Raw genomic sequence first — 62,714 nt, 5'->3', positions numbered from 1 at the left:
CACAGGGCTGAGTCCCTGCAGCGTCACACCCCGTGCGGGGGGCTCGGGGACGCACAGCTGGATGAGCACACACTGCCCTCGAGGGTCACGGCACAGGAGCCAAGGCACAGGTAGACAGAACTCGGATGGGTGGCTGCACTTTCTAGTCCCTGCACCTGGGCAGGTCACTTAATTTCTCTCGGTCACAGTTTCCCGCTCCCTAAAATGAGGCAGGGCGGGGAGTGTAACAGCATCGATTTCAAAGAATTGCCGAGGTTGCGAGCCCACCTACACGAAGCAGGTGGCCTGGGCCTGCCCTCGGCAGCTGCTCATCTCTCTCCGCCGTGGTGGGATGTTCTGTGCTGCAGGGCTGGGGGACCCACCTGTCTCATGACCTTTGGTCCCCAGAGCTCGGCACACAGTAGGTGCTTCACAAACTTGTGGCGTTGGTGTTGGAGGATTTGGGGTATGGGCCAGGGGAGACTTGAGAAGAGGGGCTGTGTTTCTGGCAGGCGGGGGACTGGAAGGAGCGGGAGTGGCATCCGGCGTTGCCACTGAGATTCTGAGACGCTTTCGAGCCTGGATAAGAAGGGTTTGGCCTGGTCCTCTCCAGCTTGGTGGCAAGGGCGGGCCTGCTGTGTGCTGCTGGGGAGGTGACAGGTGCGGGGGTTACAGCCTGGGTGGGAGAAAAAGACCCCGAAGGTAGAATGAGAACTTGGTATAATTTAGACTTTGTGAGCAGATATAAATATTGAATTTTAATTTATATAATTTTTTTTTTGCTCCATGGTTTTAAATCTTTGGAAGAGAGCCAAACTGGACATTCTTTCTATCTTGAGCACGGGCAGAGCAAACTGTGACTTAGAGTCAGACCTGGTTTCAGATCCTGGACTCGGTACTTCTTACCTGGGTGGCCTTGGGCCACGTCACTTGATCTCACCAGAACTGACGTGTGAGAGTTGTTCCTCGAATGTAAGCCTGGGGGTTGGGTGTCACGGTCTGCAGAGAGCTGAGCCTGGGCAAAGGGCCCACCCACTGCTGGTCATTCTTCTGGGAAGAAAGGCTGTGAAGGTGCCGTGTGTGGGGCTGGGATTGGAAATTAATTTTGCCTTTTTTGAACCCTTCAAATATTTTCTCAATTAGTTTGATTTTCCTTTTGTCATTAAAAAATACAACTTATAAAGAAAGGCTCTGACAAAGCAGCCCGCTTGGTTGGGACTTCGCCTCTGTAGGCTGGCCCTGTGCCCGTCAGTGGCAAGTGTGGCACCTGGGAGCCTGTCATGGTTGGATGCCACGTGCTGCTCCCAAGCCTCAACACTTGCGGGGAGCCAGGGGTGAGGGAGGCTCCGGGACCCCTGTACCCTGCGAAGCCTTTGCTCACACATTCACGTGCATTTCTTGGCGTCCAGAAACTAAAGCCTGAAATCCTCATTTGCTTAGGAAGAAACAAATGCAAAATGGCACTGCCCCTCTGTGCTGGGGGCGTCTGCTGGCATCCCCCGGCGCCCGGGCTGTGCGTAAATCAGCCGGATGCAGCCTGTCCCCGGAAGCGCGGCTGCTCTGCTCTTGGTCTGGGGACGAGGCCCCCTGGCCGTGGAACCCTTGCGTTCTAGCTGGCACTCAGCTCACACTGCACTTGTCCCCCAGCCACAGTGGCTCCAGAGAGCTGCGCCGCCGTGGACATCGCGCCTGGTTTTCTTTCGTCATTCGTTCTTGTCCAAGTATGTGCTCAGCGCCGGGTGCTGTGGTCAGTCCGGGAGCACAGAGCCGGCCAGTCCAGTCCTTGCCCGTATGGACGGATGTGCAGAGAAGGAGGCTCTGGGTGGGAAGGGCTTTCTGTTTGGTGGTCCCAGTGCTGAGAACAGCGTCCAGCAGAGTAGAGGCTCATTAAACACCTGATGAATGAATGAATGACTGGACGGAATGAATGAATGATTGCGCAGAACAAGTCAGTAGGCGACGCCAGCCAGTGTGGCCGCATCAGAGGGAAGCACGCAGCTGCGGGTTCCCTGGAGCAGACCGTGGAAGCTTCCGGGGGAGGGGACTTCGCCCTGGCCCTCTGGCAGAGGGACACGCGGAGGCAGAGCCCACCCTGGCGGGACGCGGGAGCGGGTGGGGGCCGAGTGGAGGGGGGCGAGCATCAGAGGGCTGACACTGGGTCTCAGAGGAAGTGGAGGCAGATGGCCAGGCTGCAGGTGGCAGGGGCGAGGGCCCAGGAAGGACTCCGGCGGGAATGTGGCCGCAGGCACTGCCTGTGGGGGCCGGGCAGCAAGGCGAAAGGCGGGCGGAGCGGCGTGTGGCCCCGCGTGTGCACCCCCGAGCTGGGGTTCCGTCCGGCAGACAGTGCGTTCGTTGTCCTTTCTCTCTCCTGGAAGAAGCACATCCACCAGCAGCTGGGACTCCCTTTGTGGGGGCAGATTCCCAGGCTCCGGATTTAGCCGTGGTGTCAGTCAAGGTTCCCATCGCTGCCCTCCCCCGTCTTTGTCCTCCTGAGCCCCGTCTGCCACATGCGCCTCGCTGCCCGGCCCCGGGAGGCAGGGCGCCTCGTGTCCATGCCTTCAGGAAGACCGGCGCCTGTCCCGTCTCCACGGGCAGAGCAGCTACTGGCTAGAAGCGGCACGGCCGGGAAAGACGCCCATTTCACAGATAGGGACACTGAGAACTGAGGCCCAGAGAACTCAGATTCCTCACCCGGGTCAGAGCGAGTGACCCGGCGTTTGGCTCCACGTCCGCCTGGCTCCTTCCTAACCGGGCCACTTACTGTCTTTGGGCCTGTTTTCCGTCCGTAAGATGGGGTTTACCAGGGTGCCCGCGAGGTCGCTGCAGTGACCTGCTCGTGGGAAACCTGAGGTCAGGGTGGCCGCTGCTCTGTTCAGACCCTGTTTATATCACACCGTGTGATCTGACTTCATGAGAGCTCTGCCACTCCTTGATTCTTGCCAGTTTTTTAAAAATAATGAAAAAATCTTTTTATGCTAAATATATACCACACAGAGTCTTCGTAGATACTTTAGAAAGTATGTCTAGATAAAAATCAGACCCAAACAACATGAAAACATCCAACCCAAGCATCCTTACCCGCTCGAGGACATCTGCTCTGTATTGGTAAATATTCTTGGCTATTTCAAACGCCTTCACTTAGACTCAAGCCTGTGTCACACCTGTGTCAACTATTGTGTAAGTGGCTTGTTTCCACTCGCTACATGGCAAACGCCAGAGTTTGCCAGGTGGTGGCCAAAGGCCAAATCTGGTGCACAGATGTGTTTCGCTTGAGCTGCACAATATTTAAAACTATTTTTTTGAATGAGTGTGTAACACACAAAATTGAGAGATTTCGCATAAAAACCAATTTCTGCTAAATCTAATCAAGGATGTCTAAGGACATCTAAATCTTGTTCTTGAATATCAGCTGGAGCTGAGTGGCCCCTGGAGAGAGGTTACGTGCTGTGTGTCACCTCGTCCTTCCTACACAGTCCCTCTCGGGCCCATGGGGCACGCCATGGGTTTGCCGCGGCTGCCTCTGCCTCCAGAGCGTGGCCGTCGCGTGGTCTGCTGGTGCGGTTTTACAGTGTCGGGAAGGCCCCCGTGGTGGCCATTCGGGTGTTTCTCGCATGCGCTCCCTAACGCCTGGCACGGTTCTTTGGAAGATGCGGGGTGTCGAAGAGAAGAGAGCATTGGTCCCCAAACAGTTACGTTCTGGGGCCAAACTCGGGGACATAGGCTGGTGTTCCCCTGTCCCCTCATGTAGCCACCTTTCGATGGAATCGTTGGAAAAATCCTGGGCCAAGCTCTGCACATTATTAGCACGTCGGGCCGAGCGTGCCAGCTGGGAGGGGACGATGATGGGGAGGAAGATGAAGCTGACGTTTTTGAGCATTGCTATGTGCCAGAAACCGTGCCAAGAACCTCACTAATGTTACGTCAATTACTCCTCCAACGACTGTGAAGTGGGGACTCTTACAGCCCAGTTTTACAGGGACATGGGCCACAAAGGATGAATGGAAGGGGCCAGGGCTGGCCGGGGGGCTGAGCCTCACTTGGGCATTTCAGCTCATGCTCTAAAGAGAATCCAGCACCATCTCTGTCATTATTTACTGATCGCACAAACAGCAGTACGGTGATCACGGGATGTAAAATGAAACTTAGAGGCCGATGAAGAACACCGTTTGCCTCTCTCCCGGGCTCTGCCGAAGGCCAGCGGGCTCGCTTGCTGCTGCCATCTCCAGGTGCCTCCAGGTCCTTCCCAGCCTGCACCCCGGTTGGCGGATGCACCCTCCTTTATTCAGCCTCCCCCGACTCTGGGCTCCTAAGGCCATTTCCAGTTTTTTATCGCTAGCCACAATTCAAATAACGCTGCACACCCCATCTGCAGGCATCTGACTTTTTCCTCGTGGGAGTTATTAGGCTGGGCTTCGTGGGCAGCACGATCTGCGTGGAGTTTGATATTTAAACCAAAGGCACGTACTTAGGCGGGGGGAGAGAGATATTTAAGGGGCACTTAAATACAGTGTCTGTTAATAAAATGGGGTGGGGGCTACATTCTCTAGGATAAACTGTTTTCTGCTCACAGAAAGGATTTGTCACTACACATGAACCTCCATAACTTCGTTAAGGGGCCTCTTGGGGTCTCCACGTAATTTTCGGTGAAATGAGCGGGAAGTGTTGCGAAGAAGGCCCTTGAGCCAAGGGCTGGAATTTCTGCTCATCGGAAGGTCTTTGGATTTTAATCGTCTTGGAGCCGATTTTACTTTCGTACCAGCATTTTGTGAATCCTGTTATCAAAATATCAGGCTGCGGGGGTGGGTGCTGGGGGCCGAGCTGGAAACCCTCCCACCTAATAACCAGTCATCCCCGAGGACTCACACGGTGTTCAGATCTGTAGATGGGAGGCTAAGGTCCCTTCCTACCTCGCTCGCCTCCTGGGTCGTGGAAGCGGGGCTGTGAAGGAGGCGCGGCCGCCCCTTCGGGTTGGGGGGGATACTGCTGCTCACCACTGATACCGAGGCCAGGCCCGGCGCCCAGAGCTGGTTATTGGAGTTGTCACACCCAGCGCCGAGTGTGCCCTGGGAGCACTTTCCCCGCGTTTCCTGTGGCTGCCACAGAGAACCCCCACACGCTGGCGGGTAGAAACAGCAGAGACTTACTCCCCATGGTTCTGGGGGCCAGAGGGCCAAAGTCAAGGTGCTGGCGGGGCCTGGCCCCTCTGCGGCTCCGGGGAGGGGCCTTCCCGCCTCTGCCAGCCCCCGAGGTTGTCGGTTTCCTTGGCTGCTTTGGCTGTGGCCGTGTCGCCCGTCTCTCGTGTCTCTTCACGGGGCTTCCCGTCTGCATGGCTGCCCTTCCGTGTGTCTCCTGTAAGGACATTTGCCATTATATTTAGGGCCCACTCCAACGCAGGACGATCCGAGCTTGAGATCTGTAACTGAATTACATCCGCACAGACCCTTTTTCCATAGAAGGGGAGATTCACGGGTTCTGAGGAATAGCCTGTGACCGCATCTTTTTGGGGACACCATTCAGCCCACGATAGTCATTGTCAGCCAAAGGCCGACCCGTGAGGCCTGCTGCCCAACCACAGCTCTGGCCCGAGCCTTCCTCGGCCTACGGGCTCCAGGGCTCTAACCCTTCCGCTTGCCTCTAGAACCTTGGCGCCGAGAAGCTTTGTCTTCATTGAGGGTAAGGGATTTTGTGGTGACCAGACCAGGCCCTGGTGCCCAGTGTATCGCTGGTGCTGGTCGGAGCTGTGTCAGCTTGGGAGTGACCTGGGCTCACGCGACCCGGCATATAGTTCAGGGCTCGGCAGACGCCCGCTTCCCATGGGCTCAGCCGCCAGCCCACCCCAACCCCCCCGCGCCCCGTCTCTGGCCGTCCCCGCGTCCCAGCTCCGAGTCCTCAGTGGACTCCCCGCTTCCGCGGCCAGAGCGCTCTTTGAACTGCGTCGTGACCGTGGCGCGGCGCGTCCGTGGGGCTGTCGTCACCGCGTTCTGCAGGGGCAGGAGCCCTCCCCAGCCGCCCCGCATCCTCGGCATCCTGCTCAAACTCCGTCCGGGGCTGCCTTCGTTTCTGTTTTTGTCTTTTCTCTTTTCCTGTAAAAAGCAGTAATAGAAACAGAAAATTCCACTTACCCAGAAGAGTATAAAGAGGAAAAGAAATGCCAACCATAGTGGCACCGCCGAGGGAGTCACTGCCACTGTTTGGGGGGTGCGGCTCTCCGGCCCTCAGCTCAGCACTGTGTCCCCGGGGTGCGGGGCCTGGCGCCCGGCAGGTGCTCGCAAAATAGTTGTGACCGAGTCGCAAAACGAACAGACGTGTATTTCGGGAAGTCGAGATCGCCAGCGACACTCGTCCTTGGGCTCCGCTGTCTCGCTCTGCTGACATGCACCTTGCTCCGTGTGGCACTCACTGCCACGGCTGATGTCACGGAGACTGTCCCCTCTGGCCGAGCGTGGTGTTGATGGGAGAGGCATCCACGTGTCTGTCCAGGGACCGCAGCCCTGGGTAGGTCCTTGCAGTGCGTTCCTGGGAGTGAGTGGCGTAAGGGGAGAAAACGCCCCGCTTCTGGCTGTCGGGTCACGGGGCCGGGGCAGCAGCTCCGCGGAGGCCGGGCAGATTTCCGAGAACTGCTGTGGTTGTGAGCAGGGAGGAATTACGGACTGGGCTCTAGTAAGTCAGACCAGGGCCAGTGGAGTTCACGCTCACGTGGAGACAGATGTTCCCTCTGGGTTCCGTTGGTGGGTGTGGATTCCCCCCCATCCCCTGGCAGGGCGCCCCGAGAAACACCACCCTCTGTCTTCCCCAGTTTCTAGATTGGACGATATCCCCGTGTCCCCAGGGCTGGCAGGTGATCATTGACTTCAGCTCATGGCCACTGAGTGTCTGTCTCTAGCCGCTGGACACGCTGGCACTGATGAGAACCTCCTACCCGGCTTCATGTCCCCACCTCCCTGGTCTGTCCCGCCTGGCTCTCAGCTCCCACCCTACAGAGCAGCTCCGGCTGAGGCCATTGATCCCACGCTCCTGAACCCTAGGGCCGGCTCCTCGTCCTCACCTCGACCTCTGGGTGCTCCCTCCTGACTGCACGAGCACCTGCTCCCAGGCTCTCCGGTTCTCCTGTCTGCGGCTGCTCGCTCAGAGTCCTCCTTGCTGGCTTTCGCGTCTTCGCGACCTCCGGAGGCTGGCCCTCCTCCCCCCTGCAGTGTCCTCGCTCTGCGGCCTCCCCCAAGGCGAGCCGGTCCCAGTACCACCCTTACCAGCTGTGCGGCCGCAGGTAGCGGACTCGGCCTCTCTGTGCCTCAGTTTCCACGTCTCTGAGATGGACCTAGCGACTGTACTTGCCTCCTCGGGCGCTGCGAGGGTCATAGGGCTCCCAGCTGCCGTCATGGGGTTCGGCACATGACCGCTTCTCCTCGTCATTTGTTCACTGCGTCAGCGACCGTTCAGGGCGTGCCCCCTGCACGCTGGGCCCCATGCTAGGCACAGGGGACACAGCCAGGGACGAACCGGAGCCAGGCCCTGCTGACTTGCAACTCTCACCCCAGTGTAGGGGACACGGACACGAAGTCAGTCATTGCGCAGTTTGTGATGTGGGAGACAGCGCCAGGCAGGGCGGGGGAGGGGACCCAGAAGGGCTGACAGGAGCGGCGTGGTGTGGGGTCACGCTGCCCTGGTGCTCAGAGCTAGGAGTGTGGGTCCGGCCCCGGCTCACCACTTCCTGCTGTTAACCCCGTGTTAACCCCGTGTCCTCGTTCCGGCTGTGTGACCCCTGTCCGCCCTCGGCCTCTGTGCACCTCAGCTCGCTCGCCTGTGACACCGGGCACCTCAGAGGGCGGCTGCGCTGATGGGCAAGCAGCGACGGGCGTAGCATCTGGCGTGCGGCGGTGCCAGCTGGTACTCCGGGCCTCACCGTGAGGGTTTTGGCGGTGTCACCCTGTGGGATCTGAGGTCAGCGTCAACAAATCGAAGGCCTGGGGGTCTCCCAGGGTAGGCGAGTGCTGGAGGGGCCGTCAGCTCATCAGGGTACCCCCGTTGATCGGGCGTCCAGCTCGGGCCTGGCCAGGCAGGGACAGGAGCCTGGCGGGACCACGGGGTGTGGTGCTAGGCTGTCACCTCCCCCAGGGCCTTTCACTGCTCTCCCGGGCTGGCTTAGGTGCCTCTGCTGGGCCCAGGGCCAGCGGCCTGGGGTAAGCTGCGCTCTGCCAGTCTACGGGGCGGGGGAGGGAACCGCCAGCCTCTGCACAGTCTAAAAGTTCGTTTTTCAGAGTGTGGTCCTCGGACCTTGCTCTAGAGTCCCCTGGGTGTGCAGAGGGGACATCCAGGTTCCCTGGGCCCACCACATCCCTCGGGCATCGAGCTCTGTACCCCTCCAGGGACCTGCCTTTGGGAACAGGCACCCCAGGTGACCGGGGCTCAGCGGTGTTCACAGACTGCAGTCTCTGGGTGCTCGGGTGGGGTGGTCTTGTCAGACAGAGCTCAGCCACCCGGCGCTGGCAGAGCCAGACTCTGAACTCTGAGCGTGGCAGGGTAGATGGACAGCACCACCTGGCCGAGCGGGAAGCTGGTGCTCAGAAGCCTGGACTCCGCGCTGGCCAGCACGCTGGCCAGGGCACAACCACAAGACACCGTGGGTCAGGGGCTCGGGGTCCCGTTGGGAGCTGCTTGGTCGGAGGGGAGGGGAAGGTAGCGAATCGTTCCTTCAGGTCTCGAGGACAGTTCCGAGGTCTTCCAGCGTCCGTCCTTCTGGTCCACGGGAGTGTACCTCGGGGCTCGTTTCACCTCGGGACTCAGGAGCTGACACATAACGTGCGTCAGGATGTCGTCTGTAGCCCACCAGAGGTCCGGGCAGTGTGATCATCGGTCAGGGCCAGGCCGCTGTCCCGCGCTGCCTGGGGGTTGCCGATTCCCCGGGGGGAAGGCGGGGCGTCTGAGGGGAGTGTATATAGAGAGATGTTCTCTAGAGCTGGGGTTTAAAGCTCGATCTAGTCATACGGACCCTGGGTTTCAGTCTCTGGTTGACGAGGGCAGGACGGGAAGAGATGGAGCTGCTCCAGGTAGGTCCCCTGGGAGCTTGTGAGACATGCAGATCAGATCCTCGGGGGGTGGGCCCAGGACTCTTCACCTTCACAAGCTTCCAGGTGTTTCTGATGCAGCCCCAGTTTGACACGCGCTAGGCCAGGGTGTGAATGGCGGGCCAGCCGCATCGTGAACAAGTAACCGGCCCAGCCAGGAGGCCCCAGCACATGCTGCTGCCGTTGCATGTGACCGCCCCGGGCCAGGGGGACACCGGCCCCACGTACTGCCTGTTCCTCTCTGTGTGTCTCTGCGCTAACCTGGCCTTCCTTTCCCTCAGGACCCCAAGTGATGGTGGTTCACGCGGGGACCGAGCTGAGCCCTGAGCGACTGGTTAGCTCGGCGGAGCTGGGAGCGGTGCCTGCCGGCCGGCGGGCGTGAACGCAGATTCTCGGCACCTCCGCTGAGAGGAAGCATGTCTAAGAAAGGCCGGAGCAAGGGCGAGAAGCCCGACATGGAGGTGGACGCCGTGCAGGTGGCTAACGAGGAGCTGCGGGCCAAGCTGACCAGCATTCAGATCGAGTTCCAGCAGGAAAAGAGCAAGGTGGGAGAGGGCGGGCCCCCGCGAACCAGGGCTGGGCCGGGGCCCCCCTCGGGCAGCACGGTGGGGGGCGAGGAGGGGGTGTCCCCTCTGGGCCTCAGCTTGCTACTCGCTAAAGTGGTTCCAACACCAGCGGTGGTACAGACACCACCTGGGTGAGTGTCCCGCCCACTGCATCTAACTCTGACCTTGGACCAGCCTCCTAACGCCCTGCCTGGGGTAGTTTCCCTCACCTTGACTGATGGGCCGTGGTGCGGGTGGGGAGGGAGCGCACAGGGAGGGCTTGGCTCTGTGACCGGCCGCTCTGCTTTCCTAGGGTGGGCTCCAGCTCTAGGGGTTCAGTACGCCCGGCTGGGTGCCAGGCGTTCTGTGGATGTCTAATTGAAGAGCAGCCTGTCGTGATGGGAGGAGCCAGGCTCTCTGGTCACGCAGACATGGTTTCAGCCTCACCTTGGCCCCTGACTGGCTTCACGGTCTCGGATAAGTGACATAAAGTCTCCAAACCTTCATTTTTTCATCTGTAACATGGCATCTTAGTAACCACCCAACTTGAGGAATTCGTAAGGATCCAATCTAATGGAAACAATAGAAAGCCCTTTGGCGTGTGGCGCCCGGACTCTGCCGCAGTGCTGCTGGGTGCTGGGGTTCTGACCTGGGCGGTTTGAGGGCAGAGCCGGCTGGGGTGGGGGTGGGGGGCAGGCTCCGTGAGCCTAGGGAGGAGCCACCACCCATGTGACAAGACAAGGGGCATGGAGAATGTGCTTGCCCAAGCCGAGGGTCTGGCCTGGTTGGGGACGAGAGACCATACCCCGGGCCCCGAAGGTGTCCTCCGGCCCAACCCGGATTACCTGGAGGCGTGCTTAGGGGGTTGCAGGGGTGTCCCCATCTCGGCGAGAGTGGGGACTCTTGCAGCAGCTGGAGGGCTGGGTGGGGTCCAGCTCCCGAGTGGGGAGGGGGCTGGGATTGGGCCCCAGCTCTGACCCCAGCTCAGGATGGCTCTGTGGAGAGCAGAGGCAGAGTACCTGACCTGGGTCCATGAGGTCCTTGGGGACAGATGTGCTCCCTTCTGTCCCTGGACACTCAGGATTCCAGGGCTAGTGCAGCCAAGCTCTTCCAGCACAGTGTCTGGTGGCACCAGCCCGTGCACACCAGCGCAGCTCAGGACGGATGCACCTGCTGGCATCCCTCAGGGCTGACAGCCATGGGGCGGGGCCTGCAGTAGCAACGGCAGCTGTGGTTACGGGGTAAGCCACGTGGCCAAGGTCCTTCTGCCAGGACTTGGCCCCACCTCCACCACCTAACTTGCCTCGAGGTCTTGGGACTAGCCGTGGAATCGTCCCGTGCCTCAGTTAAACAGAGACCTCTGATGCCTCTGCCTCCCTGAGTTGTTTAAGGAATGAATGAGACAGTCGCACAGGATCTAGATTCTGTCTGTCACACAGAGTTCGGGGTCAGCTGATGCTTATTATGTGTCTGCTGTGCAGGCCACTCCAGCTGCCGCAGAGGCCCTCCTGACCGTTGCAGTGACCTGTGAGGTCAGGTGGTTTCTTCTAGTTTATAGGTGGGCGAACCCAGGGTCAGGGAGGAGTGAGCTGCCCAGGTGTACTCGCTTGCTGGGGTCGCCATAGTGAAGAGCCTCAGGCTGGGTGGCTCACAAGACAGAAGTTTGTTTGCTCACAGCCGGGGAGGCCAGAAGTCAGAGGTCAAGGTGTTGGGAGGGTTGGTTTCCTCTGAGCCTCTCTCCTTGGCGTGTGGGTGGCCATCTTCTTCCCGTGTCCTCACGTGGTCGTCTCTCCGTGTGCATCTGTGCCCTCATCTCCTCTTCCCATAAGGACACCAGTCACGGTGGATCAGGGTCCACCCCGTGTGACCTCGTGTAACTTAATGCCCTCTTTGAAGACTCTGTTTCCAAATGTCGTCGCATGCCGAGCTCCTGGGGTTAGGACTTCCACGTGGGAATTTTGGGAGGGCACAGTTTAGCCCATGACAGCAGCCAGCACGGCTGAAAGAGGTGACAGACACTGCGTTGGAAGCCGGGCCGACGGGAACCCCAGCCTGTACTTCCCCGTCCCCAGGCTGCCTCCACGTAGGTGGGCCCGTTTCCTCAATCCAGCCACCGTCGTGGCCCTTCCGGAGGACTTTTCCCATCGTCACTGCTGGGAGAATTTCTGTTCTCAGAGAATTCAGCAATGTGCTTCTTGGCTGGTACAGAAAACATAAACTTTACGCTTGCATTTAAAGGTTGGCAACTGTTGTTGATGTTGCGTTTAAAGTGTAGTTAATGTAGCAAAGGGACACCGTCGAACTCTATAGTATGACAGAGGGCATTGGTTCATTCATTCAGCAAGACCCCGGTGCCTGTGCCCTGGGCCTTGGCTGGGTGATGGGCTGTTCGGACGGGACTCAGGGACAGCCCCTGTCCTCAGACAGGGTGGCGCACGGATGCTCAGGGCCCTAGCAGTACGACAGCACACTCAGGGAACAACGCAGTGAAGCGAGGGACCCGAGCAAGCTCCACAGTTTGGAGCCGGCTCTAAAGGCTTTTTCTAGCTGGCGAGAAAGGGGACAGTGTCCACCCCATCCCAAGTGTCCAGCAGCCCTGTGAGCATCCTGAGTGCTAGGTGGGGGGCTCCGAGGCCAGTGCAGGGAGTCCCTGACCTGGTGGGGCCCACAGTCGGAGTGGGGGTGTTAGGGAGAGTGACCCAGCACTCACCAGCTGCTGACTAACCCGTCCTTGAGCGGCCAGCCCACACTGGTTTGCATTCGCGTGGGGCCAGGGGTTCATCTGGCTGCAGGCGGGAGTTGGGCCTGGCCCTGCCCTCCAGGGGCCGGGCCTCGGCATACCCCTTTGCTCACCCTGCCCCCACCTCTGCCTCGTTTTCTCCCTGTGACCACATGTCCCTTTGCCCACTCTGACTTTGGCTGTCCTCCTCCCAGCGGTCCTTACAGGGCAGCCGTGGGTGACCCTGTTTCACAGGAGATGGATGGGCAGCTCTGGCGGGTTATATAGTCAGCGTTCTTCAGAGAGAAAAGAACCAACAAGTTTACATGTGTAAATATACACACACATATCTACACGGGGGAGAGAGGCTCTTTTTAGGAAGTCGTCTCACGATTATGGAGGCTGACCTGGGAGCTGCAGGGCGGGCAGCTAGAAGCTCTGGCTTGAGTCACTCTGCAGCCTTGGGTCCAGAGGGGATCTGGGGGCTGGTGCCTTCCTCACTGGGCCTCAGTCTCTCCCCTAGACCGTCACCTGGCTGGGCGAGGCCCATGCACGTTACGGAGGCCGTTCTGCTTTGCTCAATGTCTAATGATTTAAACATTGATCATATGGGAAAGGAATACCTGCACAGCAGCATCTAGACTGGTGTTTGGCCAAATGACCTGGTGCCATGGCCTGTGAAATTGACATGTCACACAAAGCATCTCGAGGCTCAGTAACTGGCCGAGGGAGATGCACTCGTCTGTGCGGATACGGGGTGTGACTTAATCGCCTCCTCCTGACTCCAGATCATTGCAGCGTTAACCCAGAAAGTCAGGACAGCGCTACCTCCTAGAAAGGAGAATTCTAGAAGTATTTTGTCCCTCACCGAGAAGTCTGGCTTCGGGGCACTTGATCTGTTGGGAAAAGACTGATTCCACCCCTGGGGGCCTGAGTCGGACCGGTCCCTCGTTTGATCTCCATGATTGTGACTGTCCGATGCAATTCGATGGATAGCAGGCTTGTCTTTGCCTGACTGGCTTTATTTGCTTCTTTTCCTTCTGTCTGTTATAAGTAGACTCTTCCCCTGACATGAATTTCGGCACGTGACTTGCTGCGAACAGTGGGGTCTGGGGAAGATGCTGCCATCCCCCAGCTCGTCCATGAGGGGCCGTGTGTTTTGGTTCTTGAGAGACTGTATTATTTACAAAACAAGTGGATTGTAAAGGGTTCCTCGGGAATGTGTGTATTGTTTGGTATTTGAAATGAAAATGTCAAATAAAGCATTTGGGGTCTATTAAGAAAACATTCCGTGGATGAGTTTTACGAAAAATGTTTTCAGTAGTTTGCTGATGGCGCTCGATGGCGTTGGGAGCCTGGCATCTGCGGAACACCAGCTCTGGTGGGGGGGGTGTGAAGCCTGGCTTTGCCCTTTGGCAACCCCTCCCCCAGGCAGGTCACCGAAACATCTCTGAGGCTCGGCTGCCTTGCAGCAAAAGAGTCCCCTCCCCGCTGGGGCTGCGAGAGGTGGGGGCTGCACTGGGAGCAGCTCCAAAGTGATGGCACCTCTGCCTCCGCCCCTCTCTGCCTCCATCTGCCCCATCTTTTCCAGCTCCAGAGTCCAGTGCCCGGGCGCTGCAAATGTATTTCTAGTTTAAATTTTGTTTAGCTTCAGTGAGAGAGATGATTTCTGCTGGGTGTGTTTTATGACTGATTAATGGCCCTTTCTTGTAATCCTCTGAATTGGAAGGGAATTTCCAAGTCTTGATTTTCCTCTCCAACATCTTGAGATGTTTTACCAGCTCTGGGGAGAGTCTCAAGAAAATAGTAGCCAAGGTTCTGGGTGTGGCTGGTGAGCCTCAGGACTGCGGGGGTGGCAGAAGGGGGAGTTGGGGTGTGGGGACCTGGGGAGGGTCTCGCGGACTGGTAGGCACAAGGGTATGTGGGGAGGTGTCCCCAGCCCTGACCCTGACCCAGACCCGCCGTTTCGGCTGCAGGTGGGCAAACTGCGGGAGCGGCTGCAGGAGGCCAAGCTGGAGCGCGAGCAGGAGCAGCGGCGGCACACGGCCTACATCTCCGCGCTCAGGGCCAAGCTGCACGAGGAGAAGACCAAGGAGCTGCAGGCGCTGCGCGAGATGCTCATCCGGCAGCACGAGCAGGAGGCGGCGCGCACCGCCAAGATCAAGGAGGGCGAGCTGCAGCGGCTGCAGGCCACGCTCAACGTGCTGCGCGACGGCGCGGCCGACAAGGTCAAGACGGCGCTGCTGGCCGAGGCGCGTGAAGAGGCGCGCAAGACCTTCGACAGCGAGCGCCTCCGGCTGCAGCAGGAGATCCTGGAGCTGAAGGCGGCGCGCAAGCAGGCCGAGGAGGCGCTCAGCAACTGCATGCAGGCCGACAAGACCAAGGCGGCCGACCTGCGCGCGGCCTACCAGGAGCACCAGGACGAGGTGCACCGCATCAAGCGCGAGTGTGAGCGCGACATCCGCAGGCTGGTACGTGCTGCTCGCACCCCTGTCCGCTTGCGCGCATGCGCGCATGCGGTCTTTCCATACCCCCCTGGGCTCGCGGTCCCTTGCCTCCCCCCACCTTGCGCGCATGCGCCCTTTCCTCCCCTGCTTGTGCATCCTTTTCTCTGCATGCGTGCAGGACACTCCGAGTTTCGAGGACCCACTGCACTCCAGGCATAGTTCTGGGCACAGGGCTTCCAGCAAAGTCCCTGCCATTGTAGGTGTGGCAAGGAGGCTTTGGTGGCAAGTCTCTTCTCACTAGGTGTGTGATCCTTGGTAGGTCGCTGAACTGCTGGGAAGCAGTAAAACGAGGTTAGGTAATGGACGGGGTTGTTTTTAAGAAAGGACTGTGAAAGTATAGCAAAGTACTAGGCGCTCGTTTATTTATCGGATTCATAAAGCAGGTGCACACTTACATCTCCAGGTAAGACGTGGTAGGTTGGGACAGGCCAGACACCCTGTCTGACAACTCGGGAAAAGCATGCGTTGCAGACCGCCCTGCTTTTAAAGATTGGAGAGCTGTGGAACCTGCAGGTCTAGAGCTAACACTTCCAAGGAAAGGGGAAAGAGCCCTTCCCAGGCTGGTCAGCTGCCGGCCACTTCCCCCCACCCCGCGGGCATTTGCTGATCCTGGGTGGGGCTGGGGATGGGCTTCCCTGAGCAGAGACCCCACTGGGGTTAGAGAGGCAAGCAGGACTTTTTGGCATCTCTCAGGGTTGGCCTGAAAGCCAGGAAACTGGAGGTAAGTCAGTGTGCACCGTAGACTGTTTGCTGAGTTTGGGGTGTGGGGGGAGACAGTGAGCAGGGTGGAAAGGCAGACGACACCTCCCACAGCCATGCCATACTTAGACGAGAATGCCCGCCAGAGGGAGGGGGCCTGCAGCAAACACGCCACCAGCCACCCCGCAAGGCATTTTTTAGACTCCCAACCCGTGTGGCACAGGGGGCCACAGACCCCAGCAAGCCAGCGTTCTCAGACTAGATTCAGCAACCACAACAACAGCGATATTGACAAGCGATGCATCTTGGTTATGAGGACACAGACTGAACTGAGGGGTTGGAAAAAGATTATACACTAAAAGAATTCTGGTCCCGTGGCGTTAATGCCAGAGTTTAAGGCAAGTAGTAGCTCTAGAGATTGGTAGAGCCGATTCTTAATAAAAAGGGGTAAATTTAGTAGGAGTGCCCTTAATAACAAAACTTTAAAATGTATATTAAAAAACATTACCGAAACTAAACAGAGAAATAGATCACTAGTTGTAGTTGGAGAATAGCACACCTCCTCAGCAAGCGATCGAACATATAGAGAACAAATGGATAAAGATAAACGACATTTAAATGACACAATCTACCGACTTGGACTAACTTGACAATACAGTATTCCAGCAGCTGCAGAATGCTGTGCTTTTCAAGGGGGCACGTGACACTTACCAAAATAGAGCACATGTCAAAATGTGTGGAGGGGTAAATTTAGTAGGAGTGCCCTTAATAACAAAACTTTAAAATGTATATTAAAAAACATTACCGAAACTAAACAGAGAAATAGATCACTAGTTGGAGAATAGCACACCTCCTCAGCAAGCGATCGAACATATAGAGAACAAATAAATAAAGATATACGACATTTAAATGACACAATCTACCGACTTGGACTAACTTGACAATACAGTATTCCAGCAGCTGCAGAATGCTGTGCTTTTCAAGGGGGCACGTGACACTTACCAAAATAGAGCACATGTCAAAATGTGTGGGTTGTAATTAAATTAGTCCTCAGAGCAGGATGTATTTTAGACAAAAAGAAGAAATGCTGAAAATCAAATATCTAAGTTTCCATCTTAAGGAGAAAGAAGAAGAGCCAGTTAAACTCCGAGAAAGCAGAATGAAGGAAATGATACAGAGAAGGAATCACTGCAGTTAATCAACGAAGAAAACCGACACATTTAACAGTAATGAAAGTCGATAAACTGATAAACCTCTAGCAATGCGGACGAAGAGGAAAAGATACTGTAAGTCCCCGATATAAAGAACATAAAAGGGGAAATGTTGCAGCTCCTGCAGACATTAAAAGTCCAATAAAAGTACAGTATGAACAGAATCTGCCAATGAACTTGAAACTTGGATGAAATGGGTATGTTCCTTGAACAAGTACAACTTAGCAAAACTGACACCGTACGAAATAGAAGATTGGTGTAGTCCTATAGTTATGAAAGCAATTAAGTCTGTAATTAATAATTTTCCCACAAAGAAGAGCCCAGACCCAGATGGCTTAACAGGTAAATTTTTCTAAGTATTTAAGGAAGAAACTGAATTAATTCTATACAAACTTTTACAGAAAATTGAGAAATAGGGAGTGTGTTCTACCTCATTTTATGAAGCCAGCGTGATTCAGATTCCAAAACCAATGAATGATGTAAGATAATCTCTTAATGGCCATAGACACAAGAAGTATCAAGAACAGGTATTAACAAATCAAGCCCAGCAATATATAGAAAGGCTAGTAAGTCATGAGCAAGTAGGGTTTATCCTAGGAATAACAAAGATGGGTTTAATATTCTAAAATCAGTGAATACAGTTCAACCAGGAATTGAATGAAGGAGAAAAACCCATAAGATCATCTTACTAGATGAAGAAAAAGCATTTAGTAACATTCAGGTTCATGATATGAACTCTTAGCAAATCAGGAATAGAATGGATTCTCCCTCATCCGAAAAAGGGTTCTGTCAAAAATCTGCTACTGACAATCTACATAACGAAATATTGAACATTTCCCACTGAATTTAAGGACAAGACGAGATGTCTACTATCACGGCTTCTGTTCACTATTGTACCAACTAGGACCTCAAACACAGAAGACCAAAGAAATAAAAGTTTTAAAAATTGGACAAAAGGGAAGGAAAATCTGTCTTTACTTGCAGATGCTGTGATTGTGATGCGGAGAACCCAAGAGACTCTACAGACTGTTAGAATTAGTGAATTTAACAAGGTCTCTAGGTAGAAGGTAAATACACAAAAATAAATTGTGTTTCTATATACTAGCAATGAACAATTGGAAAATGAAACTTTAAAAAATACCATTTCCAGTAGAGCACCAAAAATTTCAAATACTTAGGGCTTCACAGAGCAGAGAATGCCTGTGTCTGGTTTGTCACTCAGTCACTGACGCCACGAAGCCCTTCTGGGTGCCAGGTCCTGGGTTGGCTGGAACCTCACCACGCCTGGAATGAGACCTTCAGGTGAGGGAGCTGGGAAGGCAAGGCGCGGGATGCTGGACGCAGCTCTGAGAGTGTTTCCTGGGGCGGGTCTGTCTTTCTTTTCGTTGGAGGGCATATCCACTCATTTCCTGCCCTCAGTACCTGAAAGCCTGGGGGGTTCCAAAGGCTCCAGCGGGTAGAGCTGTGAGCTTCCCGGGGAGGTAGCGAGTGCCCCGGCGTGAGGAGTGTGTAAGCAGAGGCTGGGGTCCCTCCATGGGAGATGTGGAAGTGATTTACGGACCGGAGGCAGAGTGGCCAGGTATTTTTTTTGGATCCCTTTCCAGCTGTCTGGCCCTGGACTGGTCACTGAGTCAGTGGCAGAGCGTCAGTTCACTTCTTGACAATTACCGGAAATGGCAGAAGGGCTGTGCCGATTGTAAGCTTCTGATTTATGTACAATCTGGGCACATACGAACACAGCTCTCAGAATGTTCATCAGCCCCTTTTCTCTTCACGTGTGCGTGTGTGCGTGTATGCGCGTGTGCGTGTGTAGGTGAGGTGTTACCACGTAATGGGAAGAGATGCCTCTGGAGAAAGTTCGTTCTGGGTGTGAATCCAGATCCCCCACTGATTCTCAGTGTGATCCCAAGCGAGTTGCTTGCCATCTCTGAGCCTCCAGTGCCTCATCTACACGATGAGGCTAATCACACACCTGCCCCAGGACTATGAGCATTAAGTGGGCTAAAGCATCGGAGCAGCAGCTCATCGTTCCTGGAACAGGAGACCCGTAAAACGCGTTCCTCTGTTACAGGAAACATTTGTATTTAAGGTAAATAAAATGGGGGAAAGAAAACAAGTGTTTGCCTGAGGGACTTGGCTTCATTTAAAACGTGCCCAGCATTGGGGGCGTGTTTCTGTCGCGGCGCGGAACGAAATGTCCCCGATTCAGGCCTTCTCGGTGTGCGGCTCCCACTTGCCATGGCCCACGTAGGAGAAAAGAGCGGAAGAACCAGCGTCCGTTTGTGCTGTCACCCCGCCGAGAAGCGTCCCTGCTCAGGCCCGCCTGTTGCTCACGGCAACCGTGCAGAGGAGGGTGGGCGGCGTTCCATTTCCTCGTCAGCCGGGCTGCAGCAGAAATGCCAGAAGCCTTCCGCTGCCACATTTAACGTGCCCCTTCGGGAAAGTCAAGAGGAAAGGCCGCTACAGTCAACCTGGGGCCCTAAACTCCGGTTTCTGGGCTCAGCCCCCAGACCAGTTAGGGTTCGGTTCGGTGCCACGGAACGGACGGCCCCCCGCAGAACACAGGGCCTTAAAATCTGGAAGTTGCTTCTTTCTCATGTGCAAAGTCTGGAAGGGGCCACTGCGGGGCGCTGTGGAGTTGAGGGACACAGGCTCCTCCTAGCTTCCCTCAGAAGGGGCTCTGGGAACATAGTCATGATCCTCATGGCCCTCCGTCCCCATGGGGCGCCAGCCATCACAGCTTCGTCCCTGGTTGGCCATAGGAGATGAAGACGATGGAGAGCGGTGTGGGGTCTTCATCCAAGAACGCGGTGGCAGCCGAGTTTTCTGCATCCTTAAGGATTCTTCCCTGCAGTGGGGTTTGCTCTTGCCCGTGCAGGCTCAGGCCGCAGTGGGGAGCTGCGGGTGGGTCGTCACCAGGGGGCGCAGTGGGGCTGTTGTGCAGGATACGCTGGCCGGGCACACCCTCGGCTGGCGTGTCGGGAGATTGTCACGGGAGAGGCTGGGAGTGTGGAGGGGAGGGGACCATCTTTTTCCTTCCAAAGAAAGGAGACCCAGAGAGCTTGTTAGAACAGTAGGACTTCGTTTAAAAAGCTCCCAGTCTGGATTTCGGGGGTACCCATCCCCTCCCTCTATAATCTCAATTATATCCCATCGGTTTTGAGCGGTCTGCTGTTTAAACAAAGTAGATTTCTGTTAACCAGGAGCTGAAATAAAGCCGTGCTGGCAACTGAATCGATTGCCTGCTTAGCGCGTGCCAGGCTCTGTGCCGAATTCTTTTCCCGGTTGATCGGAATCTCCCCACGGCTGGACAGACTGTTCTCGGTGTCCCCACGCGACAGAGGCTGAGGCTCAGAGAGGTGGCCCAGCCTGCCCGAAGTCACCCGGCAGGTTGGGGCAGGGCTTTGAGCTCGCTTCCGTCCGGTCTTAACCAGTGTTCTGCGTCTGAATTCGGGGTGCATGGTTTGGAGTAAGAGCTTTCGTTTGCGGGGCTGCCTGAGCAAACGGCCTCAAGCTCAGTGGCATAAGACAGCAAATGTATTCTGTCACGGTTCTGGAGGCCACAGGTCCAAAATCGCGGTGTCGGCAGGGCTGTGCGCCTCTGGAGGCTCTCGGGGGGGAGGGGCGGTGTCCTTCTCTGCTTCCTCTGGCCTCTGCTGGTCACTGGCAGTCCTTGACGCCTCACGGGCTGTGGCAGCATTGCTCCAGCCTCTTCGCATGGCCTTGTGTGTCCGTGTGTCTCCTCCTCTTGTGAGGACCCAGTCAGTCATAAGGGCCCCTCTACTCCAGCGTGACCGCATCTTAACTAATTATATTGACAGCAACCCATTTTCCAAACGAGATCACGATCTCAGCTTCCAGGTGGGACCCGGCCGGGGGTGGGCGGGTGGGGGGCATGGCACCCCGGGACAGCGCCCTTACTGGGGCAGTTTCCCAGCTCTTGGCTCCGTGTCCAGAAATGGTGGCTGTCTTTCCTCCTGGTTTTCTCTGGGGAATGCTGGCGAGCCGGGCTGGGTGGGCTGGGGCCGATGGGTCCTTGGGGATCCCAAGCACCCAGCAGGTCCTACAATCGTGTGGCTCCCAGAGAGGTCAGGGCTGGGGGACTGTGACGCGTCAGCAACCTGTGGGGGCTTAATGTCATGGGCGAAGACACCGTGACGTGAGGACAGGATGCAGCCGGGAGCCGCCCGGCCGCGGGATCCTGCTCTCGTGGCAGCCAGGCCCAGGCGACTCCGCGAAGGACATGGAAACCAGAAGTCGCCGTGGAGCGTGGAGGGGGCAGGAGAGGTTCACGAAGCAGGCGGGGGTGACGATGCCAGGTGCTGGGGAGCGGGCGGGACAGAGAATTGTCCAGTGGGCTTGGGGGCCGGGGAGGCACTGGAGACCTTAGCAGGAGCTATTTGGGTGGAGGGTGGGGGCCGTGACCAGACCGGAGGCGCTCGAGCAGTGAGCGGGCCAGGACAGCTGCCCGCTCTGTGAAGAAGCTTAGCTCGGGCAGTGGAGGGTGGCCGAGGGGCCTGGAGCTCAGGGCTTTATGTCGTTAAGGTGGGAGAGACACGAGCATAGATGAATTTCGAAAGCGAGTGTCTAGTTGACTCTGCAGGTCCTTGAACCCACAGCTCTGCTCCTCTGTGCTCGGGGCAGTGACGGGGGAGCAGGGCACAGCCTGGGCACCGCTGTCTCTCCATGTCCCGAGTCTGCTGGGGTCAGCCGACCTGGGTCCGTGGAACTGCCCGACCTTTCCCTGGGGGGTTAGCCCGCGGGGGAGGGGCTCCCAGGCACGAGCCTCTACACCGAACGGCTGTTCCTTCTCTTTTTCAGATGGATGAGATCAAAGGGAAGGACCGTGTGATTCTGGCCTTGGAGAAGGAACTCGGCGTGCAGACTGGGCAGACCCAGAAGCTGCTGCTTCAGAAAGAGGCTTTGGACGAGCAGCTGGTTCAGGTCAAAGAGGCCGAGCGGTACCACGGCAGTCCGAAGAGAGAGCTGCCGCCTGGCATCGGGGACACGGCGGAGCTCCTGGGTGTCCAGGTGAGGGGGACTCAGAGCTGACCACACACCATCCAGCCAGGCAGCTTGCCTGCCTGCCTGCCTGCCTGCCTGCCTCCCACCCGTCTGTCCGTCCTTCCTTCCCTCTCTTAGCCCTTCCGCTCCAAATTTGCTGACATTCACCACGTTACAGGCCCAGTGTGGCTGCTTTTGTCTCCCGTGGTCTTGGAGCTCAGTTGGAAAAGAAAGCAGTGAAGACATCAGTGCAGGGTCTGCAGTAGGAGCCCAGAAAGGGACCGCGTCAGGACTGGACATGAGTGCTGCCGGACGAGAGGCGCGTTAGCCAGCAGACAGGGCACGCGGGGCACCAGCGCGGCCCCTGACAGGCAGAGCGGGCAGAGCAGCGTCTGCTCACTCACTCACTTACTCACTCACTGAGTGTTAGAGCGCGTGTCACGCGTGCTGCACGCAGACACCATGTGAGTGCTGGCATTTCGGTGGTGAGCAAGGTGGACACAGCAGGCGCTGTGAGGAAGTCCTAGCACGTCCACGAGGGGCCTTCCTAAGAGATGTCCGCGAGCAGGGGCTCCAACGCGAAGGTCCCCAGAGACGACATTCAGGCCACTGGCAGGTTCGAAGTCCCATCGCCTTTGAAATGAAGGCTTCCTGTAGGTCACCGGCAGGGCTCGAGATGTCGTCCACGTCCTCGGCTTCCGGGAGCCCCAGCCTGGTGACCGGCCTTCGTGAGGAGCCGGTTCGGCCAGCACGCCTGTGAATTGTCTAAGAAGGGTCCACAGGGTGCTTGGAATCTTTCCCACTTCAAAGTACATTCGTATCTCGACTTTTTTTTAGGATCAACATATGGACGAGCGAGATGTACGGCGATTTCAACTAAAAATTGCTGAGCTGAACTCGGTGATACGGAAGCTGGAAGACAGAAATACCCTCCTGGCAGACGAGAGGAATGAACTGGTAATCGGCCCCCGGAGACAGATGGTGCCTCGGGGTGGGGGTGGGGTGCAGGGAAGCCGCCCCGGGCGCGAAATGCGCCTTGAACAGAAAGTGGGTGCAGAGGCCTTCTGGCTCGCTTTGCTTTCTAATTTATTTCTGGTTAAAAATCCAACACACGCACACTGAAGACGCCTAACAGCTTCTGCCCTTCGCTTCTGCAGGCACTCACCCCGAGCAGACAGTGGGAGAGGTCCAGTGGGAAGGGCAGACAGGATGTTCATCCCAGTATTGTTTAGGACAGCAACCGAAAATTCTCACGCGCTGGTCAGAGTAATCGTGCAACGTGCAATCGTGCAACAGTTATTGTGTTCAGTCACTGAGGATGACGATGGGGGTCACGTTTAATTGCCGTGGAAACCAGTTCACAGTAAATTAAACGATGAGAACAGTTTATAGAACAGGCATACTTGTCATCGTCTTGGATATTGGAAGTTGTCTTAGGCGGTATGATTATGGATGCTTTTTATTTTTCGCTTATCTACTTTCTTTTGCCTAAAAGCTCACGTGATTCTAATTTTTAAAATAATAAACATGGACTTCTGCTTAAAAAATAAGTCTCTAGTAAAAATAGCAATTTCTTGAACATATTTAAATTTTTTAGATAAACGGCTAAGCTAATTCTTTTGAAGTGGTAGTCAGTACATAAACGTCTTGACAAATGCATCATAATATTTCTGTTTATTCCAAGTTTTATTATGAAAGTCAGTGAAATGTGTTAAGTGTCACCTCTTCGCAATTTTAACAAGATCAAAATAAATTCATTTCCTTCCAGTATTTTTAAAGGCATACTTTTATATAGCTATAATGAGAACGTACGTCTAATATTATATCTGTTTTTCACCTAAATATTCATGAGCTAAAACAAAATTCCCTATGAGCTACATAATAGTTTTCTAAGTGGTTCAGAAAAAAATTACAGGCTGTTTGAGACACTTCGGACTACACCGAAGTGTTTAAAGTGAAAATTGCTAAGTGTGGCAATACGTCCATCTTAAAATCCTGCAGTAACTGCTGTCAACCCTTCGAGGTGGTTCTTCCATGTTTTCATTGCTTATGTGACTGTAGCGACACCACCAAGAGAGTTTCGTTTTGTTTGTGGTTACAAAGTGGGACCCCCCGTGTCTTGGTCGGCAGCTTGCTTTTCTCACTCGATTTACCAGTTAGAGCACGCCCATCAGTGCAGGAAGGTAGATCTACGTTTGCCTTTTTGACGGCTGCATCGTACTCCATTATGTGGACATACCATGGTTTATCCAGCCACTCCGCTACCGGTGGAAGTTCAGACTGGTTCGGGTTTCTTTGCTGTTATAAACAATGCCACGTAGAAGATAAATTTCTGTTTTTACTCACTCGCGGCTTTATTTTTGCGGGGCGGGTTCTGAGAAGCAGCATGTGTGAGTCAGAGGTACGTTTTATGTTTTAACGGAGACCGTCGGAGTGTTTTAACTTTCACAGCCTGGTGACTAAAAGCGCGGTCTGCAGTCAGCCCCTGTGTTCGATTCTCGGTGCTAGCACTTTCTCCGTGACCTTGAGCACATCTCCTGCTTCTTTGGGGTCAAGTTCTTTGTCTGTGACATGGGGGTGGGCATGGGGCCCCCTCCTAGACTTGCGGTGAGGGCTGAATGAGAGAGGCCTGGAACAGCTTACCATTGTGGACACATGGCTTATACTTGACGCACGCAGTGGCTGTTCTCGTGGTGGTGATGCCGATGGACAGTTCATTTATTTCTAATTTTCGTCCGTTAAAATAATCCTGTGAACCTCATCACTGTGCGTTGAATCCTCACAACAAGTCTGTGAGGCAGGTCTGGCATTATTTCTGTTTTGTAGGTGAGGAAACTGAGGCTGAGAACTTGGCCAGGGTCGTACAGCTAGGAGACGAATGTGCCACCAAGGCCACTCTGCTCGGAAGGGAGGAGAGCGGGCAACCGTGCAGGTCCCCAGTCCCCGTCCCCTCACCGCTCTCATTCCTTATGTCTCTGCTTTGCGAGGCTGGCCTCCCCACGACAGTCGGAGTGATAGATTGTTCTAGAAGGATACCCGAGTGCAGTGTGCTCCCGCTTCAAGGCCCCGAGGGGTCGGGGGTGGAAACCAAGTGACAGAGCTCTCTAGACCCCTAACAGGCCTTACCACGCCCGCACCTTCTCTGCCTGTCACCCACGTCCTGTGCCCGCTGCACCGGGTGGAGCTGCGTGGACGAGCCGCACTCCTGAACCGCGGGGCGTGCGGCCCCCGCCTGGGGCGGCCGCCCACACTCGTCTCACCGAGCTCATGCCTCTGCTGCTGTCGCTGCCCTGCTCCCGTCGGTTGGACGGGCGCCCTGTCACGTCACCCCTTTGACCCAGTCCGCAGCACAGGGCCTGGGCGCTGGAGGGGCTCCCGATGCTAGCCAGACGAGGGGGGCTGGAAGGGCACCCCGCCAGTCGTGGGGACTGCTCGGAGGACTCGCACGGCCTTCCAAGGCCAGATGGCTTCACTCGCCTCTGTGCCGCCAGCTCTGGGCCTGGCACGGCATGGGGCCCAGCGCCTGGCTGCTCTCTGAGGAGTGTCGCACAGGAGTGTCGGTCTGTCCTTGGGGAGAATGGTGACCAGGAAGAACTAGGTAGCTGGATTGACCTCTGTGCACGCGGCCCATGACCTCTGTGCCCAGGGGGAGGGAGTGTGGGCCGGTGGACTCAGCATAGGCCACAGGCAGGTTTACGGGTCCCCCACACGGGCTCCTCGTCTCACCTTGCCCAGGCCCCGCAAGGCTCAGGGGGGCTACTGTGTTTGCGAGCCAGGTATCTGTGGGCCCTTTCTGGGGTTTGCAGCACCCAGCAGATGTCCTAATGGCGGCAGCCCCAGTCCCGAGGGAGGCCCAGGTCGGATCTCCCCTGCCCCCGTGATGTGACAGCCGCTCGGCCTTCTGTCTCCCTCCAACCACAGCTGAAACGCTCCCGGGAGACGGAGGTCCAGCTGAAGCCCCTCGTGGAGAAGAACAAGCGCATGAACAAGAAGAACGAGGACTTGCTGCACAGCATCCAGAGGATGGAGGAGAAGATCAAGAACCTCACAAGGGAAAACGTGGAAATGGTAGGTGGCCCCCGGGCCTGCCCGGGATCCTTGTCTGTCTGGGATCCTTCCCCGCAACCCCGCAACCCCGCAACCCCGGGCCTCTCTGTGCCGTTCTCCATGGCCCCTCCTCCGCCGCCTGCCCCAGGCAGCCCCACACTCGTCCCCACCGCTGTCACCGTCTGCAAGTTAGGGCGCTGTGGGGAGCGCCAGGTGGGAAGGCAGCCCCAGCCCTGTGAGCCACCATCCTGCGCCTGTAGATGCGTCTCTTTCTCTCCGCGCCTCAGTTTCTCCATCCGTAAATGGGAACGAGAGTGACGCTGTGGGGTGATTGGCGGGCCGGAACGATGGCGTAGCGGGGGCTTCACGGAGAGCGGCCCCTTGTGCGGGCCAGGGCGGGACCGGGATGGGGCTTCTGCTCCGAGCTCCGCACAGGGGAGGTTCATTTATTCCAGCAAGAATGGCTGGCCTCTGTGGTCGGGGCGGTGCCTCGGGGTTGACGGTTCATGGACCACTCTGCAGAGTAGCGTCAGTCACCCCCTGTTCCACAGCTGAGAATGAGGCTCAGAGACGGGTGCCTTCTCCCCGGTCCCCAGCGGGGCCAGGCACTGTGCGTAATTCCTGCATGCGGCCTGCCGCTTAGGGACGAGGTCCTTCCATCCTGTATCTCCCGAGCCCACACTCCGTGTCCCGAGGCGCACGGCGGGTCCTTAGCAATCGTGGTTGGGTGAGCAGCCCCATGGCGCTGTCTCTTTCTCCCGCTGCAGAAAGAAAAGCTGTCGGCACAGGCGTCTCTGAAGCGACACACTTCCCTGAACGACCTCAGCCTGACGAGGGACGAGCAGGAGATCGAGTTCCTGCGGCTGCAGGTGTTGGAGCAGCAGCACGTCATCGACGACCTCTCACTGGTGCGTCTGCTCTCAGCGACAGCCCTCGGTGTGATGCCAGGCGATGTGGGTGTCAGGCATGGCGTCGGGGCTTCCGGACGATGCTGCAGAAGCCGGGTGGGCCTCACCGAGCTCACCCCGGGGACAGGCACCTTCCTCCCTTACTCTCTGCTGGAAAGCAGCCCCGACTTTGCTAAACGGCATCACTGGTGCCCGGGGGTGGTTTCCATGGCCACTCACCCTGTCACGTGGTCTCCCTGGTTTGCTGTCATAAGAAGCAGCATCGGTGTTGAGTCTCTGGCCTTTACAGAGAGGGCATGATCTGGTCCCGAGAAGTCTGATTATTTTTTTTTAGCTTAGTTGTTGCAGACCACGAGCTTGAAAACCTAAACCTCTAATCGGACCAGAATTTGAAGGGCTGCTCAGACTGTGTGTGTGAGAGAGATTAGAGGGCTGAGCACGCCGTAAGTGGGTGGAGGGTTATGTCCAGAGAATTCAGCAGCTCTCCGTGGAAGCAGCTTAGGCACCAGTAACGAGGAGCATCTGCAGTGAGCTTTATTTGGATTTCAGAAGCAGAGTGTGTTCAGCTTGCCCAAGAGGGAAGGTCCCGGCTGCAGTCGTGGGTCTTCAAAGGGCAGTAAAGCCAGTGGTCAGAATTGTGGAGAAGGATTTGACCGTGACTATCAAGTTCCCTCTGCTTACCTATCGCTTTATCTCTTTAATTCTTCTTCCTTCCCCCACTCACTTCCTCCCTTCCTCCCATCCCTCCATTCATCGCCCCATCTATTCATTCATCCAGCCTCCTCTCCTTCCATACCTCTTTCCATCCACTTCTCCACTCCTCCATCCCTTCACCTTTCCAGTCCTCCTTTCTTCCATCCATCTTTGCTTCGTTATACGAAAGACTGGGTGTAACGAGATGAAAAAGCACATTAGATAAAACGATGTAAAGTTCAAAGAGGAATAACAAACAGGTGAGACCAGAGAAAACGAAGGTCGCAGCATCGGTCAGGGTCAGGAGGGATGGATGGGTGGGCCACGAGGCAGAAACCAAGCACCAAACTCTGGGGTTCCCGGCTGCCAAAGGGGAACGCGGGGCTTGATTCGAAAGGAGAGAATGTCCTGGTTTTATCTGGGGCCCTATGCTGCTTCTGCGGCTGCTGCTCTGCAGACGCCGTTCTGGCGATGGCAGCCGGTCTCCTGTTTCCTTCTTAGGGGAACACTGCAGGCCACGTCCCAGTCCCACAGAGCAAAAGAAGAACCTGAGAACCAGTGAAATCAAGTGTGTCACCTGGCAGGGGGCGGTCCCACGCGGATTTGGCCCCGGCTCTGTGGGAGCCACAGGCATTCGCTCTCTGCTGTGGTCCTGGCAGAGCAGACAGCTAGTCAGCACTGCCTGGCGCTTTACAGCTTCCAGCTGGTTCCCACGGGACTGGCAGACCTGGGCATTCTCCCCCTCCGGCCGTGGCCCAGTTGAGGGCTGGAGTACATGGTGCAGCTCGGTAGCTCTGAGTGCCGAGAAGCGGCCCTCGCCTGGGTGTCATGACCCGGCTCACCTGCGCCCGATGCCGACAGGCGGGTGCTGCGGCCGGCGGGGTTGGCTGGTGTGGCGCGGGGCTGGCCGAGGGTGCCCACACTCTTGCTTTCTTCCAGGAGAGGGAACGGCTCTTGCGCTCCAAAAGACATCGCGGGAAAGGCCTGAAGCCGCCCAAGGTGAGCCTGCGACGGTGCAGCTGCCCTGCCTGGTCTCCATGCCAGCGTCCGCGGGGCATGCCGCCCAGGGAGAGGGCAGATGTGAGCCATCCACACGGGCTTACAGGCAGAGACGCCCATCGCTGTGAGTTCGATGGTGCAAAACCCGTAACCACCGTCTCTCGAAGCTGCATAACTCATGGCGTGGACCCGTTACTGTAATTTATTCATGGAAAGCTGACGGATGGATTCTGTATTTAGGCCTCAGGCGCTGCTCACCCCACATTAAAAACATACATGCTGAGACCTTTTGAAGGATTTAAAGGACACTCAGGTTTGGTTTGTAACATCTTATATCCTGTTCTGAAAAATTGGGAGCTTTGGGCTTTTATGGAATAATGCGGAACTGCATTTTTTTAAAATGTGGATTTATAGAGATAGTGTCCGGATGTCCCAGTGGAGAGAGACAGCTGGGCTTGGAAAGCTCAGGTGCCCACAGGGACCAAGCTGGAATGTGGGACAGAGAACCAGGCAGGTGTAAACAGGGCATTTGGTTGGCACGAGAACCCAGAAGCACGTTTTCGCCTCCAGGAAGATGTGGGTCCCTTTTTCTTGAACCAGCTACTCCTCCCGGCTTATCTTTTGGTAGAGATATGGTCATAGAGAAACACTCCTCTGAAGAAGCCAGCAGTGCAGATGTGACATTGAATGACCACGGATGTATGGCTTTCGTGTCGAGGTGGCAGTAGGGAGCGGTGGGGACTGTGGCAAAGCAGGCTCCACATGCCAGTTGCTGTGAGGAGCTGGGCCAGGTGACGTCGCGCATCCCGGTCTTTCGGGAGACGTGGAAGGTCTCGTGCATTGGCTCCCTGGGGCTTCCGTAACGAGTCCTGCAAACTCGGCGCCTTAGAACAGCAGCTTTATCGTCTCGTAGCTTTGGAGGCTCCACGTCCAAAATCAAGGTGTCGGCAGGGCCGTCCGTGCTCCCGTGGAGACCCGCTGGGGACCCCTCCTGGCCTCTTCCCGCTTCGGGCGGTTTGCTGGCAGTGCGGCTTTCCTGGCCTTGCAGCTGCGCCCGTTGTCACGGGCCAGTCTCCCCGTGTCTGTGTCTTCACACGGCTGTCTTCTTCTGAGGACACCAGCCGTACTGGATGAAGCGCCCACCCTGCTCCGGTGTGACCCCGTTAGCTAATCGCTTCTGCAATGACCGAGGTCACATCCTGAAGTCCTGGGGGGTTAGGGCTCCAACATGTCTTTTTGGGGGGACACAGGTCAACCCACACCACCACGCTTCATGAACAACGTAAAGATTTTAACCGTTGGTGAAAATGCATATGACATACTCCGTGGGCCAAAGGGACAGTGAGTGCAGCAGCCAGGCCCGCGTCGCTGTGTCCGTGCCCATCCGAGAGCTGCCACGTCCCGGACACTCAGACACGTGGCCATTCACACCAGCTCGTTTAACCCTCGCGGCAAGCCCGGGGGGCTGGTGTGACCTTTTCCCATGTTACAGCGATAGGATGGGTCTAGATCTAAAACGCAGAAGTGATGCAGAGACCAAGTCAATGGACAAGGCCGAGATTTAAACTCATCTGGTCTCCGTGGCCCAGGCTTGGAGCCCCAGGTCAAGCTGAGCGTGGTGCGGGTCTCTCTGCTCTGACGCCATGAACCGGGAGTGGGGAGAACTCGTATATTTTTAATCCGTGTGTTTATTACAGAAGCGGATAACTGCACCGTAGAATCCCTGGGGAATGAACGGGAGCCGTCGCCCGCAGTGCGATCGGTGTTGGCATTTTAATGCCCCCCCCCGCCGCCCCCCAGGACTCCTCCTGCTCCATCTTTGTTCGAATGATGTACCTGTACCTGTAGAATGTGCTTTTGTACCTGGGGTTTTGCCTAACCTCACGCCGTGAAGCATTTATCCACGTTACAATACTGTCACCGTAAATACACGTTTTTAGGGCTACGTAATCCGTTGAGTAGCGAGGCCGTGAATTTGCCGACCACTCTGCTGTGTCTGTCGGCACGTTTGCTTTCAGCCCCTCCCAGGTATGAGCGACGCCGCAGTAAACACGTTCCTGCTTACGCAGACAGCTCTTTTTGGGTGGTCCTGGTATATGCCCTGAGCGCTGAACAAACATTTCGCTGAGTGACTACCCTTTCCCTCTGGTTGGACTTTCTGCTTCTGTAAATGTCACCACAGAGAGCTCTTTTTGTCCAGGAAGCTGTGTCCATAGTCTGGGTTGTCCCAGCAGTTGAAATGTGGATATGAGGTGCTCGAATGAGGGGCGATGGGCTGTGGGAAAGCGCGGTTGGGGCCACGTGGTCTGCTCGGCAGCCCAGGGAGCAGTGTCGGAACCTGGCGCGTGTGCCTGGGGCCTGGACTCTCCAGTCTGGCTCCCTGGGTCAGGTCACCTTCATCAGATAGCCTGCCCTGTCTGAACTCGCCCAGGGCCTGTGGCTGCTTATGCCCATGCTGGGCTCAGTGGTGAAGGCTAAGGCGGCTTGATTCTCAGCCCCTCCCATCCCCCCATCTCTCTAGCCATCCTCTGTGGAGCGTCCTCCTCGGGCATGACGGGATGTCAGGTGACAGGGCCCAGAACGGCGTCTCTACCCTTGAGAAACTTCTGGCAGGGGCGGCGGGTAAGGAGATCCAGGAGCCAGCCCGACTGGGTGCGTCATGCTTTCTGCAGAGCCCGGACCGAAGCTCAGGCAGCGGTTGCAGCTGGTGCGTAAGGCGTGCCGGGCGAAGGCTGGCCTTGCTTCTTCTCGAGGGTCCAGGTACAGAGCAGCTCAGAGAGAAATCCGCCTTTAGATTTGTCCCAGAACTCAGCAGTTCGCAGACGGCTCGATTTCTACGATAATCTCCTCCTCCTCCATTAGCCAAGATTCATTTTATTGCTATTGTCAAAAGCTCAGTCATTTAAGCAAAGAAAAGAATTTATGTAACGGAATCCTGGAGGTGGCCAGCTTCGGGCGTGGGTCGATCCAGATGCTCACGTGATATTGCCAGGAGCCTGCCCGTCTCCATCTTCCAGCTCGGCTTTCCTCTGGGCTGGCCTCTTTCTCAGGCAGGCCCTCCCCTGTGGTGGCGCCGGCAGCCGGCATCGTACCTACCAGCCCCTGTATCCATGCAGCATTCCTCCTCAGTGGTTCCAGCAGAAAGCTCAGGGCTGGTGCTTCGTGGCACAGCTTGGTCACAGGCACGTCCCTGAACAAATCTGTTTGGGTGGCACCTCATTTGGAAGCATGACTTAAAGATCTAGTGAGCTCTAAGTTGCATAGCATGATATGGTTACACAGCTCATGGCGTGGCCGCTTTAAAAAGAACAGAGTATCAAGCATTGTTGAAGGCGAACTACATGTATGAACTTGGCTGTGTGTGTTATTTCTTTTGTGAATTGTCCTTCGCCTTTTAATGTTGCCTTACTATATACTTCAGAGAATGGAACTTTTACTTTTTATGGTAAAATCTGTTCGTTTTTACTTTTGATGCTTTCGCTAGAGAAGGTTCTTCAGCAAATGCAAGACTCACAGACGCGCATGTGCGCGGGGTCTGAAGTCTGCTCTTGCTGCAGCTTTTAGGGGACAGCGGTCTGTTTCCGTCTGGATCATCGGTAAAACGAACGGCCGCAGGAAGCACTGCCGAGAAGCCGAGTCTGGCGTCCAGGGCGCGTGGGTGGTGGCTGGCGAGCAGCAGAGAAGCCGCCCGGGCAGAGGCGGGAGGCGCCTCCTTGCTGTGGCCTGGTCCTGGAGAAGGCTCTGGCCACGTCACCGTTGCTAGTGCTGTTCCCGGGGGCCCTCGCGATCGCCCAGGGACCGGGGCATTGGCAGGAGGGCGGCTCGGGGAGCCTGGCGTCTGGGAGGAAAGCTGTCAGAGAATAGGCCAGTGCAGAAGCTGTCCGGGTGACCGGTGCACCCCAGCCCCTCTGCCCTGGAGCCTGCGTCCCCGTGATAAGAGCGCGTCGTCCCAGGGCCCCGTCTCGGGGCTCCGCAGCAGAGGAGGCGCCTCAGAGGCCTGGGGGTGGAGGCCGGCGGTGCAGATGCGGCTTCTGGCTGACGCAGCGTGCGGGGGCCGGCGGGCGGCGGGAGCCTCGCGGTGATGGAGTACGTCCTCTTCGTCCTCTACTTCTCCTTCTTCCTCTGCCTCTGCACCCTGGTGTGCCTGTACTTTTCGGGCTGCCAGGAGATGACCTACAGGCATGAAGGTGAGCGGCTGGCTCTGGGGGACAGCTTGAGGGTCTGGGGCAGTCGGTCCCTGTTGACTGGCAGCTCCTTCCTGTGACAGCGACTGTTGGAGGTGACACGGAGCAGAGATGAAAAGAGGCTGGGGGAAGCTGGAGTCGGTCGAGGGGTTGTCTGTTTTGGGGGGCCCCTCTCTTCCGCTCGGTCCCATTTGATCTGCTCAGAATGAGCACCTCTGCCTATTCGAAGTCTTAAGTGGAGAAGAAGCGTTTATTTTGCAGTCGTTTTTACCCAAACCTCATTTTAAAAAAAATCTGGGTTCGTTTGTGGAAAGGAGTCCGCAAGGCGAGGCTGGCGGTAAGCAGACTGCAGTCTGGGGGAGCAGCCCCTCGTGCATCGAAGGCGCCGTGCGAGGGGACAGATGGAAACTTAGACCCCTCGAGCGGCTTTTCTTAGGAAAAGCCCAGGGAATTTGAAAACAGCGGAGGCTGAAACACTCACGTTTCTCTCACGCTCCACTTTTTTTTTTTAAGCCCGTTACTTTTTGTTTAAGCCCGTTAGGAGCCCAGCGTTAGAGGAAGCGGTGTTTTCTCGACGGCTGGTGTTTTTATGTCAATTTTGAAAATGCAGTGGTTACAGTCACAGCCGCCAGGTTTTCTCTTTAAGGGTGACCACGTCCTTTTCTATCCTGCTGTTTTATTAATCAAGGCAGAAATTTCTGTAGTACGATCACTTAGAAAAGGCTCACTCTCCAAGGGGAACTAACTCAGGCCGTGTGGCACACAAGGCTGGTCGTCGACAGTCAAGTCCCTGCTGCGGTGGAAGCCGCCTGGCCGTGCGTGTTAGCGGCTGCCCAGCCCTCGTCGTGGGGTTGTAGTCTGAATGCCCTTGTGTTCGGTCTGCGCTCCCAGAGCTGCATGCTGCGCCCTCCCTGAGGCTGCTGCCTCGGGGTCTTGGTCTCTGGAACCCCGTTATACTTCAGGGAGCTGCGCCCGGGCCTGGGGATGGGCAGTTTGCAAAGGCAGCTCTGCTTTAAGTGCGCGTCTGCTCGGAAATCGGGTATCTAACCGGTGGTCCCGCACGGCTCCGAACACTGAGTGACCCTGGGTGACGCCACGCTGGGTCAGTGGCCCCCAGAATGGTCCAGGGCCTGGACAGTGGTGAGCTCGGCCGGGCATTCTGTCCCCATCACTTGGAGGCCGTGCGGCTTGATGGTCCCAGGGCTCCACCCCTGTGCCAGGCAGAGCTGTCCCTGCATCTCCACTCAGCATCAGTTGTCACAGCAGGAAACAGACCCGTCCCCAGGGGCCTCGCAATTAGCGGTGTTTACAACTAAGGTTGGCGAGTGGCTGCCTAGAGGAACAGGAGCCTGGAGCTGGGGGAGCTGAGCTGCGTGTGCAGAGGAGCTCTGAGCGCTGTGGGCGTGTCACTCCTGAAGGTGCACCGTCACCACTGGGTCCTCGTGGCCACGCTCCCTAGAGACCACCTGGAGGGTTTGATACCTGAACTGGGTGGATGGGGGAGGGGTTCTCATCTGCAGGGGGAGTTTGAGCGTGTGATCCTTTCCGACCTCTCCTTGGAGGGAAGAAATCCTTTGAAGTCCCCGAGCCTGTTGGGCCCCCACCGGCTGAACTCCCAACCCGATACTGTTTGCAGGTCAACAGCCTGGCTTTGCGATGCCTGACGGAGGCGTGTTCGCGAACACTCAGTTGACAGCCAGCATTCCTTGAGCGTCCCAGGCCCTGGGCACCGTGGGGACAGCAGAGCCCAGTGCTGCCCTCCTGGAGCAGAGTCCCTGCGCTTGCATCCGGGGTCCGGGGAGGTGGCATGGCTGATGTCAGGGGCCACGCTGCTGCGGGGGGGGATGAAGGCGGTCAACAGCAGGGCACTGGGTGGGGCCTTCGACGGGTGGTCTCCCTTCCTTGCTGAGGCCGGTCTGCAGACTCGCGGGAGCAGGGGAGCAAGTGGGTGGCGGGGAGCAGCGTCCAGTGGTGCAGAGGCCCTGCCTGCCCGGGCGTGTGGCAGGTGCGGGAGCCTGGGGCGTGTGGCAGGCGCGGGAGCCTGGGGCATGTGGCAGGTGCGGGAGCCTGGAGCATGTGGCTGGCGCACGAGGCGGAGCGGGGCGAGAGCAGGGTGGGCGGCGGGTCAGGAGGGCCGGCCCACCACGGGCGGGCTATGGCGGGCGCCATCGCCGTTGGGTTTTGAGCAAAGGACCGAGAGGACGTGACTTCTGTTTCAAAATAGTCACTGACCACCAGCCTGAGGGTCAAGGGCAGCAGCAGGATGGCCAGGAGGAGGTGGTTCTAACCATTTCAGGGAGAGGACGGCGGCTTGGGCCAGGGCGGCGGGGCTGGCGGGGAGGGCGTGGGAGGGCTGGTGACTGTGCCCAGGTGGAGCCAGCAGGATCTTTCCCCGTGAGGCGTGAGGGGGTGAGGAGCGGGGGGTGGGGGGCTCCTAGGTTTTTGGCCTGAGCAGCTAAAGGGACGGAACTGCCGTGACGAGCACATGCTAGATTGTGGGAGCAGCGGGTTTTGAGGTGTGTGGCTGCACTAGGCCCCCATGGAGCTGTTGGGGAGATGGCTGACGTGTGAGTCAGGAGTTCTTGGGGGTGGTACCTGCCCCAGGTGTACTTAAAAAACTAAGGTGGTGAGCAGAGAGGAAGCTGCAGCGGGAAGACCAATGGCAAGCGCAAGGACCTTCGGTGACGTTCGGCGCAGGTGCAAACGCCTTCTAAGCGCCTTCAGAAATTAACTGCACAGGGTGATGGCCCCTCCCCTCCCCCCTCTGCCCAGGGTGACGGCCCCTCCCCTCCCCCCTCTGCCCAGCCACGTATGGATTGTGGCACCAGCCACGTTTTTCTTGTGTTCAGGTGCCTGAGATTGCAGACAGGCTGACTTAATCGAGCCCAGTGAGAGGCATCCTCAGCGTGTGGGGGTGTGCCCTGATCTCCCAGCCGGTCAGGGCGTGGGGAGGGGACTCTGGGAGAAGCTGGGTTCCGGGAGAGCCGGTGGAGCCTGCGGCTCGGCTCTGGGTTTAGTTATGGCTCTTCACGGTCGTGAGAAACACACTTGATTATACAAACAAATACTCTTCCCAGGGACTGTTTGGGCAGCAAAAAGCCAGTGTACCTAAAACAAGATGACCTGGAGATGGCCATTGAAGCCTGCAGCCCCCAGGGGACTGGAGCTCGCTGTGGCAGGGGCCCCTCTGGTTGTGATCACGTCCTGTCCCTCGGCCCACCCAGTGTCGGTGCCCACAGAAGGCGCTGGGTCAGGCGTTTGCTGTGCGGCGATGCGCTGATATTCGGGGTGGGAGAGGCGCTGGGGAGGGGCCCCGGGGAGGGGGCCCGGGAGACGGGCACGCAGAGCTTCGAAGCTGCCTCTGACTCTGAGTGACAAGTGCATGAGGGTCCATTACACTGTTCCTTCTAACTTTGCAAACGTTCCGAGTCTTCTATGATAAAAAGGTAAATAAAGATCATCTCTTGGTGCGGGTCCAGGGAGGGCCTGGGCCACATGCCAGCGCAGCCAGTCAGAGCTGTGGCACCGCCCTGTCCCCTTTTCCCGTGTGTGACGTCTGGAACGAGACGTCGCCCTGGCCCCTCTCCCCATCCTTAGCCAAGCAAACATGCGGCGCATGGAGTGTCAGTGCACGGGGCACGGCACACGCGTGACCTCGCCCGTGCTCACGGTGAGGGAGGCCTTCCATGTCCCTTTGATGGAGAAGGGAGCTGGTGCCCGGGGGTGAAGTGACTTGCATCAGGTCAGCAGCACCTGGCCGCCAGGCCAGGCCCTCTGCTGGCAGACCCCTCCCACCCCCCGGCCACCTCCTAGGGGCCTGGGGCCCAGAGGCACATCGTAGCCCCTCTGCCCTGGACGGCAGGGCCGGGGGACCCAGCCGTCCTGATCCGTTCCTGACCACGTGCCTTCGCCTTTGCAGAAGCATGTTGTGGAGACATTTTTTGGATTTGACGAGGAGTCCGTGGACTCGGAAACCCTGTCAGAGACGTCCTGCAACACCGACAGGACGGACAGGGCCCCGGCCACACCGGAAGAGGACCTGGACGACGTAAGCGGACCTCGGCCGCGGATGCGCGCGGTGGCGCTTCCGGCCTCTGACGGTGGCGAGAGCTGCTCCCCCACGTAGAGATTTGGCCCCCAGAGGACCTGTGGCATCACAGCCCGTGGTGTCAAGGGGAGGTGGTCCCCACTGTCCCGGGGCCCGTGAATGGCGCTGGGGCACAGCAGCACGTGGGGTCCCTCTCCTTTACCCAGAGCTGACGTCACAGAAGAAACCTGAGGTCACCTCGCTGTAACTTACACTTTGCAGTTGAAATTGCTGCGTGGCGGCCTGTCCTTTGCCTCCCCCATCGCGCACGCACACGCACGCACACACGCACGGACACACACGCACACACACGCGCACGCACACACGCGCACACACAAGCACACACACACACACGCACGTGCACACACAAGCACACATGCACGCACACACACGCACACACATGCACGCACAAGCACGCACACGCACACACACACATGCACACACACGCACACACACCCAGCTAGTTACACACGCACATGCACGCGCACACACACGCACGCACACGCCCAGCTAGCGCACACAGGGTGGTCGCTGTTTTCATTACAAAGATGGCACACGTAGGACCCAGACTGTACTGAAAGGGGGAGCAGCGTGCCCCCCGCCCCGCCCCGCAGCCCTCCCAGCCGAGGTCCGTCCCTCGCCCTTTCCCGACCAGCTGTGCACGTCCAGGTTCGTGACCAGGGCACCAAGACCCGGGTTCACGGAGGGACAAAGAGCAGCTGCGTCCTCTCACGCCCTCCCCCAACCCAGCCGAATTTTCTTAAGAAAACCTGAGTAAAACGTGGTCACGCCAGACACGTGCACCTCGATTTGCTGTTTGCACCGACACTGTGTCACGGGCACCTTTGCGCCCCGTCGCCCCCTCGAGCACGTGGGACTGTTTCCTGTGGCCACACGGGGCGCACTTAGCCGCGGGGCCCCCGATGCTGGGTGTCGATGTGCCCAGCGTTTCACGCTGTAACCAGCGTCTGCGCCTTCGCGCACTCAGGTGACCCGTCCTGAGGAGAAACGCCAGAGTCAGCAGTGCCGGGCGGGGGAGGCGGGTGCGAGGTGGCAGGGACGGTGTCTGCTGTCCCCATTCCTGCGCGGCGGTGACTGTTCCTTAAGTGCTGGTGGCAGTGTGAGGTCAGGACACTGGCCTCTGCCTGCGTGGCCCCGGCGCTGGAAGCCACATGCTGCCACGCGCTTCATTGGTCCCCTTCTCCATGCTGTTAAGACGACCACCAGAGAGGAGGCCGACCTGCGCTTCTGCCAGCTGACCAGGGAGTACCAGGCCCTGCAGCGAGCCTACGCCCTGCTGCAGGAACAGGTCGGGGGGACGCTGGACGCGGAGCGGGAGGCCCGGGTGAGTGCCGCCGCCTGCGGGCTGGCGAGGGGCGGGGGCGGAGGCCGCTTGCGCACGCTCACCCAGCCGTGCATTCTGTCACACGGCCCTGCCTCTCACACTCGGAGGGGATTCTGACGGGTGGTGGGGACACAGCCACTTCTCTGTCCTGGCACTTGGCAGACCCGATGGGAACTGTCTTTCCGTCGGTGGGACGCGGGAGTTCCCAGAAGAAACGACATTCCTGTCTGAGGAGTGTGCGAGCCGCCCGTTTGCAGGGCTGGTGTCAGAATGTCAGGCTCGATGGAAATCCCAGATGTGGTGACCTGGCAGACTCTACCCCTCTCCCTCCCCGGCTGAGAAACCCCGAGACCGTCCCCGTCCCCGGGGAACCCTGAGGGACCGTCAAGGTGCTCCCAGCCCACGAGGCACGGTGGCCCTACTGGCCGCCCAGCCCTTGTGCTGGGCTGAGCTCTGCCTTCCAGCACCTGCCACTCACTGGTCCTCACCCCACCTTGGGGAGTCACGTGGACCAGGGAGCACACCTCGGGCATCAGGGCTTCAGCCCAGTGGGTCCCCCATTTCGTTCCACGACCGCCCGGGAGGTAGGGGGTGGCCAGTGAGGCTGGGGGGAGGGGTGCTTCTGGTGCCACATTCTGCCTGTCATCTGTAGGTCAGAGAAATGAACTGCTGGGCTTGGTTTGAGCTGAGTCATGTGGTTTTTATTAAAAATTTCATCTAGTCGCCAATATTTAAGAGTCGCGAGGCTGCACAGATACTCAGATCCTTGGCTTCTGTCGGAAGCCGAGAACGCCCAGCAATGCCAGGCTGCGGCTGAGTGGCCGTTTCCGCTGAGGGGACGTTGCCTCCAGTTTGGCACAGTCCCCACCATGCCCTGTTGCCCACGCTCAGTTTTCAGCCCTCGCTGTAGGTGGCACAGGGCCCATGAAGTGGGCGGACCCAGTGTGAGCATGTTGGGCAGTGCTGGTGACCGCCAAGTGAGCCCCCCGGACTTGGCCAAGAAGCTAGGCTGAGACCTGGGCGCATCTGGCTTCCGGCTGGCTCATCGCCTTGAAGACACTGGCCTCCTCTCCAGGCGTTAGTGCCTCCTCTGTAAAATCAAGGGGGTTAGAACTGACAGCTTCTCAAGGTCTTTCAGTTCTTAAGAAGTTTCCATCTGTAGGTGGCAGACCCTACACGCACCCGGCTCAGCCAGGTTTGAACACGGGCTGCTAAAGAAGGGGCTGCTCCCAGGTCTGGCTGGCGGCACGGCCCTTGCCGCTTCCCGGTCAGTCATTCGAGGTGACCCGCTCATCTCCTGGTCTTTTTTTGTCCAGACTCGGGAGCAGCTGCAAGCTGATCTGCTGAGGTGTCAGGCCAAAATCGAAGATTTGGAGAAGTTACTGGTTGAGAAGGGACAGGTGAGCAGGACTGGGTATGTGCTCTGGGAGTCTTTGCGTTTCTGTCCCCTGGGAGGTGTCCCTGGGGCCTTGGTGCTGAGGGGCACACCCCATGGATCTGCGCCATTTGCCCGGGAGGCATCGGGGACAAGGCCTGGCAGGCCCCGGGCAAGAGCATCCCTGCTGAGGAGCCTCTTTGCGGAGCTTTCAAAGCTCAAAACGGGCTAAGAGGTTGTGATGTGGCTCTTCCTTCCTTCGCCAAACGCACAAAACCAGGGAGCAATTCCAAAAGCAAAGGGTGACCGAGATATTTTTAGACTCGAATCTGAAGAAAAGCTGCCGTTGACGATCAAGATTTAATTGCAGAAACGAACTGACACCCGCAACTGGCTCCGAGTTCTTGCAGAGGGTCAGGCCTCAGGGCTCCACACTGTGACTGTCACGTAACAATCCAGGGCCTCGAGCGTCTCGGATTAGCCACCTCCCTGTGTGCATCCTTGAAATCTGGCTAGGTCTGGGTGACAGCAGGACACAGTAGAGAGGCAAAGCCTGGGCCCAGATCTGTCCCATGAGGCGGGAGAGCTTTATCCTCAGCATTCGGGGGAAGGAGGCCCAGGAGCCACCGGAGCTCGGAAGGGGAGGAGGGGCCCCCACTGGTTCCTTTACCATCCTCACCGGTCTGTATCGAGCACTGGCTGAGTGCCAGGCCCCACGCCAGACACCGGGGATGCCACGTGACAGGGCGGACCGCCTGCCGTGGGCCCGTGGAACTGACCTGGATGGGACCTGACCGTGGTCAGGGCAGAGGGAGCAGAATGAACGGGAGTGTGCTGCCCTAACGGGGCCGGGCCGTGGCGTGCAGAAGCCGTCGGGGGGCGGCCTGGAAGCCGGCCATGGCCGCCGCCACCGTCACCGGCACAGAACCAGCCCCCTGCGCTTCTGGGGCTCTGAGCGGCTGTGGGGGTGGGGGTGGGGAGGCTGCTCCGCAAACCTGCCGTTTCGCCTCTTTGGGATTAAAGGTTCGGAGTGACCTTTTCATAGACCGGCTCCTGTCGGATGACCTTTCCCGCCGACACCATTATGTCACCACCTGTTTGCTTAGTGTGCGTGAACACAGTTAGTGCTTCTCCTTAGGATTCCAAGTGGGTGGAGGAGAAGCAGCTGCTCATCAGGACCAACCAAGACCTGCTGGAGAAGGTACGTGGCGGGCGCCCCCGGCCCCCAGGGGCCTGGCTGGCGGGGCTGAGGCCCGCCCCCCACCCTGCCCCGCAGTCTCACCAGCGCCCCCCGGCAGCCGGTAGAGGAGAGCCGCCCTCCCCTGCCGGTCAGAGCCGGGTCCCCAGGCTCCTGGGCTGGTCCTGGTTCTGACCTCTGGGGCGGGCTGGAAAGCTGATTTAGGTATTCCTCTGGACACCTGCGGATGTGGCGGCCGCCTGTCCTCCTGACGGCCTCCTGGGCTCCTCGGCCATTGCTTCGGGGTTCCAGAGCCCCCCACAGAGAGGGCCCCCCTCCGCCGGGCGCTGGTCTGTGGGCAGCCCTCAGGCCGCCACTGTCCGGTTCATGGTGTGGAGGCTGTGGTGCTGGCAGAGCTGAGCCAGCTCTTCCCCCTCTGATCATGGAACTTTCTGCTCATGGAGTTTTCCAGAACTCTCTCAGGAATTTGGCTTGGGGAGTAGATCTAATGCTTTGGGACAAGACCTTAGCTTAATTTCTTTTCTTGTCTACAATGCAGTGATTTTTTTTCTTTCTTTTTTCTTTTCTTTTCTTTTTTTTTTTTAGTAAATTTACCAAGTTGTGCATCCACCAGCACAGTGCAGTTCTGGGGCATTTTTCAGCCTCGAGCCCGGTCGCAGTCACTCCCTGTCCCCACCCCCCGCCATCTGTGTTCTGTCCCTCTGGACTTGCCTTTCTGCACCCCCCACACTGTAGGAATCGACCTGGCCTAGGCCCAGCTTTTAGGGGTCCTACATGTCAGAAGCAGACGGACCTGGCCTGACCCCCTGGCGAGGGGCCTTGGTCCAGTCACAGCTCTGCACTGACCGGCTGGGTGGCTGTTCACTGCCCCGCGTTCCTCCACAGTGCTGGGGGCTTTGGGGCAGGGCTGGTCCCTGTGGTGTGTGGAGGCACATTCCCTATCCGTGGTCCTGCTCACGGAATTCTGGGAGCCACAGAAAACTCTGACGGTGTTTCCGGATGTCCCCTGGGGGTGGGGCCACCGCAGCAGAGGACCCGTCTTGGCCGTCCTCCTGGCTGGGAGGGGAGACAGTGTGCCTGTGACTCGCAAGGCCTCATTTCTGTGCGTCGGCTCACTCAGTCCTCCTGCAGCCAGCGCAGTGGGGCGGCCGCGTTCCTGCTCGGACGAGGCTGGGGCGCAGTGCAGCCACGTAGCTTGACTAGGGGCTCCCAGTAGGTGTCTGTCAGGCCCGGGTAGGCCCCCTCCCAGACTGACCATGCTTTCCGGGGAACTGCTGGCACTGAGCCCTCTCCACAGGCCCTCTGGGGAAGTCCCAGGCCTGAGGGCTTCCTGCTGTGGGCTGCTGGCCTGGTCTGGGGTGGGGGTGGGGCGCGCCCCGGATGGGCTGGGGTGAGAAGGCACTCGGGTGGGCTTGGGGCTCACTCTTGCTTCCCCACGATTGACCTCAGGGAAGGAACTTAATTGCTCCGTGCCTCAGGTTCCTCATCATCCATTTATTCAGCAGATGTATGAGGAGGCCCCCGCCCCGGGCCAGGCTGGGGGCTGCAGGGACGAAGCAGACATAGCCTCTCTCTGCTGCACTGTCCCGCCCCTCAGGGGAAAGGGTCTGGCACTGCCTGCAGACCCCGCCCCCCCTTGTGACTCCGGTGGTCCACGGTCGGGGACACGTCCCTCGTGGACCCGGTGAGACGTAGCGGTTTAACCGCCCGTTAAACCGCAGGTGTTTCTGCTCTAGATTTACAGGCTGGAAATGGAAGAGAGCCAGCTGAAGAACGAAATGCAGGACGCCAAGGACCAGAACGAGCTGTTAGAATTCAGAGTGCTAGAACTCGAAGTAAGAGACTCTATCTGTTGTAAACTCTCAAACGGAGCAGACATTCTCTTTGAGCCCAAACTGAAATTCATGTAAAGCTCCCAGACGTTTTGAAGCATGTGTCAAGGGGACGTGTTATAGCTGTTTCTTTTTTCCCTTTTTTTCTTTTTAAATCTGTATGTTCAGAATAAGTTCACTGCCTTAATATGTTCTGGAGAGAATGCTCGCCGAAGTCTTTGGACATGTACCAGAGCTAATATATTTATTGCCTACGGCTTGTTTTGCACTTAATAAAATAATTTGTTTTTGCAATAGTTTGCCTTTTTTATTTGTGTTCCATCGCCATGACTACGTCTTTCCTGTATGCGTAGTCACCTGGTGCGCATTCTGCAAACCCGGACGGAAGCGCCATTGCCGCTAATAATAACACGCCTTTTAAAGCGACCTCGCATGCCGTGAGTCTCACCTTTTGAAATGGCAGGTTCTCACCCGGTTCGCGAGTGGCTCGATAATGTGTTTACTGCTAGTTTCACCCCTTTTCTCTTTGCCAAGGTCAATGCAGGTAAGTAAACCCCGGCAAAGGGAGGTGTTTGCAGAGGTGGCGAAGAACACGGGTCACGTCGCCGCACGGCTTCCACCCAGTGAACACGGCCCTGCTGTCGTGGCGGGAACAGACCGAAAAATGACTCTGTGACTCACACCGCAGCGCCAAACGGCGCTTTAGCTTAGGGGGCGATCGACCGTCGTCCGCAGGTAGACGTCGTCTGCCGAGCGTTCAGTTCTTCTCGGACACACAGAGCCGGGCCCGGTGTAGTTGAGAACGCGGGTGGCCTTACCGGGCCCAGTGGACATCTGGCCTCGGGCGTGTTACCGTATGGCCTCCCCGCCCTGTCCCTCCACAGCCCTCTGTTTGTTTCAGTCGAAAAATCATCGACAGTTTAAACGTCACCCGAGTTTGTGACTCGTTTCTCTGTGTCCCCTTTGCGTGTCCAGTACCCTCGGTGGCAGCAAGCGCCTCTACGGCGTTGGCCTTTCTGGTTTTGGCTTCTCCTCCCGGCTTCCATTAAAATTCCTTCTGCCCTAGAGCCGACCGGCTTGTACTTTGTCGCGTTGGCATGGGCCGTGGCCCAATGTCCAGAACCAAGTGTCACTATGCTGCTCACTGCCCAGCTCTTGCCTAGACCCGAGGGAGCTGCTTCAGTCATGCAGCAGCCACGGGAAGTCACACAAGCTCCTGGTCATACACCGGTCTCTGTCAGAGAGCCTGTCACAGGTCTTCATTATGCATCTTTTTCTCGCGAGACTTCCATAAGCATGGCTCAGTTTACTAGAATTTTCTTAAGTGTTTCCACCGTCCTTCAGAGCCATTAGAAGCTAATTTTCTGACTTGCATTGGCGTCAAATAGGAGCTTTCTCTTGTGACTTTTCCGTTTAAGTAAATATTGCAGATGGAAAGGCATGCATAGAACCCAGCCATCGCGAATTTCGTTCTTGGCTAATAAGGAAAATAAAGGTTTCTCGCTAAGCTGTTTCAAACTCAGGGTAGCCAGGTTGGGGCTTCGTGGAAACAAATTCATAAGTTGTCTCCTTGAGCCTTTTCCAAGTTCATCCACGTGAGAGCCGGCACCTCAGTTGGTGCTCATCTCGGTTAGCGACAGCAGAAGCCTGTTGGTTCTGTCGCTCGATTCTGCAGGGGCGGTCCAGAGCATGCTCACTTACCTTACTGTAGTTTTGAGAAAAGAAAAGCAGTTCGATTTCAAGGTATGATTTGGCAAGGCCTCCCCTGCTAGCTAAGCTGCCCGAGGCTCAGGTGTCAGGCAGCTCTATGTAGGAAATGTTTGTTCTGCCGCTGTCCTTGATCCCTGTAAGTACCTGGGCTTTGTCTTTCCTGAACACGTGTCACTCCGTGGGTGATTAATGAGCACCTCTTCTGGGAAAATGCTTGTTCTCGCTTCCTTCGTCATTGTGATTTGACTGTCAATCTAAGGCAGGGATAGAACGATCATTGGTTTGTGAGTGCGGTTAAAAAAAAAAGAAAAACTAAACAAAGTCAGCAGATTATATTGAAAAAATGGCGAAACCGGGGTCTTGCGTGATTGGGTCCTGATGACTGTGTGACTTTCGGGGCTTCGCTCCTGCTGGTGACAACCTGTTAACCGTTTCCTCCCAGCCGAGTAGGTAAGAGGTAAACAGGTTTCCACGGGCCCGCTGGCGGCAAAGATGGGACATACATCCATCGCTCTCCTGCCCACATGAGGATGTCCTAGTCCGCGTTTTTTTAGTGACGTCTTTGCCAACTGGAACTCGTTGGTTTTGCTGAGTAACGTGGGAAAAAACGGCAAGGTAAATAATTCAATAAAGTTCTGTTTTTAAACCAAGTCTTTTCCCCAGGAGAGAGAGCGGAGGTCGCCAGCATTTAATCTCCAAATCACCAGCTTCCCAGAGAGCAGCCCCGGCGCCCTCCAGCTGTTCTGTCGCCAGGAAGGAGTTAAGGTAGAGTGCTTTGGGGGGGCGGGGTGCTTCACTGAGGCCAAGGGCGGCTCCAGCGCCAGGCCCACCCGTGAAGGGGGGACGGGGTCCTTGTGCCAGGGACAGAAGTCGGTTTAATGAGATAACCCCCCACTCCCATCCCCCACCGTTTTGAAAGTCATAGTTCATTGTTTCAGCGGGTCACCAAGTGTTCTTCCATCTGTCCCCATGTTAAAAGAGCAGACACTGGGGATGAAGCCTCGAATAGAGACCCCGGCTCGACTGCTCCCCGAGCTCTGGCCCGTAACCGCTAACCGCCCTGAGCCTGTCTCCTCGTCATGAGATCGATGGGATCGGAATGGCAGTTTCCGCCCGCAGAAGTGGGTGGGATGTCAGACCGGATACGCTCGGCGGCGCGGTCCCCACGTGTAGTGAGCAGTGAGCGCTTTGGGTCCGGCGGCTGCGGTGGTTCTAAGGCTGTGGGTTTGCCCTGTGCCTGGAGGCCCGCCGGGGCCTGTGGGCACAGACACAGCCCTCTGACCCACCGCATGCCACGGGCCTTTCTAGAAAGCTGTGCTGGCGCTGACGTGAAACGTGGCCCGAAGCAGCAGCGGCCAGCCTTCTGCCCCTCGCTCCCCGGGGGGACGGCTCAGTCACTCCCTGCCCTTCGAGCTGAGCGGAGGGGTGTGTGCCCTGCGGAGAGAGGACGTGTCCCGTCAGCTCACACGAAAGTGAACGTTGGAAATCTCTTCCAGGATGTGAATATTTCTGAACTTATGAAGAAATTAGATATCCTTGGCGATAACGGGGTAACTATGAGCAGCCGGTTCCGGTCCCGTGTCCTTGTGTTGGTTCGGGTGTACTCTGTGTGGCCTGTGCTCTGTTTTGTTTTACTTTCCTCCTAGTTTAAAAGACCTACTACGTGCAGCGTAAGGCTTTTGTATGGCCGTGTTCCCTTGGGGGTGGCTGGGTCCACGTGCATCACAGGTGGGGGCTGAAGTCCGAGCACCCTCGTAGCCCGTGAGCGATGCGGGGTAAAACGCATGAAAAAGGGTGCCAGAGAGAAAGTGGGATCCCTCGAGGTTCCTAAAGGATTGGCTCGCACGAGGCCTTGTTTCTAAATGGCTTGGTGCCACTCCCTGCAGCGTTCCCAAGCCGGGGGCCAGGCCTCAGACAGGACACCTCTGCTCTTAGAGGCCGGCCCCTTTAGAAAGTGGGGGCTGATCCCGGGGGACGCCGCTCGGAGAGGCCCCCTCAGTCGTGTAGCGCTAACCGTCTGTGGGGTCCGGTGTCCAACGCCCGTGCCCATTTTTGTGTTTTAGAATTTGAGAAATGAAGAACAGGTTGCGATTATCCAGGCCGGAACCGTGCTTGCCCTGTGTGAGAAGGTAGCGCTGCCCCGTCCGTCTCCTCGGCCGGGCTGCCCGGCGCCCGCCGAGAACCTGTGCTCCGCGTCTGGCTTCGCGCGGCCGCATGCGTGGGTCTGTCCTCCGCGTCTGCATGCGCACGTGCACGCCTCGTCTCCCCACGGGGTGGGGGGGGTCGGTGACCGAGGGCAGGAGGGCGGAGCCGCCCACCGAGGAAGCCGCTGTGACACTCGCATGCTTCCTGCCAGGGTTTTTTTCTCACGCCCGTTTTTCAGACGTAGTTGAACTTGTACTTGACTTGCGGTGTTTATCCTGCTTCGTGAGCCCCCTCCCTGCCCTGTCATCGAATGGCCCCCGTTACCCCACCGTCCAGCCGCACCGCGAGTCACTTAATCTTCCCTCTGCTGTTAGGTAGTGAAGGTGTTTCCGCCTTTTTCCTATTTACCCCCATGCAGCAGTGAACAGCTTTACCTGTAAGGTTCTGTCTACATGTTAAATCGTTTCCGCAGGGTAGGTTCTAGAAGCGGAATCGCTGGGCCGATCGGTAAGAAGATCGTAAGAGCTTTCGTACTGTCAGAACCGCTTCCCGGAAGTGGTACCAGTTCCCCTACTGCCCGGGTGTCACCGCACGCTGGCCTCTTGTCCAGCATGGCACTAAGTTACCACTAAGGAACTCTGCCGATCACACGGGCCACAATCATGACGCCATTGTTCTGGTTTTCACTTATTTGCGTGCTAGTGATATTGAGTGTTGGTCGTCTATTATCCATTTTCTTCTTCCTCGTGAATTGTAATTACATTTCTTTTGACAGTTTTCCATTGGGTTTGTTCATTATTCATTCATTTCAATGTGTATTTGTCATAATTATGGTGTTTCTGCTCTGCGTGCTTGACGTATTAAAGATAATAACTTTTTGCCATATTTGTTAAAGATACATTCCTGGATCATTTGCCTTTTACAGTAGTTTAGGATATCTTAGTTATATGCAACTTGTCACGTGGGCCTCTCTATAACTCTTCTCCTTTCAAAGCACATGAGTTCAACTGTAAAGTGCCATTTTTACGCTGATGAGATGATGAGGTCTTAATGACCTTAACCAGATTCCTTTTGGAATCTTTGGAAGAGTGTTTAAAATATAGTTTCTCCCCTGGCCACCTGTCCATCTTCCCCAGTCAAATAAAGGGCACTAAATATTGGTCACAGACTGTGGCAAAGCCTTGCCCGAGGTCACACAGGTGGTAGGTGGCAACTCCCGGGTCACTCACCTGGCCAAGTCTGCGTCCTCAGATGAACGGGGATGATGACGACTCACCTGGCTGCCTGGGGGCCCCGCGAGGTACGGGTTGCCAGGTAGCCGTGCAGGAGCCAGTAACCGTCTCTCCCACCAACAAAGCCGCAGGTGACTGTCTTGTCTCCTGTAAGGTGCGCTGGGGATTGTTACATAAAGTGCTGAGTAAATACAACTCCATTTATTCAACGAGAGTCTAGCCCCCAGCGCGTCTGAGGGTGTGGCCATGGCGTCTGAGGGTGTGGCCATGGCGTCTGAGGGTGTGGCCATGGCGTCTGAGGGTGTGGCCATGGCGTCTGAGGGTGTGGCCATGGCGTCTGAGGGTGTGGCCATGGCGTCTGAGGGTGTGGCCATGGCGTCTGAGGGTGTGGCCATGGCGTCTGAGGGTGTGGCCATGGCGTCTGAGGGTGTGGCCATGGCGTCTGAGGGTGTGGCCATGGCGACCCCCCAGGTCCCTGCTCGCCCTCAGGGAGGGCTCTTCTGGGTTGACTCTCCGCCCACTCGCCAGCTGCAGGGCCTCTCGCGGGGCATCTCCCTGAGCCACCGCTGAGAGCCGCACGCCCGGCAGGGTTAGTGTGGGGACCCTGGGACGTGGTGTGTTTGAGCAGAACCGAGCATTGCCACTGAGCACCGGGGGCCGAGAGTGGGTCCCGGCGGTGCCCGTGCAGTGCTTATCGATGGCGAACAGAGGGCAGGAGCCAGCAGTGACTTGGGGTGGCTGGTTTGAGGTGGGGCTCGGTCAGTGGATATGGGGGGCCTTCCTCTCTCCAACCCCCAGGGTCTCCTTGGAGGATGTCGGAGTGTGGGAAGTTCACAGCCTCGCTGGAAATCCCCATTCTGGGCCCTTCCTGATGGGCTGGCGGATGTTCCACAGCCGTAGACCCTTTGGGCTCAGCAGCCATGTGAGGCTGGGGACACATCCCCCTTGTACAGCTGAGGAAATGGGACTTGCCTGGTACCCGTCTGCTGCCTGCTATGTCCCTGTCAACCCAGGACCCACTTTCTCTAGCCCCTTCCAGCTGCTGCCGTCTGCCACCAACCCCTACAGCCCTGCCAAGCCGGTCAGCCTGGCGCCACGCTGTTCCCTGAAGATGAGTCATGCCAGCCTCCCTCGCCTGCCTGCTCCTCCCACAATCCCACAGGGCGGGCGGGAGCGGGGCTGGTGCCGGGGCCTAGGTTAGGGGGGCCTGCCCGCCGGGTGGGAGGGGCCCAGGGCCCCGTTTGTGACAGTTTGGGGGGACTGCACTTAGACCAGTGTTTTCTCCTTTTCTTGGGGAACGCGAGCATTGCTGTGTGCGTGTGCGAATGAAGGTCAGATATTTGGAAGTCGCTGTGTGTCTCTCCCTCGGAGAGAATGTGGGTGCTGAGAGTACCCCGAAAGGAAAGTGGGGCGGCGGGATGGGCTGAGAGCACTGGCAGGGCAGCCAGGTGACTCCCCAGCGGGTTTGCATGGGACCGAGGGTTTCCCTGTGACGTGGGAATTTCAGTGCCGAAACGGGACAGTCCCCAGCAAACCGGGACGTGTCGTCACCCTGGAGCCGGTGAGCGCTGAAGACGAGCTGGCAGGGAAGTCAGGGGCCCCCGCCCCTGGCCCCTCTCAACCAGACACACCGCATTTAAAAAGCCGTCACCCCTCCAGTGTCTGACCAAGCGCAGGGCAACTTCGGTTTCCAGCTAGACGCACAGAGCTGCTTTCGTAGCTTGTAGGTGAAACGCCACTCTCACTAGGAATGTCACACGATGTTCCCGGGTGACCTGGTGGCAAATGGCATCCTGCCCTGGGTGCTCGCCCTCGGCCCACCACCATCTGGGGGGGCCTGTTCTGTCTCAGCACCCCGGACCCCGCCTCGGGCTAGCAGAGGCCAAAGTCAGGGCCCACGCCTTGCTCTCCCGCCCTCCAATGCCACACAGGCCCGGTGAAGAAGCCCTAACACAAGACACCAGAGGGTTTACAGGTGACGGCGAGTCACACATCTCCTTCAAGTTCAAAACCAGCCAGAGAGACGGAAGTTTTCAAAATTCCGTGTGCTCGCCGGTAACAGCGGGTCAGAGAGTGGGGCTCGGGCATCGGCCACATTGAAACCTCCTAGCAGCTGGCTTGGAGTCGGCGCCTTGGGACCCTTCTCTGAAGGGTGAGCTGGGTGTAGAGGAGGGAGCCCCCACCCCAGCTCTGGGGTGAGGGTGCCCCTACTATGCTTCCCACAGAAAGTCCTCCTGTCCCCAGGCCCCGTGGGCTGACCCGCCTCTCCCCTGAGGGTGTGGGGGAGGCAGGGGTCCCCGTTCCCAGACCCCCGATGCTGGAGGGTGATGTAGAATGTGAGCTGGCAGGTTCTCACCCCAAGAGTGAGGCCCAGGAGATGTGGGCTGACTCTTCGATGGGCATCTATGACCCCGTGCCCTATGCTCCCCGTCCCCGTGTCTGTCCTCGTCCACTGCCCGCTGCTGACAAGGATTTGTCAAGGTGTTTCTTTACATGCATATTACGCACTTAAAATCATTCTTTTCTTGAAATAAGGAAAAACCTGACTCTGTGTTCTATAAAACCTGTCCCAAGAGTCGCTTGTCATAGCAACTTAAAACTGGATTTGTCCCATTTTAATTTTATCCATTTTATGACTGCTTACATCAGGATATTGAAAGAAAAATATCCCCCCCTGCCCACCCCCGTCACCCGTTTCTAAGGTGCTGTGCATCCTCAGGCGGTGACGCAGGGCGGTGGGCACGGCTTCTGCTGCGGGCCGTGGGGTCCCGGGGCCGGGCTGACTCTGACGTGAGGAGGCAGCCGCGACCCAGCTTCATCTAGTCTTGTTCCCTCTGTGGGGCCAGCACCCCGCCTCCCCCCGCCCCCAGCCCTCTGCACCACCACATCCCCCTCTGTCCAGCAAATGTTGCTTAGGTATCTGCTTCCTGCCAGGCCCTGTGCTGGGTAAGGACATGGGACAGAAAGTGTCCCACGTGGTCCCCAGCTTCGCGGGTAGTGTGGGAGGGAAGCAGACAATGGCGGTCAGGCAAGTGCTGTGACAGACAGTCACAGGATGACGCGGGACACCTGATCCCACGGACTCGGAGCAGGGCAGGCTTCCCGGAGGAGGCGGCAGCTAACTCAGGCCCAGAAGTTGTTAGCTGGCTGAGGCCTGGGGCTGAGGCTGGGGTTGGGAGAGGCGGCGATGCTCCCGGCAGGGAGAGCAGCACGTGCAAAGGCCCCGGGGGGAGGAGGCTTGGCTCGTTCGTGGGCCAGACGTCAGGGCCGATGGGGATATCCTTGTGGGCTTTCAGCCGGAGCAGGACCTTCCACCAGTGGATGCGTGATTTTGAGAGAACTTCGGGGTCAGACGTGAGCCCGGGGGCTGAGAGGGGGCCCGAGCTGGGTGGTAGAGGTGGAAGGGAGCCCGGTGGGTGGGTCTGATGAACGGGAGGGGGGAAGTGAGGGGAAGGGCAGGGCCAAGGCTGCTCCCAGCCCCCTGGTTTGGGTGGTGTGGGGGTTCTTCTCGGCAGAGGGGTGGGGAGGCATGGAAGCGGAGGGGGGTGCAGGGCTGTGGTGGGGCAGCTCTGTCCTGGGGAGGCATTTTAGGGAGCACAGAGCGAGAGCCGGGAGGCCAGGGCAGGGCTCCTAGGGCACCAAGAGTTCTGGGCGGAGGAGGAGGAGGAGGAGGAGGCAGCCATGGCCGTGAGGGGGCTGGGCGCTGTCTGCGGGGAGGCAGCGGGTGGTCTGTCAGCTTAGCGACAGCGAGGTCAAGTGCACTCATTCCTGCCTTGTCCAGCCCGGACTCCCGCTCATCCCCCAAGGCCGGGGCGCCTGGTTATGGGGATTTCTTCTCTCTGTCAGGCGGGCTCCTAACAAGGTCTCACCTAAATACCTACCCCTGGGAACAGCCGCCCACCTGCCATTACCCCTCAGGCCCTGAGCCCTGTGCCCCCCTGCACGGCCAGGCCTCCTTTCTTGCCTGCACCCCATCGTGCACCCACCTGGCTGCTCAGATACGCCCCGGGGGGCTGCAGGGGGGCTGCTGCAGAGGGCAGTGCTGTGGGCTGGTTCAAAATCCCTGCTCCCCCACCTGTGTGACCTTGAGCAAGTGACTTACCTCAGCCTGCATGTCTTCACCTGCAAGATGGGGCGATGCTGCCCACTCCGTAGGGTGGCTGCGCGAGGGCCAGATGAGGTCACGGGTGTGAAGCCGCCAGCACAGTGCTGGGCAGGGCACCTCCGTGACGCTCAGCGCCCAGCTGCAGAGTCCCAGACGCTCACACGTGTGGCCTTCTGTGCTCGCTCGAGTCTGCCGTACGCTGGGTCAGGCCCCCACGCCGCACGTGCCCACTGCCCCGGTACACACAGGCTTGCCTGGGCACACACGCCCACGCTGCCCACAGGAACACGCACACATGTGTGCATCCGTGACCCAGCTGATCCCTGAGCAAACAGCTGTCACAGCCGACACATCTGTACAGACGTAGAATCTCCATTTCAAGGGCCGCCCCGGGATGTGACGGGGCCCCCCTCGGAGCCGGGAGTCCCACGTAGGGGGTCCCCTGCACGCTCGGCCGTGGCGGAAGCCCCAGCTGGCGCTGGTTCTCATTGCTGTGCCCTGTTCTTTTCCAGTGGCTGAAGCAAATAGAAGGGACAGAGGCGGCCCTCACTCAGAAGATGCTGGACCTGGAGAAGGAGAAGGTAAACGCCTGGGCCTGGGAGGGAGGGGGCTCAAGGAGGTCAGGCGGTTGGTTCTGCGGGAAGGCTGCGCGTGTGCTCGCATTATTTATTTGCATGCATTTCTGTTGCTTTGGCCCTAGGGCTGTTCTGGGTGATTGTTATTCATTCGCTCCATCATTCACTCACTACATCCTTTGGAAGCCTCTGCTACTAGCAGCTCGGTACCCAGTGAGCCGGGCCCCTGGCACGAGGAGCCGCTTGCAAGCCCAGGGGGCGTGTGCTCGTGAGCGACAGCCACTGTGTGGCGTGACGTCAGGAGAGGTCCATTGGCTGTACATGGCGCTTGGCCCAGTGGCTCTGCAGACACAGATGGGGCTCCGATCTTCAGTGTCCCCCTTATTGGCCGTGAGGGCCTGGGAAAGATGCACTGGGAAAGATGGACCTGAGTTTTCTTATCAATAAGTGGGGTTCCAGTCTCCATTTCTCTGGGCTATAGGGATGAGAGACGCCCGATACACAGCCCGTTTTGGCACAGTGCTCGGCACACGCGAGTACCTGATGGGCACACGGGAGGGAGCCAGGTGAGGTCTGTTAGACGAGGTGGCCGTTGAGCTTTCAAAGACCAGTCTGAGTTTTCTAAGTAGAAATGAGAGGTGAAGGGAGGAGGCGGAAGGCATAGCATAAGGCCTTGGGCAGTGCGTGGTGTGGAAAGGGCCTTGGGATGGAGTCCCGAGGCCTGGGTTCTTAGTCCCACCTGTGATGACCAGTGAACTCGGCATCTAGGGCCAGGCACTGGTTCACTATGACCCTCTGTCTCTTCATCTATAAAATCAAGTGGCTGCAATAGATGAGCTCTAACGCCGAAACCCTCAAATCAGTGATGGAGATTTGAGATCTGGAGAGATGGTTCTTGGGGGGACAGGACGGGAAGAGTGGCCTGGAGGGCAGGGTGGGGAGTAGTGTAGGGCAGAAGGACTGATGGGGAGGTGGGTGCCGCTGTTCGTGTGGGAAGGGCGAGCCTCATTGGGGAACTACCTTGATGGTCCCCTGGGGCCACCAGGCCGTGGCGGGAGGAACAATCCAGGTTTGGGATCCAGGTTGGGGGGCCGTGGCGTCCCTTTGCTGCAGTCAGACGCCCACGAGGAAGGTCACTGGGAGGAGTTGGGACAGGCTTGAGCGAGGCTCCTGGGGCTGTGAGCCTCCTGCTGGGGGATTCACACGGGGGAGCAAGCGGGGCAGACACCCCCCAGCCCTCTGCTCCTGGCATCCCTCGCTCGGGGGGGACAGTCACTCTAGCAGAGCCACATGGCGTGGTTCCCATGCCGATCTTGATCTTGGCCGCCTGCTTTTTCAGGATCTGTTCAGCCGGCAGAAGGGCTACCTGGAGGAGGAGCTCGACTACAGGAAGCAGGCGCTGGACCAGGCTCACCTGGTAGGACCGAGTGGGGTGGACACTGTGGCTTCTTAGACGCGACATCAGAGGTCGCATGTTCCTTCGGGGCTGACACGGCGTTAGGGTCCTCGGCCCGCTGCGTGGGACCGATAGACACCCGTTTCCACGCTGCGAGAGGCTGACCGTACAGATAAATCATTGCTTTTTCCACATTGCTCGTGATTTTCAAAATCAGCTGGTTAGCTTGATGGTTTCTTTAGACATGCTCGTTCGATGCTGCCAGTCATTTCAGATGAAGAAAAGGCGCCGTCTTCCCCTGTTCGTTTGTGCTTAAATATTTATTTATGCTTCAAACCCTTATGCAAGTATTTCTATAAATAGGAAGGAGAGACAGTCACAGTGGAACACGGAGGTAAAGCGGTGAGCGGGCCAGGTGGCACCAGGACCAGAATTATGTGTCATAAGGGCCTCTGCAATATTGTGCATGGACCACACAACTCGTCCTGGGCGTCCTGGTGACAACCGTAAATGACCATATCCCGGTTCCCATGTCACATGGCTTCGAGGACACTCAAAGCCGAGTGCTCCTGGCACGGGGGGGAATTCTCTCTTGGGGCGGGGAGAGATAATGACATAGTGGGACATCCCCACGGCAGAGGGAATTTAGAGTTCAAGGTGGCTCCTTGCGGGAAGAAGCAGCATAGTCTTTGCCCAGATCACTCGTAGTTAAGGTTGTTTTACAAAACGGGTTTGTACATAAGGAATCCAGCAATAACCGAAAATTCGCGTTCGAGCCCCAGTTTCTGTGAGCGTCTGTCTCCAGGGAGACAGGACAGGCAGCCTGGGCTTGGCACAGACGGGAGCTGCGGGGTGTGACCGTGGCCCTTCGTGTCCAGGCCTCCGGGCCGCGGGCTGGGCGGCCGAGATGCAGGTCAGAAGAGATGTGCATCTTCCCTCTCAGCTCTTACTTCTGGGCGCGCGGTGTTATGAGGGTTTCGGGGAGACCCAAACGTGCCCCTCCTTGTCTCGCCTGCTTTCGCGTTTTCGGCTTTTCCCTAACTCTGTCCAGTCTTGGTCATTTCCCAAACGCCTTCCCCCCCCCACCCCGTGCTGTAGGCCGTTTGTGTCATGCCACGCCCTGCTCTTCTGAAGAGTAAGATTTTAGGAGCTGGTACGGGAACTTCAGGCTGCAAAGGCGGGGGAGGGTGGGGAGCTGCAATAGAATAAGTCTGGAAAACTCCGAAGGCCTTTTCAAGTCCTTAATATGCACCAGGATGGGCCAGACTCACGTGCAGCTCAGCAGGTCACTGGATCGCGAGACCCTCTTCTCAAGGGACATCATGTAAGACAGGTGTTTCTCAAACCTCGGCGTCTGCCCTCTGTTGTCGAAATGCCATGTGCAGAAAGGCCCCGGGGGACCCTCAGAGTCCCGGTTCTGTGGGGGCCTCTCTGAGTGCTGATTCTGCCGCTGAGTAGAAGTTGCATTCAAACCCAAAGACCATTCCGAGGCCTGTAGCGGGGTTTCGGGGACGTGATAAGACCAGGTCCCTGAAGCTATGCTAGGCTGATTTGTGCAGTCAGGGACACAAGTGTTCCTGGGCAGTAGTGAGCGTGGCAGGTACACACCTGCGTCCCGTTGTCACCGAGCTGAGTGAGGGGCGGATGAGATGGGGCAGGCCCACAGTGGAGCTTCTGGAATTGAGCGGTGGGGTCTCAGCTGGAAGCTGACGACATGGGGGTCTCCAAGGAGCTCGGCTGCTAGATGGGCTGAGCCAGCAGGCACAGGCAAGCCCCCGCCCCATGTGGAGCCGCGTGGGGACACCTCTGCCATACCAGTGGACAGAGTCCCACCTGCCGATTTCCCAGGGGCGACTGCTAGGTCTGTAGAGGTGCTGGTTGGCATTAGCCCTGCCTGAAGCACCGGGAACCCTCCAGGGAGTGAGCCGCTGTGCAGAGGCTGGAGGAAGCTGGGCGAGCCGGTGGCCACGCAGCAGCAAGGGGCTCCCCGCGTCGACCCCCTGCCCCAAACCACCTCTCGCCTCTTCTCGTCAGTGTCCACCCAAACTGGTGACTGGTCTGCGCCATCTCGGGATGAGAAGGAGCTGTGCCTTGCGCAGGGGTGTGGTGGGGATTTAGGGAGCCAGAGGAGGAGGTGATTCTCTTTTCTGTCCCTTAATAGTCCTGTAAGGTAACCGAATTTAAGTGTCCTGCTGTGAGGTTGGAAAGCAAGAACCTCTTCTTTCACAAGAGTCCCCTGGCTGGCCACAAACCTCTCGCTCGCTTTGCTAACAAAGCGTGTCTTGCTTTTTCAGGGGGAGGGGACAATCAGAACATTGTCACTCTTTGCTTTGGGTTAAATTGCCCTCCTGACTAGCTAGCAGAAAACCAAATGTGAGCAATTTGAGACATATTTCCAGTCGGCTCCCATGATAAGGGGGAAACTGTTCCCAAGTTGGGGGAGAAAATCGGAACCAAGAAGAAGATAAGAACCCTCTGCATCAGACCTCCCCGAATGACGCATTCTAAGGGGTGGCTGTGATCGTTTGCTCTTATTGCCCTTGAACTGACACATTCTCGAAAGTGTGTGGGTGGGGCTGGGAGGGGCTCCCTCACCCCCACCCCTGCCCCCCTCGGCCCCTGCACGGCGCCCCTCGCCACCCCGAGCTCTGCCTCCCTCGGCTGCGGGGTCCTGGCCGTTACCATGCACCCATTTGCAACTTTCCCCTGTCTGTGTGATTTGGGCCGCTCAGAAAATCCAGGAGCTGGAGGCCACGCTGTACAACGCGCTGCAGCAGGAGCCGGGCGGGAGGGCCAGCGAGGCGCTGAGCGAGGACCAGCGGGAGGACCTGCAGGCCGCCGTGGAGAAGGTGCGCCGGCAGATCCTGAGGCAGAGCCGCGAGTTCGACAGCCAGATCCTGCGTTCGCGCCTGGAGCTGCTGCAGCAGGCCCAGCAGGTGCGGCCACCTCCCGGCCCCTCCGCCTCCCTCGTCCTGCCTCCTCTAATTCCCGCCACCAGCTCGCCTGCAGAGACATCTGCTGGGACCACAGGCAATTGCAGTGCCTGCCCCACCGGCTCTCTCCCTGCCCATTCGTCCAGCCCCCGCACGGGGAGAAGCTTTCCTGATGCACACAGCTCGCATCGCCCTTCCCCAGAGACCCTCCCCGGCCCACGGGATAAAGTCCGTGTCGCTCGGCCTGATACCCTGGCCCTGCGGGCCCATCATCCACCCCTCTTTCAAGCTTCTGTTTGATGTCACGCCATTTTTGTTTGTCATTTTTCTAATGCCTACTTACTGAGCACTGTTCCAGGTGCTAGGGACAAAACCATCGGCCCCATAAAGCCTCTTTTCCAGTGCGGGGGGACAGACAGGTGCTGTACACAGAAGCGGCTCCGCAAAAGTTGTTTCAGTGGAGTCACCCCGACCTCTCAGTGGGCACCATCAGTGCCATTTCCCGGGTGAGGAGCGAGGCTCAGAGAGGGTAAGCAGCTTGCCCGAGGTCGCACAGCCAGGAAGCGGCAGAGCTGGGGCGTGAATCAGGTCGTCAGATGAGGAAACTCAGCCACTGCTCCCTCCGGCCTCCCGTCGGCTGGCGCGAGACGGACCCCGGTTATTAGCTGAGAGGGATGCCAGGAAAGACTCGCAGGAGCCCCGCTTCTCAGCTGAGTGTTAAAGCCCAGCCGTTGTTCCTGGGGGGTTTCGCCGATCCTCCGAAAGCTGTAAAGCATCGTCCTCGCTCCTACAGTCCTGGAGCTGTAGTTGTTTATAAAACACCCAGGTCCCTTTCTCACGCTCAGGGTCACGGGGTCACTGTGCAGATACTACAGAAGTGGGGTTCAGGCGGAGAGAGATTATGTAACTCCCCAGAGTCCGCCAGCTGGTAAGTTTGAGGCCCAGGATCCAAGCCAGGGTCAAGCTGAATTCTGTGCTCATTCTTAGATGCTCCCTGCCTCCCCACCTGGCAAGGGGACCCCTGGGGGCTGGTCACGGTCAGATTCAGGTGACACACAGCTTCCTTCAGGTGGAAGAGAACCGGAAATTGCTGGTTTCCTAATCTTTCGTAGAGTACGTGCTCTGCGCCAACTCTGCTCTAAGCTTCTCATGTAGATTCATGCGATAAATCCTCAGATGTGGCCAACACGATTATCTCCAATTTGCAGATAAGGAAGCCGGGGCTGGAGAGGCAGAATAACTTGCCCAAGGTGCCACACTGAGACCATACTCTTTCATGCCAATCCACCCCATTTTGCTGCCATTGATCTTTCTAAAATCAAAATCTCATCATGTCTCTGCTTCAAAACCTTTACTGACTCCCTGTGAAACCCCTGAGTTCTGGCCTCTGCTCACCGCCTCCCGCCACGAGTCCTGGGCTGAGTTCTGTGCCACCTCTGGGCTCCCCTAACCCTTGGCTCAATGCCTCACCCTTCTCGCCACCTCCCTGCTCAAGTGCGACCTTCCCTGAGCTTCTGGACGAGAGAGCACCCTGTCCCCGTCCCTACCCCTGCTAGATTCTCTCCATGACACTTGTATCCACCTGGTGCACCATCTATGTGTTTGTATGTGGCCACCGTCGGAACCTGATTGGACCACAGACTCTGGGGGGCGGGGCTACTCTGGGGTACTCTGTCTCTCCCAGGTCCTCCACAGGCCCTGGGCATACTGAGCCATATTTGCTGAGTGGGTTAATGTGCCCATAGGGGTGCTTGTCAAAGTGGGGTCCCTGGACCGGCAACATCTGTACCGCCTGGAACTTTCCCAGTGAGGTTCTCAGGCTCCACTCCCAGAATGGCTGGGTCAGAAACTCTGGCGGGGGGCCGGCCATGTAGCAAGCCCCTCGAGTGACACAGACCTGAGCACCCCTGCCCTACGGAAAGCACAGAGGGCTTCTCTGCCTGGTGAAGGGTCTGTGCAAGCCACCTGCTTATTCAGACTGACCTCCATGCATGAGGCTGCATCTGCAGTCAGGCCCGGCAAGGCTGCAGCTGGCTGGGCAGTTGTCTGTGGGTACCTGCACTCGAAGGGTGATGATGTGCTACTGGACGTATGACAACCTGGAGGAGGTTGTACCTGTGGGCCCCCTAGGTGGGATGCCGTGTGCAACTGGAAGGAACAGGTTAATGAGCCACCGAGGGAGGGTGAACGACCACTCCAAGGGACATTCGGCAGGCGCAGTGCCAGACAGGGCGACCAGCTGTCCTGGTGTGCCCAGGACCGAGGGGTTTCCTGCAACCCTGGATCTTCAGGAACGCCCAGGTCCACCAGGACGGCGAGTGGTCCTAGTACTTAGTGCCAGCGGGAGAGTCGGGCGGATGCTGCAGTGACGCATCCTGCTGGCGTTTGCTCCCTCGCCCCAGCCCCCAGGGCCCAGCTAAATAAGAGCACGTGATTCGGAGCCACGTCAACACCGTGGTCCCGCCCGGGGTGCTTCCGCGTCTTGGTCTAGACTCGATGTTTACGTTTTACAGGGATCCCATCCGAAGAGCACACACTGCATAATCCTATTTCCACACAGTTCAGGCATAGACAGAATCAGTCTTTAGTGAGTGAGGTCGGACGCAGTTCCTCTGGGGACCCGAGGGAGTGGCTCTTGCTCTCGGTTCGGGCGATGGCGATTCGGGCCCATGCGCGGCTGGAGTCCGTCCAGCTGCCCACTTCCAGTTCGCAGGCCCACGGCTTCTGTGCTGCACCGCGGCAAACAGGGGAGAATCAGGTTCGGAAGCGGACGTTTCAGTTCTGATTCGTAACGTAATGTGTTTCAGAGGACCCGGGAGCTGGAGGATAAGCTGGAGGCCCAGAGGCGACACCTGAAGGAACTAGAAGAAAAGGTAGGAGGCTGGAGTTCGGGCCGCTCTCTGGAGGTGTTTTCGGGGAATCTTATCTCCTGCCTGCTCGTGATGCCCCAAGTGCCGCCTCTGTCTCCAGCACCCCCCCGCCCCCCCATCGTCTGCCCCATCCCCCCAAATCGGCACATCCAAAAATCAAGTGACTGCTTCAAGCACCTTTCGAGGGAAGATGTGCAGTCTGGGATCAACTCTGTCCGTGGGGTGTGGGGAGATGTCTTTTATTTTCACGAAATACCTTCCCTGAACCCTCCGCCACCGCCTCACTGGGAAAGATGGGGTGACCCTCTGTTTTTGAGTGACAAACCGGCCACAGACATTGGTTCTCTCGCAGGGACTCATGCACCTTCAGTGACCTCTGTACGCCAAAGGCCAATTGTGTGCTCCCAGAGGTCTCGTCCCTCCCAGAAGGAGGTGAGGCTGGCCTGTCACACGTTGGCACGAGCGCTGTTTGTCCCTACAAATGTTATTACCATTTCATGGGTGAGGAAACCGAACCCGAGAAAGATTCGAATACTTGCCCGTGATCCCACCCCTGGGAAGGGACAACTGGGCTCTCCGGGGACATCCCCCCGACACTTACTACACACTGTTGGGCCCGGCGGTCAAATGAATCCTGCTCAGGACCATGTGGGTGGCATCTTTGTCATGGCGCTTACCACTTCCTGTACCTCTGCCTGGTGGCCATGGATTCCTCTCAGAGCGGGGAGCTCACAAAGTGAAGGCTGTAACCCCGCCTGGGGAGTCGGTGGGGGACAACGCACACCAGCCGGTGGTCAGGCGATCCCGGGCTGCATCACTTGGGGAACAAGGAGGAGGCATCTGTGACCCTCAGTTGTCCGAGGCACGTGTCGTGGGCGAGGAAGCCAACTCGTTCCTTCGACAGAGTAGGGTGACAAGCAGAGAGCCCCTTTCCGGGCTATCTGGTGATGGACAACAGCCTCTCTCTGCCCTGGAGGGTCAAACACAAGGCACCCAGTGAGCTAGGACAGCTCCTCAGGTGCTAGGCCAGCTTTAGAAGCTTCCTCTCCTTTCTCTGGTGAGAGTCAGCTGCTGGCAGGTGAGATCACCTTCCTGGCACCGTCCCATCTCCACCTGGAGCCTCGGGGCCTCGGGGCCTGCACACCCGGCGGTGTCCTCCAGGGGGCAGCAGAGGGCCAAGTCTGGACGATCCCAGCACATGCATGGGACCCACTCTCCTGCCAGCAACCTGGAAGCCCCTGTGGGAATTCCGGTTTAAGCCAGTTCCTAGGGTCCCCACCTGCCAGATATCCACGCCCACCAACCATCCAGTTCTGAGGACCCAAGGGGATCTCAAGTGCAATTCAACTCAAGGATTTCTCAGGGACAACCTGGTTTTGCAGGCAGATGTGTCCGGGCTCCACTCCTGGCTTTGGCCCAGGTGGGTCTTGCGACCCTGGGAGATGTCTCCCTCCGTTCCTGGTGGCCTGGGTGTCCTCATCCGCCTCTGCGAAAGACACTCGTCATCTCCTAGGGCGGATTAAGTGAGGTCGAGGGTGTGAAAATTCTGCACCGAGGCCCAGAGAAGGGGGGTGGGCCGGTGGCACGTGGGCTGGCTCCCTCTCTGCCTCCCCGCCCGCTTTACTGCTTTTGTCACAGGGCAAAATAGGACAACGACTGAAAACTTGCCACAGTTCTTGCTGATGAAAATTTTAAAAGCAGGGGGAACAGGCCGAGCGCAGGGTCGAATAACCGGAAAATGTCGGAATCCTCTTTCTCGCTCTTTTCTCAAAGCAGTCGTGGGTAGGTCTGTCTCCTCTTGCCACAGAAGGGAGTCGCCCAGGCGGCACGCAGGGCAGACGGGCTCCTGCCGAGGCCTGTAGGGCCAGAAGCGCTCTGCGATGCGTCTGTGCCAGCATCATTTCCCGTGGGCGTGACTGGCCCGTGCTGGGAGAGGGGTAACTCAGGCCACCACTGTCAGTGGTCGGGGACTCCTTCCCTGCCACACCCCACGGGGTGGTCTTGACAAGTCCTTCCCCCTCCCTGGGCCTCAGAAAATGAAAGAACTAGGGGATTCCATAGGCTTCTTCTAGCTCTAACTGCCAATAATGGCAAAACCTGTTTAAAAGTTGGCTGGCTGTTTGGATGTTAATCCCTTCAATAAATAACATCGGGAAGCTATTTCCTTATTTAGGGGAAAAAAAGGAAACAGAAAAATTCTTTCTAAAAGCCCCACATGATGTTTAGATATGTTTCACCTCATGACCAGAAATTCTTTCTGAATACGGTTAAGTCGTGAATAAGTTAAGAAAAGGAAAACAAACAAACAAACAAACAATTCCTTCCAGGCTGACAGCATAATCCCTCCTTTCTTTAAGCCCATTTTTTTCCTCACTGTTTTTTTTCTTCTTAAAGTAGCCTAATCAAATGGCAGAAAAGATTTAAAGTAGCGACTCTTTTAGGATGGGGGAGCCCTGGCAAGGATGGCGTAGGGGGTGGGGTCCTGTTTGTCCGCGGGTCGGACTGGGTGAGCTGGGTGAGCTGGGACGGGGACAGGAATCTGCCTGGCGCTTTGGCGTGAGCCACCAGCCAGGCCGTCAGAGGGCCCTTCCCTTATATACCCTGTCCTGGCCAGGTCCCCCAGGAAAGCCACATCTCAGCCTCGTAAATAAGGTCCTGGTCCAAGGTGTAAATCACTCGGAATTAGCCAGGTGTTTGGGGAGCGGGTGGGGGTGACCCCGCGACCCCCGAGGCGGGGCTGTCCCAGGCGAGGTCAGCTCCCGAAGCCTGCTCACTTCCCGTTCCTCTTTCCAAACCCGGGCCCCGCGCCGCCGTTTCTGTGAAATGCTGTCGTGGAGCTCCGTGCTGCGTGGCTTACATCTTTTTTCCTTTTCTCTTTCCCCCTCATTTTTTTTGGTCTTATTTTATAGTTTTTGTTCCTTTTCTTGTTTTTCTCACTAGCATTCATTCTGTGGCCTTGATGACTTCAGGGAGCCAAGAACTCGGGTGGGTATCCTTTCGTTTTCAGATAAAAATGCTACTTTTTAGAAAAAGAACTCCTCCTGATTCTGACCGTGACGTTCCTCGGGCCCCTACAGCCTAGAGTTCTGGCCCCGGATCCAGCCCAGCCTGAGCGCCCCATGAGCTCTGGGGGTGCCCGAAATGCCCACGAGCTGCCTGGCCGCTCCGGCTGAGCTCTGATGCTGGGTCCCTGCCACATGTCCCTGTGGGTGCCCTGAGCCTGACCCCTGCACACAGGGCTCTGCCCGCCCCAGTGCCTAGGCCAGTGCTTGGCCCACGGCTGATGTTCATTTGGTGTTTGTGCAGTGAGCCAAGGAATGATCTCAGGTCTCATCAGACTGGGGGTGGGAGCCT

General features: G+C 57.6%; 1 protein-coding gene across 3 annotated transcripts; it reads left to right on the top strand.

Annotated features, from left to right (window-relative positions):
* The first annotated feature begins 9,319 nt into the window (after nt 1-9,319).
* JAKMIP1 (janus kinase and microtubule interacting protein 1) lies at nt 9,320-62,347 on the top strand. Of its 3 annotated transcripts, none has more exons than XM_006919001.1 (20): nt 9,320-9,586; nt 14,282-14,776; nt 21,544-21,753; nt 22,564-22,683; nt 25,648-25,794; nt 26,541-26,681; nt 28,314-28,373; nt 36,477-36,605; nt 37,861-37,989; nt 39,306-39,389; nt 40,503-40,565; nt 42,299-42,397; nt 44,768-44,869; nt 45,601-45,654; nt 46,168-46,233; nt 52,099-52,167; nt 53,501-53,578; nt 56,290-56,493; nt 59,298-59,363; nt 62,270-62,347. In XM_006919001.1, the coding sequence occupies exons 1-20, from the start codon at nt 9,458-9,460 to the stop codon at nt 62,318-62,320; spliced, it is 2,496 nt and encodes an 831-aa protein (XP_006919063.1). In that variant the 5' UTR covers nt 9,320-9,457; the 3' UTR covers nt 62,321-62,347. The 3 variants fall into 3 exon arrangements, with proteins under 3 accessions (XP_006919063.1, XP_006919064.1, XP_006919065.1); XM_006919002.2 differs by having other exon boundaries at nt 9,445-9,586; nt 21,544-21,732; nt 62,270-62,320; XM_006919003.2 differs by lacking the exon at nt 40,503-40,565 and having other exon boundaries at nt 9,445-9,586; nt 21,544-21,732; nt 62,270-62,320.
* The last annotated feature ends 367 nt before the right edge of the window (nt 62,348-62,714 follow it).

This window comes from Pteropus alecto, unplaced genomic scaffold (genome assembly GCF_000325575.1).
Source record: "Pteropus alecto unplaced genomic scaffold, ASM32557v1 scaffold5, whole genome shotgun sequence".
Classification (NCBI taxonomy): domain Eukaryota; kingdom Metazoa; phylum Chordata; class Mammalia; order Chiroptera; family Pteropodidae; genus Pteropus; species Pteropus alecto.
Note: the sequence above shows the minus strand (reverse complement) of the source record. Positions and strands in the feature narration are given on the sequence as shown.

Bases quoted from the DNA above. Each gene is read 5' to 3' on its own strand.
- JAKMIP1 (XM_006919001.1), top strand. From the start codon at position 9,458: ATGTCTAAGAAAGGCCGGAGCAAGGGCGAGAAGCCCGACATGGAGGTG. The intron at 26,682-28,313 runs GTGCGTCTGCTC...GCTTTCTTCCAG, and splicing joins TCATCGACGACCTCTCACTG to GAGAGGGAACGGCTCTTGCG. The intron at 42,398-44,767 runs GTAAGAGACTCT...TCTTTTCCCCAG, and splicing joins TCAGAGTGCTAGAACTCGAA to GAGAGAGAGCGGAGGTCGCC.